This window comes from Cyclopterus lumpus, chromosome 14 (genome assembly GCF_009769545.1).
Source record: "Cyclopterus lumpus isolate fCycLum1 chromosome 14, fCycLum1.pri, whole genome shotgun sequence".
Classification (NCBI taxonomy): domain Eukaryota; kingdom Metazoa; phylum Chordata; class Actinopteri; order Perciformes; family Cyclopteridae; genus Cyclopterus; species Cyclopterus lumpus.
Genome location: NC_046979.1, coordinates 21,018,821 through 21,090,909, shown reverse-complemented (window position 1 = coordinate 21,090,909; position 72,089 = coordinate 21,018,821). Strand labels below are relative to the sequence as shown.

Below are 72,089 nucleotides of genomic sequence, written 5' to 3'. Positions count from 1 at the left end.
ATGAGTGATGATGCTGTCCGCTCTGCTGTGTCTCAGGTTGTATGAGCATTGTTTGTGTCTGAGCAGAGAGTGAGCTGGGTGAAGTGAGTCTCTGATGATTCCCTCTGCTCTTTTCCGACAGCGCTGGACATATATAGAGTCCATGGAAGGAAGTTGTGTCCCTATCCTCTCTGCAGTCTTTATAACTCTTTGCAGAGGCTTCCTCTCTGTCTGTGTGGTGGTGCCATACCAGACAGTGATGCCTGCGGTGAGGATGCTCTCTACCAGGCCTGGGTGAGAGGGCGACGGTTCAGACCAGCTTTCCTGAGCAGCATGAAATAAAGCCTTTGCTGTAATAATAATACCAGAATGTCTATGAAATCTATTATTCCCTGCACAGAGAAGAGGCACAACGTTATACAGAGAGTACTATGAGTCTGCCCAAGGATGCACTGAAGAGTGACAATTCACATATACACAGAGAGGAAAGGTGGGGGTTGCAAAGGGACATATGGTTTCAGACTGTAGCAAACAAAGGGACTGGGTCAGTGTGGGAATCAAAACAGTCAGGTCTATGTCCTGCCATTAACGTATAACCTGTCCACACAAGTGATTGATTACTTGACACCAGGTACGGGGGATGGTATGCCATTTTCTTCGTAAACCCCCCCCCCCCCCCCCCCAGTCCTCCTCTGCAGGAAAAAAATAGTATGCACATATAGATTTGTAAACCAGTTCACTTAAATATAAATATAAAATATAACTAAGAATATAACATTCCCATTACACAGTTTATGAGAACTCATATTGCTCATAACCTGTGAGGATATTTCTTACCTTTTTGCACAATATGGTCTGTTTTTTATTTTATTTGAAAAGGTCTGGTTTTGAAGATTCAATTCAGTTATTTTGTATAGCCCAATATCACAAATCACAAATTTGCCTCAGAGGGCTTTACAATCTGTACACATACGACATCCCTGTCCCAGGACCTCACATCGGATCAGGAAAAACTCAAAAATAACCCTTCACAGGGAAAAAAGGGAAGAAACCTTCAGGAGAGCAATAGAGGAGGATCCCTCTCCCCGGATGGACAGATGCAATAGATGCCATGTGTACAGAATGAACAGCATTACAAAGTTACATAAACACATTACATGAATATGACAATGTATGAATGGAACTCCAATCCATGAAACAGAAGGAGGTAGAGAGGAGGGGGGGTGGGGAGATCAGCAGGGGCGATCAGCAGAGCCAACGCGGGAGGCCGGCTCACCAGGCATCAGACATCGCCAGGTCCAATGGACCCTATGAAATGTGAAGTCACAACGACTCCGGGGAGGAAGGTGCAATGGAGAGATGTAAATTCATCCATAAGTAGAGAGAGAAGAGGAGATAGGTGCTCAGTGTATCCTAAAACATCCTCAGCAGCCTCTAAGCCTATAGCAGCACATCTAGGAGCTCGACCAGGGCAAACCTGATTCAGCCCTAACTATAAGCACTATTAAAGAGGAAAGTCTTAAGTCTATTCTTAAATGAGGTGACTGTGTCTGCCTCCCGGACTGAAAGTGGAAGCTGGTTCCATAAAAGAGGAGCTTGATAACTGAAGGCTCAGGCTCCCATCCTACTTTTTAGGACTCTAAAGCCCCGCATATATATATATATATATATATATATATATATATATATATAATGTGCCTCAATAACCTCAATAACACATCTTACTGCTTGTAATATTCGCTTATATTGCAACATCTTACAGCAGTAGCAGCCAGTACTTGTGATATTTTTTTCAGATGGGCATTTTGGCACAATAGCACATTTATTTTCTCTCATGTACCAAACTATATACTTCACTTGTTATATTACTAATGGTGTTCAATACATCCAAATACAGCAGTAATATACACAATGCCAAACCAAACTAGGTTGCTAAACTCATCTGTGTCCTTAAAACGTTGACGTACTACCTGTAATGCCTTTCTGCGCATTACAGATAGTACGTCAACCTTTTGCCATGCGGATATACAGCTGGATTTTTTTGTTTATGCATGGCTGTGTTTGTTGATACATTGCTGATGGGAATGGATGGATATCTTGTGAATCTGTGGATTTAGAGGATACTAGAGAGCGATGGTGTTGGCCTGCAGCATAATGCTAACGAGCACAAGAGCCACAAACTAGAGAGTGCTTGACATTTTTGCTAGTTATTGTTATTTGGTAATTCATAAAGTTGGTGTTTGAGTTGTGTTTAGAACATGGTAAGCAACTTTTTCTATTCTTGTAGCCAAGGTTCTACTGCTTAATTTTGTGTGCAACATCATCATATTTGCTCATGATTAGTGCATTGTTTATCATGGTTTTATGCCAAGCTTATTCCCAAGCCTTGAAATAATAATAATAATTAAAGCTGCGAGCAGCGATGAACGGGTCCTCGCTCATTCGCGCCAGTCAGGGGCGCTGGTGGGATGCCAGCCCGCTCGGCCGAGAACGCAGGGCTGCCGGTCGGACGTTTTACCGTTTGTCGCATAACGCTGATTTTCTTACGCCAGTAGGTGGTGCTTCGACTGAGTGAAAATAAGCTTGTTGATATCCTCAGGCCGTGACTTGTAACAAGCATGACAAGTTTGGGGCAGATTCGAGCAAGTCCAGTTGAACCAGTAGGTGGCGCAATGAGAGTGTTAACATATACATGCATCATGTGTCTCTACGTGAAGTGTAGACCATGTTGTGTAAATTACATGTGAATCTGATGCATTTTAGGCTTATTTATTTTGGCCAGTCGTTGGCGCTTTGAGAATGTGAACATATACATGCATCATGTGTCTCTACGTGAAGTCTAGACCACGTCATTTAAATTAAAGGTAAAAAAAAAGTGAAGCAAAATTTAACCCTGGCCTGGATTTGAAGACAGGTCCCCCGCTCTCAAGGCAATTGCATATACCACTACACCACCGATCTGCTGAAATAACTTGAGCCGCGTGTATATAGATACAGATATTTATATATATTGTGTCTATAAATATATAGTTTATATTTAGAACAAATATGTATTTAAAATATATATAAATATATATGTGTATATATATATGTGTGTATATATATATATGTATATTTTATATATATTCTGGTCTAAAACATGTCATTTTATTTTTTTTGTAGGTGTTCCTATGACAATTTGGAATGTTTCCTCTTGGAAATGTGTTCAGGCCTTGACTGGCATCATGCATGATTATTTTTGGAAGGATTGGTTTAGTTAAACCAACAGTCTATAACATAACAAAACACAGAAAGTGGGCTTGGATGGATGGATAGTCCCAATAGTGTTGAGCATTGAAAAACAAGACACACCCCTAAGATGTTCATTGGGCCATAGATCCTTACCACAATGAGATATAAAAAAACGGTTGACATATTATAGGTCATCTGGCTTCAATTATCTGATTGATTTAATTTTTTGTATGATTCGGAGCCAGTGTGTAGGACAAATGGCCAATTAAAATTCAAAATGGCGGAAAATCTAAGTAGGTGGACCTTAGGGGTCTGAGAGGCTGTTTTGTAGAGCAGGTGGATATGGACATGTGTGAAAAATTTTAAGTCAATCGGACATTCTGGGTGAGGGGCGTCGCCGGTCAAACTTTGAGGGGGCGCTAGAGAGCAACTTCTCAATAATCTTTTTTTACTCCTTTATCATACGTCAATTTTCACCAAGCCTGACAAGCTTGCCAAATTTGAGCACTTTTTGTCGCTCGTAGATACCCCCTAAATGCGCCCAATGTACAAAAATTGTTCGGACCCTAATTAAAGCTGCAAGCAGCGATGTGCGGGTCCTCGTTCCTCCTCGCATGTCGTTGGGGGTACTGGCTGGACGCCGGCTCAAGCGTCGAAGTAAGCGTCTATGAGTTAGCCGTTTTTTCCTGCATGGAGCAATGCTGGAAATTATACTTTGCAAACAATCCACCACTTGCTGTATCCACTGTATGGCACAAGACAACATGCATCAACATAATACATTTGAAGTGGATCCCATAAATTCCTTTGTGAAGGTAGCTCCAATGGGGACACAGGGGAGAACTGAGAAAGGGGCTGAGGGATGGAGAGATGAAAAGGGTGAGGGAGGTGTTCTGGTTTCTGTTAATGATGTCAAATGTATAGTTGAAAGGAAAAAATGCATTGCATTCATCCACTGTGAAGGATTTTTAGGCATTGTCCCTGGGTTTGAGAAGCTTGTTTATTGTGGAGAAGAGAGCTTTGGGTTAGAGGAGTCAGAGTGTATGAGGTGTGAGTAGTAGGTGGACTGGGCTGAGATGAGAGCGTCTTTGTAATGTTGAAGGTAGTCAGAGTGGGCTTAGAGATGGACTATTAAACCTGTTTACTTGCAGTTTTTCAAGTTGGGGCTTTCGGGATTTCATATGCAGTTCAGGAGGATACCAGGAGCTGAGTGTGTGAATAAGATAGTGGGGAAGGGGAGGCAGACATGGTACTGGCAAGAGAGTCTGAAAGAGTTTTAGGGGAGATAGATTTCTGAAGGATAGCCAGCCAGCCCCACCTCCAAAATATGCTGCACGTATGCTTCCAGTGATCTTTAAAAGTGTGTGGAGATTTGTCTGTACCGTTTAAATTTTCTCACTTACTTTAGCTGAAACCAAGCCCATTTCCGTACATAAATGTGACAGCTACAGTAGCTTGGATAAAAAATAGGGTACTACATTTGATAAATTGACTGTTTAAAAACCAAAAAACGAATTAAGAATTTAAGCTGCTTTTGCGCACTTGGATGCCGGCTCACGCCGCCGAGAATGTCTCCAACCGTCGGACAAAGCATCCACAATTTAGACGTTTTATTTCTGCATGGAGTGACGCTGGAAATTATGCTTTGCAAACAACCACTTCCTGTATCCATTGTCCGGCACTAGACAACATGCATCAACATGCTTTATACTGTTCTATGGCAAGTGTAGACAACATTATCTAGATCAGTGGTCCCCAACCCCCGGCCCGGTACCGGTCCGCGGGTCGGTTGGTACCGGGTCGCACAGAACGAGTGAATAAAAAAAAGAAAGAAGTTTTTATCAAAGTCGTAAAAAAAATTTATTTTGAAAAAGCATCTAAGCCTCTCACGAGGTCACGAAATATGTCACACATCTCAAGAGGTCACGTATTACGTAGAAGTAACCTCTTGAGAGAAGCTAGCGAGCTATAGCAAACCCACAAGCCAGAGAAAATTAGTCAAAAATAAATAAATAAACGTCTTTGGAGAGTTTGTGAAGCGGTTTTCTGCAATGACAGCGATGAAAACTAAGTTACGGAGCAGACTGGACATAACAAACACACTTGTGTCATCTCTTATCACTCCGAGATGGTACCGGCTCTGTAGATGGCATTGTCCTGGCATCCAACACCACTGTAAAGAATCTCGGCGTTATCTTTGACCGGGACTTGTCCTTTAACTCCCATGTGAAGCAAATCTCAAGGACTGCATTTTTTCATCTACGTAACATTTTAAAAATCAGGCACATCTTGTCTCAAAAAGATGCAGAAAAGCTGGTTCACACGTTTGTTACTTCTAGACTAGATTACAGCAACTCCTTATTATCAGGCTGCTCTAATAAATCTCTTAAGTCCCTACAGTTAATCCAGAATGCTGCAGCTCGTGTACTCACAAAAACTAAGAAAAGAGATCACATTACTCCTGTATTAGCTGCTCTGCACTGGCTCCCTGTAAAATCAAGAATCACATTTAAAATTCTTAAGGAACTTGTAGTACCATATTGCCTCACTAGAGAGCTGCGCTCACTAAATGCGGGGCTACTCGTGGTTCCTAACCTATTTACACATCAGTTAGACTGTGTAAAATCTTACAATAAACATGAGCAAATATATTGCTCACAAATGTTGCTTATTTTTGGCATTTTTTGTTGAAAAAATTCATTTTTTTCTTCTAATCAACAAATACTGCTATATTTGGATGTATTCAACACCATAAGTAATATAAAAGTGAAATATATGGTTTGGTACATAAAGAGATAATCATCCTGAAAGTGCTTTTTTTTCTAGGCAAACCTGGAAATTCAACTTTTGCTGTCTTTCATCTTAATTTTCTCTTAACCAGTAACATATATACTAATATGCACACATGAACAGAACAGAAGCCCACATGTGTTGCCTTTATTATAACACCAACATTATTCAAATAGCCTTTGTGGTTGCAGAGCTACACCCTTTTTAGTTTGGGTATGATATTTCGAGCAGAAACATAGAAAATGGCTTGGGGCTTAAAAGGCTAAAGTCCAAAAAATTAGGATAGGAGCCAGAGTCTTCAGTTATCAAGCTCCTCTTTTATGGAACCAGCTTCCACTTTCAGTCCGGGAGGCAGACAGTCACCGCATTTAAGAATAGACTTAAGACTTTCCTGTTTGATAGCGCTTATAGTTAGGGCTGAATCAGGTTTGCCCTGGTCCAGCCCCTAGATATGCTGCTATAGGCTTATAGGCTGCTGGGGGATGTTTTAGGATACACTGAGCACCTATCTCCTCTTCTCTCTCTACTTATGGATGAATTTACATCTCTCCATTGCACCTTACGAACTCTGCTTCCTCCCCTGAGTCTTTGTGACTTCACATCTCATAGGGTTTATTGGACCTGGCGGTGTCTGATGCCTGGTGAGCCGGCCTCCCACGTTGGCCCTGCTGATCGCCCCGCCCCCCCTCCTCTCTACCTCCTTGTGTTTCATGGATTGGAGGTCCATTGTCATATTCATGTAATGTGTTTATGTAACTCTGTAATGCTGTTCATTCTGTACACATGACATCGATTGCATCTGTCCATCCGGGGAGAGGGATCCTCCTTTGTTGCTCTCCTGAAGGTTTCTTCCATTTTTTCCCTGTGAAGGGTTATTTTGGGGGAGTTTTTCCTGATCCGATGTGAGGTCCTGGGACAGGAATGTCGTATGTGTACAGATTGTAAAGCCCTCTTAGGCAAATTTGTAATTTGTGATATTGGGCTATACAAAATAAACTGAATTGAAGTTAAAAAAACAATAGGAATATCAAAATGGCCGACTTCCGATACGATTTAGAGTTCATTTATAAAGCCTGAAAAAAAATTGCTAAAAAAAGAAGAAATTGGCCGATTCACTGCATCACTCCCTAGTGTTTGAATAAAATGAAAATTATAGGGTAAGTTAAAGGATCCGATTCGAACATATGCTACAAGATTGTTGATAGGCCAAGTGTTTTGGAAGTTATGTGGATTGATGTACTAAGCCATGACTCTTATGCTGCGTTCACAACAAACGCGCTGCAAACTTTTCGCGCGAGTAGATCCCATGCAAAGTCAATACACAGACGCGAATGGTTGCGAATGACGCGAATTTTCGCCGGGCGGCGCGAATGACATGAGTTGAAATATTTCAACTTTGGCAAAAAATTTGCAACGCGCGAAGCCAATCAGCGTTGAGACACTCCGCCTGCCTGACTGCTGTTGCTCAAGTAGCGCTGGAAGCGGAAGTTATCGAGACGTAGTCGGTGAAAGTCACCGAGCTGTGTGAGCCTACGGGTGAAACACCAGGGCGTTAGATGTTCCTAGTTTAAAGCAGAACTAGCGGGTATTTATTCTGTGGTGGATGGCGGAAATGATAACTGTTTCCACGGAGTCAAGCCGCGGAGATAAGCCACGCGAATTAAGCGAATTAACCAACTTGTCGGGCGAGTGTACTCACGCGAATATTTGCAACGCGTTTGGTGTAAACGCAGCATAAGGAGGTTCATTGGTCCATATCTTCTAAACACAATGAGATATCAAGAAGTTGTTTTATAACTTTTGATGACATTGATCCAATAATGACCCACAGACACAATGATGTTGATGAGTAGTTTGCAATAATGTGTTTCACAAAAATGGTGGAAAATCTAAGTAGGCGGAGCTTAATGCTCTGATTTACTTTTTTATAGAGCAGACAGAACTGGACATGTTTGTCAAATTTCAAGTAAATCGGCAATAGGGGGAGATGTGTGGACTTTCAAACGGAACAACAACTCTAGGGGGCACTATAGAGCCATTTCTTTATATCCAAATGCAAAACCCCTAAATATCAAATTTTTCACCAGTCTTGATATGCATGTCAAATTTAACAAGTTTCAGGATATGATAAAGCTGCCAAAAAGGCAATTGAATTGGCAGGAGGAGGAGGAGACAAGAAAAATAAACATTTAATAGGCCCGACGTTGTCGATGATCGGAATTAGCCAGCGAGTGCACCCCCCACCTCCTGCCGCTAGGTGCCTACTTTGCCGGGAGGAAAACGGTCTCAGGAGAGCAGTCTCCGGAGACAAACTTTCAATTAGTGTCCGTGCAGCGTTTCTGGCTGAACTTAAGTTGCTAACGACAATAGTTTTGTTCGTTTGAAAAAAAGATTTAAACCTGAAAATTCAAGTTTTGGTCTTGAACATTGAAAAATTCAACAATGTATTCGAAAAAAAAATAAGTGTATGAAAAGTTTTGTTGGTTTAAATATAATTTAGATTCAGTTCTGTTTTTTTTCGAATAAAATATATTTTTTCATTTTTCAGTAGCATATTTTATGTTTTCAACTTTCAATGTTTTTTTTTACAGTTTCGAATCTTTTTTCAGGTTCAGATCTTTTTTTCACTTTCAGATTGTTTTTTTTCAGGTTCAGACTTTTGGCCGGGATGTGGCATGGGGGCGTGGTTTCAACTACAGGGGCGTGGTATCATGAGTGACAGCTTAACAAAGAAGGCCGACGACCTGCCTCAACTACGTTGCCTTCAAGAAATGTGGGTACTGCGAAAATGATGACTCCTTTATATACAGCATATTCACGTGATTGGCAGTAGACACAATTGACGCCAGTGACACAGTTATGTTTAGCTAGCTGTTCTAGACCATACTTTGCTTTAATCGCAGTAAAAGAGCAATACACTTTGCCAGGTTGTGGCGTTAAAAAATCCCGCTATAGTATCTGACGTTTCGCACTTCCACACACCACCTTGAACACAGCGTGATTCTGCGATGGCGGTCCGCCTGCTGGCTCCATCGGGCAGGTAAGACATTTAACTTTTTTTGTATAGATACTAAAAACATTAAAATGACGACTGTAAAATAGGGACACGTTACAAAGCATTAACTAGATTTATTGAAATTTTTTTGCCAAAGCGGAAATTAAGTATAGTGCTAGCTAGCATTCAATAAATCTAGTTAATGCTTTGTAACGTGTCGCTATTTAAAAAAATATATTTTATTTGAGAAAAAACAAACAGAACTGAATCTAAATTGTATTTAAACCAACAAAACTTTTCATACACTTTTTATTTCGAATACATTGTTGAATTTTTCAATGTTCAAGACCAAAACTTGAATTTTCAGGTTCAAATCTTTTTTTCAAACAAACAAAACTATTGGCATGGATTTAGCTCCATACTAACGGAAGGTCCATCTACTGAGCTGCCAGCCATTCTCCTCCCAGCAAAGTAATGTCCTAGCAGCGGGGAATGAGGCCCAGGGACCAGGGGGTGCAGTGGCTAAATTCAGTGCCCCATACTAGTGTTTTATTATATTTAGCTGTTAGCATGAGAAAGAAGGTGTGTTAGGTTGGAACAACTGAGTAGGAGAGAGAAATAGCCACACACATTTGAAGATCTCTGTTATGGCAGAAGAGTAAATGTAAACAGACGTAATGGTGTCAACAGGATAATTGGGAGGCATGTCTGTGTTGGACTATTCAGCCTTAATATTTACACATTTATTGATTTATGTATGCATTTACAAGTGTTTAAACATTTACAGATTTGTCAAATCTCCATACACATGATAATCTAATCTGAATACACATTTGCAGATTCCTGTACACATTCATAAATCTCATTATGCATTTAAAGATTATTTTACACATTTTTAAATCTTATTATAGACACAAATTGAGATACAGATATTGAATTCTCTAAACACGTCTGCAAATAGTTCTGCTACAATAATGGCCCCAAAGATATGTATTTACTTTAAAATCTTGCAGATTCCCTATTGTGTAGCCTTATCTTTGAGTTTTTTAATATACCACAGCATCAGAGTTATTTGGAGGAAAGCCTCTGGCATTAATCCTTATGTAAAATAAATAATGATTGTGTGTAGCCAGGACAGCTCACCTGCTAATCTGAATGTAGGAGGCCTGGTGTTGCTGCATGCTCACATGTTACATCAAGGCTTTGTTTGTAAATCAAGGTGACACTAAGCTTGTCAGCTTGAAAAAACGGTTTGCCTGTCAGTCTGAAAATGCAATGTTGTGTGCGTCACTGAATGGGACACTGTGGGAAAATGAAGAGAGGGGAGGAGAAAAATAAGGAGGAGGAGGGGTAGGGGGGTGATTAAATAAAGGAAGATGCACCTGTGACTGGAAGGAAAAAAGAAAGTGACTGACAACATAGACTGATCAACCTGCAAATGAAATAGTATTTTTTGTAAAATAAGACAATTGGAATATCTTCTTGTTTTTATATAAAGTAAAGATGAGCTGTATTCCTGCCTCACACAGGTAAGCTACACAACTAAAATACTGCAAATGCCCTCAAGAGACATTTTACACAATTACCTGCTCAAACTCTCACATCTGTGATAAATGAAGTGTGTTGTATCATATTCTTAGAGTATGATGGTAAAAATGAGGCCGCTCTGTTGATTTAACAGTGTGTTGCTAAGAGCTTTATTCCAGAGGTTTCTCATGCCTTGAATAAAATTCACTGAAATGAGATTACACACCAACACACTGAGATAATGTACATTATTGCTATACTGTAGGTTCAATTCATATTGATCATATAGAGCTGAAAAAGTATTGTGATTGTAGACTGGCCAACATAAACATTGATGTGTCCATTTCTTTTATTCTAATGCTCCATACTTAGATCAACATATTATGTACATTCTTTCATCTGGTTTTATGAATACCTGTAAGTCATAAAACATGTAATGACCCATTACTGCCTTTTTTTCACATTACAGGTAAGTCATCATATCAAATGCTCTGTTAATTTCTTGTTCATAACTATCATCCTACAGGGCATTCTTTCTTTATCCAGTTACCTCACTCCTCCCCCATCCTTGGGAGTTGAGAGGGCACTTGTTGTTTAGGCCTGTTATGTCATTAAGAGCTTAAATGCAGATTAGCACAGCAGGAGAAATTATTTCCCTGCCCCCATTCCCCTCATCCCTAGACTTGTTGTCAAAACCACTCACACGTCTTTCATTCACTGGTACTTGTGGAGTCAAGCTGAATTGGAAATCCCAGAGATATGCCTGTTTGATTTTAGGTAATATCCAACTTTCACATCTGTACAGCTAACAGTACAGTGTGGGTAATGCCTTAACTTGGTAACAGGTGGAAGCTATACATTTAGACCTTGTTGGGACAGTTAAGACTCATCTGAGCTATGCGGTGATTAATGATACATATAATGCAGATTTTACTGTCTTCCTTTGTATATAGAATTGTCAATTCAGTTCAGTACAGCAGATAGTTTTGATGGCACAAGCTTCCAGAGCGTTGTCAGAGCAACACTAGATCAGGTTACGTGTTACCCAAACTCAGGTTGCTCTGACTGTCTGACCATAGTATTTTGTGGTTATTGTTAACGGTTTCGAATTCAATTAATTTGCTGAAAATAATTTGAGCAAAGGAGGCCTCTTTGAATTCTGTACTGCTGAAACACAGTGAGCCAGTCAGGGTATTGATATGGTTGGATAATAGACATACCACAGACAAAATGTACCCAAATGTATCCAAAATGTGTCCTTTGTATGTTTTTGCAGTGTAAGCACCAGTCTCAGTCTAGCGGAATCTCAGATGGAGGAGAGTCCAGTTCAGAGAAGAGGGAGCAAAGCCTACCAGGTACAACAGACATCTTTATTCAAGTGTCTTTTACTAAACTTGAATACAGTTATCTGCCTTCTTTTTCCTTGTTTAAATAGCATTACTTCTCTTAAAAACATTTGTTTGTGTGCAGGTTGCTACTTTAACAAGGATGTGTTGTGACCCAATATGATAGCACTGTCTCAAATTTTAACTTGTGTACATTTTTTTTGTGTGTTTTTTTTGGTGTGTTTTGTATCTAATGATATTTATACTGTGCATAACGATCAATATCAAGTTTATTTTTGAATGCTGATTGACATCATGAAAAATATCCCTGAACCAGATTTTTCCTGAAGCCAACTTGAATGAAGAGGCAGATTCTTACCCTGAAGACTTTCTTTACAAGAGGGAGCGTCTTCCCTCAATAGTTGTGGAGCCAACTGAGTCGGAGAGCAGGGAGCGCTGTCGATGCCTAATGAGCAATAATGTAGAGGAGGAGGACAGCAGTGCTGATCACACAGACGGATCTGTGGATGGAGAGCAGCAGGAAGACATGGGGATGGAAGAAGGGTAGGAACCAGTGTCATAATCAATCCTAAAAATTAATCACAATCTGTCCCGGTTAATATGATAACTGTTTGAGGACTGTTTTTGAGAACTCTTGGTAGATGCTGGCAATATTTTGTGTGAAAATGACAATGTGCTGGTATTGCATTTGATTCTGCCTTTTGATATTTTAACCAATTATCACGATATCTAACCGTCTTTCCACTATCAGGAGACTTTAGGGCTATACATTTGCATTCAGTTAAAATGAAATTAGAATTTTAAAAAGGTTTACAGATTTACTGAAATCATTCTGTATCCAATGTACTCCCTGACTGCATATTTCCATTTCCATTGTTGAAGCTTGGTTGCGAGGAAGTCTTCTATTGAACCGTCTCAGAGTCAACGCCCCCTCTCCCGGCTAACCCCTCCTGCCTCCCCAACTCCCCCTGAGGCTGCACCACCCTGCCCGAGGAGCTGAACCAGTAAAACCAGTACGGACTGATAGCACTGCAGTTCACCTGAACTGTGTGTAACTTTTAAAATATGTAACCTCTGCATGTCTGACTTTCACAATGAACGAGAAACCCTTTGAAAAGGTTGAGATGACTACACATGTAAAAATATTTGGACTTACGGTCCATTTCAAATAATGAATACTAAGCTGATTCCAGTACTGATGTCTTTTGATTGATACTTCTAGTTTAAAATAATCCATGGTTAACTTCTGCAGTTCGCTGGTACTGTGGTACTGTGGACTGAAAGTAACCAGAGAATGTAACTACAACCTCCAGGACTTTCCCTTTCTCGTGCAAATCTCACCCCACAGCAAATAGGCATCTGATTAATGATAACCAGGGCCGGTTTACTAAATATGAGCACGAAAGTCTGGCCCAGACCCAGCAGTTGAAGTGGCCTAAGTGGGTGTTTTAAGGAAAAAGACTTTAGGAAGATTGTCCCAGTGGTAAGAATTAATCATCCATGTATGTTCAATATTGTGAATTTACGTTGCAAATTATGCAAGGTGTACTATCCTTTTTAATGGAATTTAAACTATGTTGGGACACTACAGTTTTAGATTTAAGCAACACACATCATTGAAAAGATGTACTGCAACAGTTATAATGACCTGATTATCAGATAAACAAGAGCAGTCCCTTCAAAACATTATTCATTATTCAAACAGGGTAGTCACATTATTCTCAATATACTGTACAGAAACAGTTACAATGATTAAGTGGTATCCATTATATGTCCAGCCCTATTTCAAAAAGTTGAAAAGAGTATTGTAGCTGCATTACCATTTGTTGATGTTTGTGTTAATTGTTTTAACAACCAAAGTTGTTAGGTGTGATGCTTTTTCCTCCAAAGCATATTTAGAAATACTTATTACATTCATATTTAAAAGTTTCAGAATTACAATTTGTTGACTTAACTTTGGCAAGGATGAGTATGATGAAACATAAAATAGTACACTCCTACAGTCCCAGAAGAACAAAGCTGAGTGAGAGTTGAATTTATTAATTATTTGCTACAGATATGAAAAATAGTCATAACGTATGTGCCCTCTTCCTTTATGTACTGCCAGGTCAGTCTGGATAGATACAATAAAGTTGCATTTATCCCCATATGGTTCCCATTCATAGGTTTGAGTGTTTCCCAGAGGATTTTGTGAGATGCAGGGTGGGCTGGGGGGGGGGGGGGGGGGGGGGGGGGGGGGGGGGGGGGGGGGGGGGGGGGGGGGGGGGGGGGGGGGGGGGGGGGGGGGGGGGGGGGGGGGGGGGGGGGGGGGGGGGGGGGGGGGGGGGGGGGGGGGGGGGGGGGGGGGGGGGGGGGGGGGGGAAGGGGGGGCCTACAAAAGAAAATGTTGTCCATTACAAAGTGTAATTTGCATCAATGTGGTTTACTTCAAGAGCTAAATAAAGAGCATTGATCTATGAAGAACTTTGTTCTCTTGTAAAACTAAATGTGTGTAAGTTTGCGTAGGCTCCTCAAATACTGTACTGTACTATTACTACTGTAATAAGTACAATTGTGTTGTACACATTTTTTCTTATTTTCCTCTTTCCACAGATTTGAAATGACTCAGTCAATATGTGGTTAGTGTAGACTTTCACCTTTAAACTCAATGGATAAAACAAAACTATGGCATTAACCATTTAGGAATTACAACCATTTTTACACAGTCCCCCACATCTTCTGAGGCTCAAAAGTAACTTGGCAACTGTTCTACAACTGATTTGATGGCCAGGTGTGGCCTGTTCTCTCGTTATTTCATGAAAAAATAAGAAGATAAAAAGGTCTGGAGATGATTCAAGGTGTTTGCATTTGTTGGCTGGTCCTTGGAGTTCTCAGCATCTGGACTAAAGAGGTGTCAATGCAAGTGAAGGAGGCCATTAAAAGGCTGACAAACTACACAAACATATAAGGCAGATAGCAGAAACATTAGGATTGACTAAATCAACAGTTAGGTACATTTCTAAAAATAAGGAATGTACTGGCACCAACACCAAAAGGCCCAGACGAAAGTAGATGTAGCAGAATTATTTCCTTGGTGAAGAAAAACCCTTCATAATATGAATACTGAGACCAAGAATACTCTGGAGGAGGTAGGTGTGTCTTTGTCAAAGTCTACAATCGAGAGATTCTTCATGAATCTGAATACAGAAGGTTTACAACAAGGTGCAAACATCTGAGAACACTGAAGGGGGACCAGATTAGACTTTGCCAAAACATCTGAATAAGCCTGATCAGTTTTAGATGAAGGTTCTTTGGACTGATGAAACCAATATTAACATGAACCAGAATGATGGGAAGAGAAAAGTGTAGAGAAGGAAAGGAACGGTTCCAGGTCCAAAGCAAACCACATCCGGTTAACATGGTGGAGGCAGTGCCATGGCATGGGCTTGTATGGCTGCCAATCAAACTAGGTCACTGGTGTTCATTGATGATGTCACAGCTAATATAAGTAGCAGGATGAGTTTTGAGGTGTTTAGGGCTATACTATCTGCTCACATTCAGCTAAATGCTGCAACACTGATGGACAGATGGATAATGACCCAAAACACTGTGAAAACAGTCCAAGAGCTTCTCAAAGCAAAGAAATGCAATATTCTTCAATGGCCAAGTCAGTCACCTGATCTCTCACCCAAAGCATGATTTTCATTTACTTAAGATAAAAGGGAAGGCAGCAACTAAAGGAGGCTGCAATAAAGGCCTGGCAAAGCATCTCAAGGGAGTAAAGTCAGTGTTTTGTTATTATGGGTGTAAGACTTCAGGCAATCATTAACTGCAAAAGGACTTTCCTCCAAGTATTATAAATTGTCATTTATATTAGGTTAGTTGGTCCAATTACTTCTGAACCTCTGAAATTGACCGTGTAAAAATGGCTGTAATCCCTAAACAGTTAATGCCATATTTTTGTTATATCCATTGAAATAAAGCTGAAAGTCCACATTTCAACCACATATTGACTGCTTGATTTTAAATCCATTGCAGTCGTGTAAATAGGCCACATTTAAAAAATTGTGAGTCCAAATACTTATGGCCCTGACTGTAGGTCACGTTCAAGGTTAGGTTACACTGTGTGAACTCCAGGTGGGTTGTGCTCAATTGGCTGGCCACCTGTCTTCTTTCTTTCAAGAGATGGATCTATGGATCTGAGTTTCTGTATGCATGGATTCGGGCCCAGCTGAGAGTGCATCACATAACATTTGGCCTTTGTTGCCAATAACCCATTAGATGGTGTAGTTTAAAAAAAAGGATATTAACAGTGAAAACATCTGTCTTTAATTAATATCCAGGCCACCTACCTGTTTTAGCAGCTTGTGTGCATCAGGGAACCTCCTGCTTTATATTTTGGTATCCATATCAACAGACTAGAGCAGCCACTGCATGTTTGCTCTTTGAAAATTTGACAGTATATTGAGATTATACCAGCTATATTACTCCAGTTTCGATGTCTTTATCTAAAAAACATGTGCCAGACATAAAACAAAACATAACTCGTATGAGAGATGCAGCAGTTCAGCGAGGCAATCGCTACACACTGCTCATGCAGACAGTGTAGCCCGGGTGTCAGCGTGCAGACACAGAGCTGCAATAGAGCAAACGACAAAGCCTGTTAAATGGCTACTCACATGCCGTGTTAATGTTAACCTCACTTAACTTTACATAGAGTTGACCAACCCATAGATACACTGACTATTGTAAAACAATTTCAAAACTTCTGCGGAGAAAGATTAAAGACAATTACAGTACACACTGCTTGTTTTAACTATTTGGAAGTGTTTTGTTTGCAAAAATCATTCCAGAGATCAAGTCTCAAAGTGTAACATTTCAAGAGCATTGGTCACCAATGATTCTTTTGTTAAAACAATTGTAAAGGTTACTCTGTTGTGTTTAAAAAAAGATGGTTTATTGTTTACATTACCTGTAAAGCCAAGCGGAACTTAAAATTCATCTTGACAAGGTGCACACTTGTGAAGGTAAGCTGCAGCATAACTCAAAGCAGCCAGTAACATGGGTAGCATGACTCTTAAGTCATGCTACTGACCAACCTCTAAATAAATTAACAATTGTGCAGCAGGTACACAGACAGATTACTTAGTAGTTAGACCCCTCTCGCAGAAACTATAGCCACATTCTAATCAATGGTCAGTTACGTCAACTCTAAAAGACTTCAGGCCTTTATTACCAATTTACTGTGTAAAGTAAACTGTTAGTGAAGATTAGCGAGATTATAAAACTGAAACGTCTATGCCACAATATGAACTAATAAAACGTCTTTGAGAATCTGCTCTCACCATCTATAGATCACGTAATGGTTGAATACTAAATTTACCATGCGTATGGAAATACTTGCTAGATACTTGGGGCGACTATGGGTCAGTGGTTAACATGCCCGTCTTTCAATTAAGAGGTTGGCAGTTCAATCCCCGCCCAAGTCGATGTGTCCTTGAGCAAGACACTTAACCCTGCATTGCTCCCCGTAGCTGTGTCTACGGTGTATAATGTAAAGTGTCTTTGAGTATCTAGAAAAGCACTATATAAATTAAATGGATTATTATTATTATTATTATTATTAGATAAAACAAAATGTTCAAAACATCAACTCTAGTGCAGGTATCTCCAGCCCCCCGGACTGAAAGTGAAAGCTGGTTCCATAGAAGAGGAGCTTGATAAGTAGGGATGGGTATCGTTTTGGTATTTTTCCGATACCTGTGCTAAACTGATACTTTTAAAACAATACCGGCTTTTTTTTTATTGCCAAAGCACATTCTTTTCTTCAACCTCAACAATATATTAACTGTTTAAAAGTATACTATAAATATAAATAATACAAAATACGTGCTTCAAACTACAGCTTCAAGATTTTTAACTTCAAACTATGAATAATAACAACAGTTTACAGTATACTTAAAATATAAAGAAATACAAATCACACACAAACACTCTGTATACAGCTTCAAACTTCATTCAAATTCAATTATTTTGCAGAAATATGAGCATATTTGGCTTCTCTGGCAAAATATGACACCTCTCCTGATTAATTACATGTTCTGCACAGGAGAAAACCCTCTCAGATGGTGTCGTTGAGGCCTGAACACACAGGTATGTGTCTGAAAGTGCAGACAGTATGGGGAGGCTGTCCCGCTTCATCCACCACCGGGCTGCAGAGTCTTGTCCTGATGGGATTGAACGTAGACCTTTGTAGATTTCAATCTCTTTCTGGACCTGTTCAGCGATGGAGAGGGCACTGCCTTTATTGGTCGTTGCCTGAAGAAGCTCTTGGTCCTCATCCTCGAACAGCTTCTCTAGGGCTGACTTCTTGGCACGCTTGGCACAAAAAATACATTAAAGTAGTGTTTAGACAAACATGCTTCAAAAGAAATGCATTAATTTGAATAAATAAAATACATTGGAGGATATTTATTAGTCTTTTTTGACAAATTGTATTAATGGAATAGATCTTATACAAATATTGTTTTCACATCACTTTTTTTTACCTGAACCATAGATTCCACAGTGGAAAAAGAATGCAGTCCTGTAACCACAAATTTGGTCACAGACCTGTGGAGTTCCTCCAGCTGGTCTTTTGTTAAATGAGCCTTCTTTGCCACCGTATATGGGATTACTGTTGAAGCTGGAGAGCCAACAATATAAACATAAATAATGTTAAATATGTACACGCAACGGAAGCATAACTGCACATGCCATCGCTAGTTTCATTAACAGGTTCATTGCAGGTAGCCGTTTGCTAGTAGCTAGCTAGCTTAAACATGGTTATAATGCCTAATTTATCATTTGTTGTTATTAGGACTAATTTTATAAATGCGAGACTTGCTATCAACGTTACGGTACTAACCTGAGTTAAGGCTGTTGTTGTCATCATCGGTCTCCAGGTTTTCAGGGGGACCAGTCTCCCCATTGCCGGTGCAAGAGAGCTCCCAGACTGCCCGCTGATGTGCTTGGCTCGGGCTCACGCAGGCAGTCGAACATGGTGCCTCTGCTTTCAAGTGGATGTCATGCGTTGCCAGATGTTTCATTACATTTGACGTGTGTTCCCCCCTTTACACGCAATTATTTTGTTGTATTTTGCGAAATACAGCCACACTTTTGACAGTTTTCCTTTCGGCATTTTCTCCGTTAAAAGTTTGATGGCTAGCTAGCTACTGTAGCTATATAACGTTAAACGATAACTGCTGCCATGGCAGAGTCATCAGAGTCTTATAAAAGAAAAGCATTTAAATCGGTTCAGGCACCGAAAGGAAGGACCGAAATCTGCGTTGCGTTTCGGTCCATATTGGCACAGGTTTTCGGTACCCAACCCTATTGATAAGTGAAGGCTCTGGCTCCCATCCTACTTTTAAAGATTCTAGGAGCTTCAAGGAGCCCCACATTCAGCGACCGCAGCTCTCTAGTGGGGTAATAAGGTACTATAATCTCTCTAGTGGTACTAAAAGCTCCTTATTATATGATGGTGCTTCACCAATTAAGGAGGAGACTGATTTTACATTAGATTCTGGATTTTACAGGGAGCCAGTGGAGAGAAGCTAATACAGGAGTAACGTGATCTATTTTCTTAGTTTTCGTTAGTGTAACAAGTTTGTGTTCCCCTTCCCCCCCTACCACAGAGACACAGGAGACCGAACTCGGCTTTATGAATCTTTATTTGTCCGGGACACAGTCGCGCTCTCGGCCTTGCCCCTGAGCGCCCTCCTGTCCGTCCTCGGTCTCCGTCACGGCAACGTCCAACCCCTCCTCCTTCCGTCCTACTGCCATTTAACAGGGAAAGCACATCATTAGACCCAGCTGAGGCCAATTAAGTCTCCACCTGGTACCGTTCCCTGAGCGCACTCCTCCAATCCCCCTCTGCAGCTGAGCTTAACCACGCCCCACCACCACATACCTCCCCCGCCCGACTTAGGCCAGGGTGCCATCCGGCCTAACCTACTCCCCCCCCCCCCCTCCCCGTGAGAGCGGGAGAGGAAGTCGGCCACAACCATCTACGTCCCCGGCCTATGGATCACTTTGAAATTAAAAGGCTGCAAAGCCAGATACCACCGAGTGATCCGGGCGTTAGTATCCTTCATGCGATGGAGCCACTGGAGCGGAGCGTGGTCCGAACAGAGGGTTAATGAGCGTCCCAGGAGGGCGTAGCGTAGAGTTGACCGCCCACCGGATGGCCAGGCACTCCTTCTCCACCGTGCTGTACCTGGCCTCCCTCTCCGACAGTTTGCGGCTGATGTACAGGACCGGGCGGTCAACCCCCTCCACCTGCTGGGACAAAACGGCCCCCAGCCCTCTGTTCGATGCATCAGTCTGCAGGGTAAAGGGAAGAGAGAAGTCAGGGGTGTTGAGGAGCGGTTCCCCACAGAGAGCTTGATTTACCTTCTCAAACACCAACTGGCACCGCTCCGTCCACTGGACCGGATCTGAGGCACCTTTCCGGGTCAGGTCGGTCAAGGGGCTGGTCAAATCTGCAAAATTTGGGATGAACCGCCTATAGTAACCCGCCAGCCCCAAAAACCGTCTCACCTCTTTTTTAGTCTTGGGCCGCGGGCAGGCTGCGATAGCGGCAGTCTTGTCCACCTGTGGGCGCACCTGCCCGCCGCCCAAGTGGTACCCCAGATACCGTACCTCCCTCCGTCAGTCAGAATCTCTTTCGGGATTCCGACTCGGGAGATGACCTGAAACAGCGCTTGCGCAACACTCTTTGCCGAAATATTGCGCAACGGCACTGCCTCCGGATATCGCGTTGCGTAATCCACAAGGATGCAAAGGCGCCCTCGGAATGGCCGGGGGATTTACCAATTGACACTCCGGGCAGGACGCCCACCAACGGCGCACATCCGCCCGGATGCCCGGCCAATAAAATCGGGTCATTTTCCGGTCCAGTGTTTTCTCGTATCCCATGTGACCAGCCATCGGGTTATAATGAGCCGCCTGGAAAATCATTTCCCGGCGGCTTTTCGGCACCAGCAACTGGGTGCTTTCCTTCCCTGTCTGAGCGTCACGGCTCACCCGGTACAGTCTGTCCCTAATCAATGAAAAGTGTGGATATGACTGCGCTGCGTCAGGGCGCACCAGGTGACCATCAATTGTAATCACTTGATCAAAGGCTGAGCGTAGAGTGTCGTCACGAGACTGCTCGAGTGAAAAATCCTCCATGGACCCTCCCCGTCTGCAGTGTCGGATGACCTCGCGTCGCCGCTGAGCACAGCGCAGATATCGCATGTCCCTACCGGCCGTGAACGCACCCCCGCCGCCTGTCCCATTAACTTGTTAAACCCCGGCCAATCTGTTCCCAAGATTAGGGGGTGCGTAAGGCGGGAGCTAACCGCAACCTTTACATTATGTTTTTTTCCCCGTATCTAATTTCCACTGACACCATAGGATACTCGTGAACGTCCCCATGAACACACCTTATCTTCACCCACAATGCCTCAATCAATGCCCCGGGTCAAACCAGGCTCTGGTGGATCATAGACTGCGTACAGCCAGAATCCACCATCGCCTGATGTGTACCCCCCTGGATTCTTACCGGAACGCGGTACGTCGTTCCCGGACCGGGGGAGGGCGTTGGAGAGCCGGCAACCCGGATCACCTGGCCCACCTCCATCAGCGGACACTCCCTCCGGAAGTGTCCGGGCTGTCCGCACCTCCAACACTCCTGCCCTGGTGCTTGAGAGGCTCCCCGTGGGCTGGGAAGGGTACCGGTGTCAGCTGGGGTCGACAGATCGGGGAGCTGGGTTGAGGGTCCCGACCGCGGAGCAGGAGAGGTTTAATTACAGCTACTTTGAAAGACTGTGGTACATGGCCTGTTAGTAAAGAGACATTGCTAATATCTAGTAGAGAGGTGCTTATTAAAAGTACCTTTCTTGCCAATAATATATATATAGAGCTAGGAGTCTTTTTTTGAAATCAAGACTCGGAGGATAAAGACCTAGGAGTCTTTTGTTGGAGTCTTCGGGGGTGGCTGAGTATAAAACTGCTTGTGAATATATGTTTACTTGCCATACATGTGCGTATATCAACTTGTAGATACTATAGGCCTCGAACTCGTTCACACATATATAGAAATCCTTCCTCTGTTATCTTTCCCACCCGCTCTACACACACCCAGCACCTCGTCACAGGGGGCCTCTGGAACTGTCAATGAGCTAACCGAAAAGGCAGACTTCATTTCTGGTTTTGCTATAGAGCAATCACTTGACTTCCTGGCTCTCACTGAGACTTGGATCACACCAGACAATACAGCTACCCCTGCTGCTCTCTCCTCTGCCTTCTCCTTCAGCCACACATCAACAAGGTGGTCGGGGTGGTGGTACAGGTTTACTCGTTTCACCCAAATGGTGTTTTTCTCTCTACCCGCTTCCTACCCCACTGACTGTTGAGTTTCATGCTGTGACAGTTACTCATCCGGTTTAACTAAACATTGTTGTTCTCTACCGTCCTCCTAGTTCTTTGGGACCATTTCTTCATCTCTTACTCTCTCTCACTCACTCTCTGGAACTGAGAACCCGCCCACATCAACAGAATTTGCACCTGTCCGTTGCAACATTCGCACCTTCTCTCCCTCCTCTCTGGCCTCCTCTGTTCTATCTGCCCTCCCTTCCACTGACTCCTTCTCACCCATGCATTCTAACTCTGCCACAGACATTCTCCTCTCTACTCTGTCTTCATCTCTTGATTCTCTCTGTCCTTTTAAGACATGACCAGTTCGCAAGTCCTCTCCGGCTCTGTGGTTGTCTGACTCGGTGCGCGCCGAGAGAGCCACCTTGCGAGCGTCGGAAAGGAAATGGCAAAAATCTAAATATGCAAGACAACCTGCTAGCCTATCAATCTCTTCTCTCTTCCTTCTCTGCCTCTATCTCGGCAGCCAGAAGCTCTTTCTACCAAACCAAAATTCAATCTTCTTTCTCTAACCCCAAAAAACTCTTCTCTATCTTTTCTAACCTCCTTGACCCTCTTGTCCTCCTCCTCCTTCTACCAAGACACTTCGTCAACTACTTTACAAACAAGACGCTCCTCCTTTACTAATCCATCTTCACTACACTTCCATCAACTTCTTCTTCATCCCCTTCGCTTTCCTCCTTCACCCCCCTGTCTCCTAATCACGTTCTTACCTTGGTAAACTCCGCCTGCCCAATCACCTGCCCCCTTGACCCCATCTCACATTCTTCTTACCTTTCTCACCCATCTTATTAACAGCTCCGTCTCAACTGGCTGTTTCCCTAACTCTCTGAAGGAGGCGAGAGTTAACCCTCTCCTGAAGAAACCCACCCTCAACCCGTCTGAAGTCAACAATTATAGACCTGTCTCTCTTCTTCCTGAGGCCATCCAACCTCTGCAGCTTATCCAGAATGCAGCAGCTCAACTGGTCTTCAACCTCCCTAAATTCACCCTCACTACTGCGCTCCTCCGCTTCCTTCACTGGTTACCAGTGGCTGTCCGCATCCGCTTCAAAATATTGGTTATTGCGTACCGTGCTGCGAACAGATTGGGTCCTGTCTACATCCAAGACATGGTCAAACCGTACACCCCAGCCCGTTCACTCCGCTTGGCATCTACCAATCGACTTGTGACTCCGTCACTGCGAGCAAATCACTCGACAAAATCAAGACTGTTTGCTATCCTAGCTCCTCAGTGGTGGAACGAGCTCCCCACTGACATCAGGACAACAGAAAGTCTTCCGCCGGAAACTAAAAAAAACATCTTTTCCGACTATACCTTGAGTAAAAAACGATTAGCACTTCAGTGGCACTTACTTATGGTATTTTTGTAGTTTTGGCTTTCTTGAAGAAATGTTACTTTCTTGATTCTTATTGTTCTGAGTTTGTACTCATGGTTGAATGCACTTATTGTAAGTCGCTTTGGATAAAAGTGTCAGCTAAATGACATGTAATGTTTATTCTGTTAACTGTATCGTGTTCCATGCCTACTACTCATTATATAAATAATTTCTGTCATATTCTTTTAATGTGCTGTAACTCTGTTAAGTTGTTCATTCTGTAAAGAAGACATCTATTGCACTTCTGTCCATCCAGGGAGAGGGATCCTCCTCTCCCAAAGGTTACTTCCCTTTTTTGCCCAGTGAAAGAGTTTTTCCTGATCCAATGTGAGGTCCCGGGAAAGAGGATGTCGTAAGTGCATGGATTGTAAAGCCCTCTGAGGCTATTTGTGATTTTGTGATTTACAAAATGAATTGAATTGAATGTCTCCCAAACCCTAACCCTTTTCCTGGTGTCAAAATTATCCACACATACACCTCACCAGCATACTGCGCAAGTCCCCTCTGGGATGCTGGTCACAAGTTTGAAGGTCTCCTGCGGCCGGCCCTGCAACTTCATGCCTCCCAGGTTGAAGGCGAGACTCACACCCACCGCGGCGCCAGGTGCGAGATGGAGACAAAGCCGGGCGACTGCCAACGTACTGCCTCTGGAAGAACACCCCTCGCTCAAGCTTGTAGAGCTCGTTGATCTTTGTCCCTGTGTACGTGTTAAAATAACAATAAAGTAAATTATAGTGACTGAATGTCGCTATAAAGCATAGGTCTATTGCGGGTCTAGGTGAGCTTCTCGCACCTTTATCATAATCGCAACAACACATGAAAACACACATCTCCGACACAGGGTTGGGTGCAAACATCAGGTTGACAAGCAAGTTTATCAGCTCTTTCATTTTCCAGTAACAATGCAAGCCATGCACCTTGCTCAGCTGGGATGAGATACGCACTTCCCATATCCTTCCATTGCTATTGATGTCAGTTTGTGGGGCTCTTACCGTGATGGTGTTGGGTTGCTGAGGTGCAAACGCCGCAGGAGGATATCTCGATATCTAATTGTTGAGTGCAGTTTTGCTCCTCTGTGTTTCATTGGCTGCTGCAGAGGAAACCACAGGACATGTTAATCTTCTTTTCTTCAGTCGTTGCCTGCTTTATGACAACGAAAGATTTTAAGCATAACTATGGCCACACAGCTGTTATGTTACTATTGTGGATGAAGAAGGGGCCGTGCAGAACACAATGGCACCAAAATATCTTCATGAATGCGCATTCCAGCAGGAATAAACCCAATAGCCAGAGCTCTTAGAAAGCAAAGCATATACACATAGAAACTCTTATTTTTCTTTCACTCTGCTAACTACAGATTCTTTATGCTGGTGCTTGGCACCCTCTTTTGGGCTTTTAGCCAAACTGCAACATAAACTCAAAATTTCATGTCACTGATTATGTTACATTTATGGGGGTGACACAAGGACAAAAAAAATACAATTGCCACCAGCACTAAATCATAAAACTGGACATGAAATCACATTTGCATTACATGGTAAGCACAATAGTCCATAAATAATAAGAACATGTATTTCAAACTATTTCAAGGCATTTTTATCAAGAGATTTTATTAAGAACTGAGTGTAGGGTTTAAACAGTCAGAAGTTAAAATGTTTTTTGACTTTTCATTTGTTACTTTTCCCTGCAGAACTACATTAGGATATATTCTCACTCAGCAGAACAGAAGATTACCGACACACAAATCAAGAAGTCCTGAAAGAATTAGTCAGGATACTAAAGTGAGAAATGTGTTGCCACATCAAAGTCAGGTCACTGTCTGACATGGCTATATCAAGCAATAATACTGTCGATACTGGGGTCAACTTCCATTTTGAAATGTGCCTTTGTTTTATAAATGCTGAGCAGGTTTTATGTAAGATATACTTGTACTTCTCTTGTTTGTCTACCGTGAAGCCCTCTGAGGCAAATTTGTAATTGGATTTTGGGCTATACAAAATAAACTGAACTGAAGCTTTAACTAAATTAATGTTTGGGGGATGGGGGCCACTGGAAGCTATCCAAGGATGCTTCTGTAACAGATGTGTAAAGAGCAGGGAAGAAGTCCACTCAGATGGTCTCTTTGGTGGTGTTTATTTGCTGCAGAAGACAATGAAACATCAGTGTCCTCTCTTTTCTCTGAGCAACATCAAACCGTTATATCCGAAGACAGGACTTCATTAAATGTAAATATCAATTATCAAAAGCATTACTCATGACATACAAAAGGAAAACAGTGACCCCTAGTGGACAAAATAAATAACTGCATTAGTTAGAGTGACTCAGCAGACTCAGCGAAAATTATAACATTAAACAAAGGAAAAACACATACCTGCAGAAGACAATGAAACATCAGATTGTCCTCTTTTCCTAAACAAGCAAAACAGAAATTATACGAGGAAAAAATACAACAGGGCGGCCGGAAGTAGCAAACGCAAAGGGCGCCAAAGAGGCACAATGGAACAGCCTCAAAACATACACTTCAAACATCTGAATGACACACAACAGGTGGACACCGTGATCGTATCATCGACCATTACCGTATGCAACATAAACGGTAATTTTCCTAAAGAATGTAACGGCAACATCACTTTCCCCCACAACATACTCTGAGCAACATCAAACGTTATGAAAGACCGGGCTACGGAAACTCATGAGGCACAAAAGGGGCGAAACTCCACAGGAAACAGATTTTAGAAATAACGCTAAATAAAAAGAACTCATTAAAACAAAATACACACACACTCAACAGGATTGTTGAATAATAAACAAAAATAAAATATAATACATTGAAAATAAGAAATAAAGTGTATTTCGATCTCCGTTACACTTGACATTTCCTAGTGATTGGAAAAACTATGTTGACACTAAAAGTGTCTCTTTTCTTTTTTTAACTCTGCCTAATCTGCTTAAGTCCTATCCTGGGTCTTTAAATTAATCCTGGACTAAATATCAGACTCAACTGCTGTTGTCAGTGCAAGGCAACTAGGATGCAACCCATGTGGGAAAATCTATATCTCAGCTAAATATGATAAAATAGGTAATTGGAATATACATTCAGTTTAGTATTTGTGGTTTCACTTCATTCTCTCTAACATATATTTGCAGACATGCTGAAGGATGTACTCATCAAGTGAAAAAAGTTTCATGGTCATCGTGTCATATGTTCTGAAAGCTATTCGATATTGGCAGCAATAGAATTTCTAAAATTAAATGTATCCATTCTGTAGCTAGATAACACAGCTGGCTAGCTTGTTGCCATAGTTGTTATATCACAAGTTCTTGGAAAACACAATGTTAGAGAAAATGTAATTTCATACTGTCTTATAAATAAACTCATATTCTCAGGGATTATAAAGTAGCTAAAAATAGATATGGTTAATGATGAAGTACAGATTTCTGTCCGGTAATGTTTGATATTTAATACTAAGTAAAGACATGGCATCAGTAAAGTTATGCTTGGCACCGACAGACTATTTGTGTGTATAAGACAAAGGGAGAAAGAAATAAAAACAAATGGGTATCGCCTTGAATCGCCTTTGTGCTTCTACTTCTACGGAGACAGGATACTAAAAAAAGTTAATCCAGGAATTTGAAATGTGGATGAACTGTATAGGAGTAAAAAAAAGAACAAAGACAATAGAGGAGAAAAATAGGTAAATCACTCTATCCCCAAAAGTGCAAAAATAAAAGCCATCCTCTCTCTCACAACCACCCCCTCTGTCTGGCTAATCAAAGCCAGATGTATCAGCACGAGGCCTTCATTCAACCTCCTCTTTCTTTCCCCTTCCCTCCCTCTCTCAACGTCTCTGTTTCTTTTTCTCTGTGTGGGTTTCCTCATGCTCAGTGCCTCTCTGTTGTCTCCTCCTCCTCCACCTCTTCCACTCTTGCCTCTCTCCCCCTTGCTCTCTGGCAAAGCAGGAAATACTACGGGTTTCTGGCCCTGAAGGGAGCATGTTTCTTCTAACCACTAACAGATGGAGGGATGAAGAGGGAAGGGGTGGCTATGAGAGTGAGAGGATGGCGGCTGGGAAAATGTAAGATGATTATTTCCAATTGGAGCAGAGCTGATATTAGCCATTCCGCCTCTTCTTTTCAGTCCTCTTTTTCTCTACTTTCTCTCTATCCCTCTTTTGCACTTGAATGAATGTAGGCAGCTGGAACTGAATCCTAATGTCATAAAACAGCCAAGCTCATTGAAATCCTCTCTGGTGCACAATCACAACACACCATTACATTACATTACATGTCATTTAGCTGATGTTTTTATCCAAAGCGACTTACAATAAGTGCATTCAACCATGAGTACAAACTCAGAGCAACAAGAATTGAGAAAGTACAATTTCTTCAATAAAGTTAAACTACAAAGTGCTATCAATAAGAGCCATTTAAGTGCTACTAGAGTGCTACTAAAGTGTTACTACGGCGCTACCTTCCCTATTCAAGTTATAGTCGAAAAATATGTTTTTAGTTTGCGACGGAAGATGTAGAGACTTTCTGCTGTCCTGATGTCAATGGGGAGCTCATTCCACCATTGAGGAGCCAGGACAGCAAACAGTTGTGACTTTGTTGAGTGTTTAGCTTGAGTGATGGAGCTACAAGCCGATTGGCAGAAGCCGAGCAAAGTGAACGAGCTGGGGTGTACGGTTTTACCATGTCCTGAACCGCCTTCTGAGTGAGAAGGGGTCGTATTCTCCTGATGTTGTACAGCATGTATCTACAGGAGCGTGTTGTTGTGGTGATGGAGAGTCAGGGAGAGTTGACTGTCAAGTGTCACACAGAGGTTCCTGGCAGTCGGAGTTGGGGCCAACACAGAGTTGTTGAAGGTAATAGTCAGGTCGTGGGTGGGAGAGCCTTTTCCTGGAAGGAAAAGCAGTTCAGTTTTGTCAGGGTTAATTTTCAGGTGGTGTGCGGACATCCACTGAGAGATGTCAGTCAGACAGGCAGAGATTTGTGCTACTACCTGTGTTTCAGATTGGGGAAACAAGAGAATCAGTTGGGTGTCATCAGCGTAGCTATGGTAGGAGAAGCCGTGCGAGCGAATGACAGAGCCAAGAGAGTTGGTGTACAGAGAGAAGAGGAGAGGACCCAGGACTGAGCCCTGAGGGACCCCAGTAGTGAGAGGACAAGGCTCAGAGACAGATCCTCTCCAGGTTACCTGGTAAGTGCGGTTGTTGAGGTAGGATCAGAAGAAGGAGAGCGCAGTGCCTGAGATACCCAGGTCCTGGAGGGAGGAAATAAGGATCTGGTGGTTCACTGTGTCGAAGGCAGCAGAAAGGTCTAGAAGGATAGACCTTTAGACTGCTAGAGCAGAGAGGCTGCTCTAGCAGTGTGGAGCTGCTCAGACACAGCAAGGAGGGCAGTCTCTGTTGAGTGGCCTGCCTTGAATCAAGACTGGTGAGGGTCAAGAAGGTTGTTATGGTGGAGAAAGGAGGAGACTTGGTTAAAGATAGCTCGCTCTAGAGTTTTGGAAAGGAAGGGAAGGAGAGAGACAGGTCACACTGACAGACAAACACTATAGGATCTTAATTACTTTACCAGACAGAAAAAGGTGCGTGTGTGTGTATATATAATATATAGTGCAAAAAAGTATATATATATATACATATATATATATATATATACTTTATTGGTACAAGTAGTACACTGTAGTTCTACTTCTAAACGTTCTACCTGTTTCTTAGACCCCTTCCAAACAAGGGTGCTTAACGAAGTTTGACATTTTTTAATTATCACCTCTCTACTAGATATTATCAATGTGTCTGTAACACGTTCTAGGCTGTCACATGCAGGTTTCTCCCCCCACCCCCCAACACCAAAGGATGAGCATACCAACGGATATGTTTAGTAATATTCTTTATTTTCCAGACTGTGTCTCTCCTCCCCTCTCTCGCGCCTCCAACTGTATGCTTCATATATAGGGCAGAGTAACTCAGGCCTTGATTCCCTGTAGCTGAGGCCAATTAGGCCTATTCCCGGCACCTGTTCCCTGAACCACTCCCCCACAACCCTCCGCAGCTGAGCCTAACCATGCCCCAGCCACCACAGTGTCTTTACTAAGAGGCCATGTAACACAGTCTTTCAAAGTAGCTGTAGTTAAACATCTTCTTACGAAGCCTGATCTTGATCTAGAGGTGTTGGCTAACTTTAGACAATCTCTAACCTTCCCTTCCTCTCTAAGATCCTTGAGAAAGTAGTCGAAAATGAGTTGTGTGACTTTCTAAATAATATTAGTTTACTTGAGGACTTTCAGTCAGGATTTAGAAAACACCACAGAACAGACAGCACTGGTGAAAATGACTACCGGTAATTACCTTCTAATTGCATCAGATAGTGGACTCATCTTTGTACTTGTCTTGTTAGACCTTAGTGCTGCGTTCGACACCATTGACCATCACATCCTATTAGAGAGACTAGATCAGTCGATTGGCATTAACGGTACCGCACTAAGCTGGTTTAAATCCTATTCATCAGATCGATCTAAATGTATATATGTAAACAATGAAACCTCGAACACAAACGCTAATAACGGAGTTCCACAAGGTTCTGTGCTGGGACACATTTTATTCACCTTTTTATATATGCTTCCTTCAGGCAATATTATCAGAACACACTTAATACACTTTCATTGTTATGCAGATGATACTCAATTATTTCTATCGTTCAAACCAGACGAAACCATCCAGTTTGCTCAACTTCAAGCATGTCTTAAAGACATAACAACCTTCCTAATGTTAAATTCAGACCAAACAGAAGTTATTTTACGAGGCCCAGAACACCTCAGAAATAAATTATCTAATGATATAGTTTCTCTTGATGGCATTGCCCTGACATCCAGCACCACCGTAAAGAATCTCAGTTATCTTTGTTCATGACTTGTCCTTCAACTCCCAAATAAAACAAATCTCAAGGACTGCCTTTTTTCACCTACGTAAAAGTTAAAACAATCAGGCACATCTTGTCTCAAAGCAATGCAGAAAGATGTGTTCATACATCTCTTATTTCTAGACTAGATTACTGTAATTCCTTATTATCAAGATGCTCTATAAAGTATCTCAAATCTCTCCAGTTAATCCAGAATGTTGCAGCTAACAAAAACTTCAGAAAAGAAAAGAGATCATATTACTCCCGTATTAGCTTCTCTGCGCTGGCTTCCTTTAAAATCCAGAATAAAATTTAAAATCCTTCTCTTAACCTACAAACACCTGATTGGTTTGGCACCATCATATCTTAAGGAGCTTATAGTACCATATTAACCAACTAGTGAGCTGCGCTTATTGAATGCAGGGCTACTTGTGGTTCCAAGAGTCTTAAAAAGTAGGGTGGGAGCCAGAGCCTTCAGTTATCAAGCTCCTCTTCTATGGAACCTGCTTCCACTTTCAATCCGGTGGGCAGACACAGTCAGCACATTTAAGAGTAGAGAGTAGAGACTTTTTTCTTTGATAGTGCTTATAGATCGGGCTGGCTCAGGTTTACCCTGGTCCAGCCGCTCAATATGTTGCTATAGGCCTAGACTGCTGGGGGGCATCTTAGGATACACTGAGCTCCTCTGTCCTCTTTTCTATCTCCTTTTGTATTAATTAATGTCCCATCAATGCATTGATGGGATAAATGCATCTCAAGTAGATGCATTTATTGCCATTGATGCATCTACTTCTTCCCCTGAATCTTTGTGCTTTCTCGCCATAGAGGTTTCCATGGATCATGGTTGTGTCTGGAGCCGGTCCTGCCTCCTGGGGTCTCTGCCATGGCCCTGCTGACGCCCACTTTTCTCTATTTCCTTCTGTATGAATTAAATTACTAACTTTGCTCCTTTTTCGGAGTCGTTGTGCTTTCTCGCCTCACTATACATGGACTGTGGTTTTATCTGGACAGTGGTCCTGTCCGACTTCTACTGCTATTATCATTATTAGTTGCATTGCAATTAGTATTACCAATATCATTACTGCCTTTATTATCATTATTATTTTTACTATATCCACTGTTGCTGGTATTTTTGGTAGTTGTAACTTTTTCATCGTGCCTACCACTCTCATTATATAAATCATTTCTGCCATATGCATTGAATGTGTTGTAACTCAGTTATGTTCATTCTGTACACATTGCACTTCAGTCCATCTGGATTCTCCTGAAGGTTTCTTTTCTTCTCCTTCTGTTGGCGACACTCAAGAGGAATATTGCCATTACTCTTCACCGTCAACACGCTCTGTCATCTCCCTCCGATACTTTTCAATTACTCAACACTTCCATTACCAACACTAGGGCTGCCAACTGTTGTGTAGGTGAGAGAGTGTTTTCTCCCCTCATGGTGTTTTTTGCCAAGGTTTTTTTTTTGTTGACACCGTTTGGTCAGTTTAATGCAATGAAGAAAAACACACACGATTGTTTAGGTATTTTCTAAAACAAACACTTTTATTGTATTTAATACATTTTGTCAAACACATTTCATACAAAAAGAAGCTAATAGTTAGTTGGCTAGTGTACTTTAATTGATACTTGATAAGTATTTACTTTAATAGATATTCAAGTGATATTGTATGTTTGTGATAATGTTGCTTTGGGCAGGCATGTTTTTATTAGCCTGCAAGTAGCCTACTATTAACATTAAAGTATTTCAAGAATACTTAACTCTGTGAGTGAGATATTTGATCTCTCAAAAACTTAAAAAAAGATTAAAAATAAGAATATTCTTGATGCTGGTTTGTGCCTACTGCTAGAAGCGGGTTGAAAGTCAGTTCTTTCAACAATAATACTATCTCATCCACAAATTCCAGACTAAATGTCTTGCAAGTACTGTTAACAATCCACTCCTTCACATCAAAATAATCAAACTGTAGTACGTCAGCATTTTATATTTCAAACAATACTTTTATAGTGTACACATTTGTATCTGTTAAGAGAATTACCTTAAAACAAGATAGAAACCAGAATGTTAAATGGAGACTGACAACCTAGCAACAAAAACAGAATAATGCATTTAAAGAATCTGTACATAGAAATGTATTTGTTATACAAATAATAAAATCTCACAAATGCACAGCTACCCATGAACAGCTAGCATAAATCAGGTGGAAACTAATTAATTGGTGCGGCAAAGCAGTTTGATGAATCTGACACTCATATGAACAAGCCACACAAGTTTAGGATAAGAGTACCTCATACACAATGTAAAACTTCATACACATTTTTACATCCCATTTTCGAAAAAACTGCTGATATGATGCCCATTTCCTTTAATATTTATAAAGACTTATTTAAAGCCGTCCAATAAATTCTTTCAACCAAGAAATTAGAACTTTCATATACACATTGTTTTTTATATTCACTGTTGTTTGTGGTCTATTGTTCTAAGTAGTCCAAAGATCTGCTGTCTATTTTAGTTTTGCCAGTATTCCACTTTATACAGTAGTCATTACTTTAAGTGAACCAGTGCGGAAGCGCAGGATCTTCTTCTTAAGAGCATGGGAAGCCTTAATCTTGACAAAAGCCTTGGGCTGCAGAGGTGGGGCAGAAGGTGAAGGGAGGGATAGTTGAGGGGGTAGTTGTTGGGGCCAAACAAGACCACCACTCTCATCTGAATCACTGGACAAAGAGCTGGACTCTGGAGAGTCAGCTTCGCTCATGCTTGACTCAGACTCACCCTGACGTAGGTTAGGGTATTCCTCACTAGGCTGACACAGTGGCACTTGTACCCTCTCTAACTGGTACTCCATGTGCTGATGATGGTGGGAGTGGTGATGGTGTGGGTAGGCATGTATAGGGCGAGATTTGCTTGTGCGCCTTGTACATTGGCCCCTTTGGTTTGAAGCTGAAGAGCCTCGCATGGGTGCCTGCATGGATGGCTGGTCAGTCTCATCTTGGCTGAGCTCCAGGGTGGACTGACAGCGTCGACAGCTCCCACCTCCTTGCTGTTGTTTCTTGCTTCTGCATTGACTACTACGGCTTCTACTTCCTCCACCACCCCTCTCTACTGTATTGCACTTGCGATCTGGAACCCTTTGCAGGCTATTCTCTGACTGAGACATACATGCCTTCTTTCCCGGCTTACTGCTGGCACCATTTCTGTCTTCATTCAAGTGACACTTATTTGGCCCCCCTCGGGATCTGGAAGGTTGGATCTGAGATGCTGCGGGCGGATGATGCTCTTGTTGATTTCTTTCTGGAGAATATGTGGTTTGGTTGGACACCCCAGTACCCTTGTAGGGGTTAGAGTTGTGATGGGTATAAGCTCTGGTGAAGGCTCGGCAAGGATGGGCTGGAATATACTCTGCTTTGACCAGCTGCTCTTCAGGTAAAAGTGGTTGGTGAGGGGAAGGGTAGTTGTGGAAATGTTGAGGTGAAATAAGTTCGCCATTACCTGAGTCTGGGTGAGCTTGCAAAACTCTGCAAGATGGATATTCTAGCAATGTTGAGCAGAAGGTGTTAATCATGGAACCTTGAACAGACAACTGCTTTGGTGAATGTTGCTTCTCCATGCGACATATACTACTCTGCCTCACCACATTGACAACTCGGACATCATGTGCCAGGCTGGTACGGAGCTTTGAGGAGTGTGGGGGTAGAGCTTGGCATTGGATCAATCTATATAAATAAGTCTTAACATTGTGAGCTTGTTGAAAATCCTCCTGATTGGGGTCAACATCCCTCATCTCGCCCAAAGCACCAGTAATCGTGGCCCATCTTGTTAGGTCCGTTTCTCCTGTCTCTGTCTCTCCTGTCTCATCAGATACTGACAAGGAACAAGGGACCAAAAGGTTGGTAATTTGATTCAGGAGATTCATTTTTCTTGGCTACAAAGAACTCTCCTGATAAATACAGTAATGACAAGGAAGGTGATCAGAATCATTCATGTATCCACTTCAGATGGACAAAACACATTCTGAGTCTACAAATCTTGAACATTCCCAAAGAAAAAGACACTAAAGACACAGATTTTACTTTGGCAAGCTGCCCAGGTATAATAATGGGTGCACAAGTATATTTGGCAACCCATTTTTGCTGTTTCAGAGGTCAAGTGACTTTTGGCAGAGGGAGATCTCTGACGGCTGAGACTGGGATCTCGTTGCCTGAGTCGTCCGGGCTAGACATGCAACGGCCTCCACTCATGAAGAGCAAAGGAGCACAGTCAGAATTCTTTGAAAAACACTGAGCACTGCACATTATATAGCTAAAAGACAAAACAAACACTTTGCTTACACTAACATTGGCTACAACCAACAATAAAAACACACCTTTTGAAAGAAATTGATTATTGAAGTGCATTAATTACTTGTAGTATTCTTAGAATGAAAATATACAATAATATCAGCAACATGAAATGGCAACTAGAGCACATAATAGCTAATTCTCCCTTCATGCAGCATGGACCTCATCCAGACTTTTAAATTAAGTCAGTTTTAGAAAAAATAATTAGTAATGAATCCATAAAGTCGCTAGAGGAGATTTGTTCAGTATTTGTATTCTAAACAAAATTGAGATATATAACTGTTACAATGTACTGAAACCTTAAAATCAATTGACATTGTGTCCAGCATGTGTTTTGCAGTGGAATTTTCTTTTTGGAAGGAAGCAGGAAGTTTATTATTTTACCTGAAATTAGTTGGCAGTCAGTTGGGGAATCTGTTGATTGAACCTTAGTGTTCACCTTAAGCTCTGCCACTTGCTGTTCCAAAGATGCCTTCATACCACAGGGCATACAGTGGAGACGGCTCTGAAATACACCCAATAAGACACGTACTTAATGATACTCTCAAAAGCACAATCGAAACACAGCACGCAAAAGAGAAAAATGGTTATATTCTGATGACCAAATGAAACAATGGTTTTACTAGCAAAGCATCTCGGTGTGATTAGGGCATACAGCTGTTGATATCTGCAGAGCTAACTAAGCTATATAAAGCCACCTAAAAGCGTTACATGAAGAAAATGATGTAGTGAGTGCAGAAGGCCTGAAGCCAGACCAGGTAAAGGTCAGAGCAATAATGAACATGCCAAAACTACATGACATAGCTGGGCTGATAAAGTTCTTAGGCATGGCAGTATCTCTCAAAAGTACACAAAGCTCCTCTCAGACCCCAGAGGATGCTGATGAGATTCAATTAAATTCAGTTTATTTTGTATAGCCCATTATCATAAATTACAAATTTGCCTCAGAGGGCTTTACAATCTGTACACATACGACATCCCTGTTGCAGGACCTCACAACGGATCAGGAAAAACTCACCAAAAATAACATTTCACAGGGAAAAAGGGGGAGAAACCTTCAGGATAGCAACAGAGGAGGATCCCTCTCCCCGGATGGACAGATGCAAAATATGTCATGTGTACAGAATGAACAGCATTACAGAGTTATATAAACACATTACATGAATATGACAATGTATGAATGGACCTCCAATCCATGAAACAGGAGGTAGAGAGGAGGGGGGACGAACGGACGTGAAGTCACAAAGACTCCGGGGAGGAAGCAGAGTTAGTAAGGTGCAATGGAGAGATGTAAATTCATCCATAAGTAGAGAGAGAAGAGGAGATAGGTGCTCAGTGTATCCTTAAACATCCCCCAGCAGCCTATAAGCCTATAGCAGCATATCTGTGGGCTGGACCAGGGCAAACCTGTATCAGCCCTAACTATAAGCAATATTAAAGAGGAAAGTCTTAAATCTCCTCTTAAATGAGGTGACTGTGTCTGCCTCCCGGACTGTAAGTGGAAGCTGGTTCCATAAAAGAGGAGCTTGATAACTCCCATCCTGATTTTGAAGACTCTAGGAACCACGAGTAGCCCCACATTTAGTGAGCGCAGCTCTCTAGTGGGGCAATGTGGTACTCCAAGCTCCTTAAGTTATGATGGTGCATCACCAATCAAGGCTTTGTAGGTGATACTAATACAGAAGTAATGTGATCTCTTTTCTTCGTTTTTGTGAGTACGCGAGCTGCAGCCTTCTGGATTAACTCGAGGGACTTAAGAGACTCATTAGAGCAGCCTGATAAAAAGGAGTTGCAGTAATCTAGTCTAGAAGTAACAAACGCACGAACCAGCTTTTCTGCATCTTTTTGAGACAAGATGTGCGTGATTTTTTAAATGTTTACGTAGATGAAAAAATGCAGTCCTTGAGATTTGCTTCACATGGGAGTTAAAGGACAAGTCCCGGTCAAAGATACCGCCGAGATTCTTTAGTGGTGTTGGATGCCAGGGCAATGCCATCTACAGAAACCACATCACCAGATAATTGATCTCTGAGGTGTGTTCAGGGATAAAATAACTTCAGTTTTGTCTGAGTCATCAGGAAGTTGCAGGTCATCCTTGAATTTTAGCGAGCTGGTTGGTCTCCTCTGGTTTGATCGATAGATATACTTGAGTATCATCTGCATAACAATGAAAGTTTATATAGTGTTTCCTGTTAATGTTGACCAAAGGAAGCATATATAAAAAGGTAAATAAAATTGGTCCAAGCACAGAAGATGAAGTCATTATTACTGAGGTCTATAGGAATACACAGCTCCACAGAGCTGTGACTCTGTCAGCCTGGCTACAGTGCTAAAGAGAAACCTGGGGTTGTTCTTATTTTTCTCTAGCTCTGGCATTACGGAGAGCCTTTTTATATGTTTTAAGACTCTCGCTAAACTAGGCGTGATTCTTCCAGATTGGTGGAACACCATATGCTTTTGAGCTTTCGTGAAGCGGGTCTGAGATGTTATACTATGGAGCAAACCTCCATTGCCTCACACATTTCTAAGCATCAGAATCAGGACCTTTTATTGCCATGTATGTGTTCACATACAAGGAATTTGTCTTGGTTGGTGGTGCAACATTGGACAGTAACAATAAACAATCAACAACAATCAACTGAGTGCAAGAATTAATATAAAATAAAGTGCACAAACTAACAGGTAACAGTGAATTTATCAGATACATTTCAAATTTAGTCAGTACAATATAAAGACCTTGATGATTAAAAGTTATCAAAAGCTTTAAGTTTGAAGGAACAGAGCCGTGACGTGGCTTTTTTACGTGCATTCCCATTAAACAAGCTCATGTAACTCCACTGGACTTGCCTGAATCTGCCCCAAATTTGCCATGCTTAATAAATTTCAAATTCAAGTTGTAGGTCAACAATCCAATTGTTACTCATCATAGTCATACCCACTGGCAACTGGAAGTCAGTTCTACATGACAAACAGCATCCGATTTACATGACATCTAGATCAGCAGTCCCCAACCTTTTTTGAGCCACAGACAATGCTTTCACGGACCGGCCTTCACAGTGTGGGCGATAAATATGACATAATAAATGACGTAATAAATATGACGTAATAAAATGATACAACCGGCATAAAGTGCATGACAATACAACTCACCATGACGCCGAATTAGTGGGAGCCCTGAGCTTGTTTATCTGCAACGAGCCGGTGCCATCTCGGAGTGATGGGAGACAACGACACAAGTGTGTTTATTATGTCCAGTTTGTTCCGTAGCTTAGTTTTCGTCGCAGTCATTGCAGAAAACCGCTTCACAAAGAAACTCTCCAAAGATGTTTTTTTTTTGACTCATTTTCTCTGGCTTGTGGGTTTGCTATAGCTCACTAGCTTCTCTCAAGAGGTTACTTCTACGTAATACGTGACCTCTTGAGATGTGACGTAATACGTGACCTCTTGAGATGTGACGTATTTTGTGACCTCGTGAGAGGCTCAGATGCTTTTTCAAAATAAAACGTTTTTTTGCGACTTTGATAAAAACTTTTTTTTTCATTCACTTGTTCTGTGGGACCCGGTACCAACCGACCCGCGGACCGGTACCGCTGATCTAGATGATGTTGTCTACACTTGCCATAGAGCAGTATAAAGCATGCTGAGGCATGTTGTCTAGTGCCAGACAATGGATACAGGAAGTGGTGGACTGTTTGCAAAGCATAATTTCCAGCGTCACTCCATGCAGGAATAAAACGTCTAAATTGTGGATGCTTTGTCCGACGGTTGGAGACATTCTCGGCGGCGTGAGCCGGCATCCAAGTGTGCAAAAGCTTAAATTCTTATTTCGTTTTTGGTCTAATAAACAGTAAATTTATCAAATGTAGTACCCTATTTTTTTATCCAAGCTACTGTAGCTGTCACATTTATGTACGGAAATGGGCTTGGTTTCAGCTAAAGTAAGTGAGAAAATTTAAACCGTACAGACAAATCTCCACACACTTTTAAAGATCACTGGAAGCATACGTGCAGCATATTGTGGAGGTGGGGCTGGCTGGCTATCCTTCAGAAATCTATCTCCCCTAAAACTCTTTCAGACTCTCTTGCCAGTACCATGTCTGCCTCCCCTTCCCCACTGTCCTGATCTTGTAAATTACTACAATAACACACTGTCTTGATCAGCTGGCTCCCATTAAAACCAAAACTGTCTCATTCACACACTCAGCTCCTGGTATCCTCCTGAACTCCATATGAAATCCCGAAAGCGCCAACTTGAAAAACTCTTCAAGTAAACGGGTTTAATAGTCCATCTCTAAACCCACTCTGACTACCTTCAACATTACAAAGACGCTCTCATGTCAGCCCAGTCCACCTACTACTCACACCTCATACACTCTGACTCCTCTAACCCAAAGCTCTCTTCTCCACAATAAACAAGCTTCTCAAACCCAGGGACAATGCCTAAAAATCCTTCACAGTGGATGAATGCAACTCTTTCCTTTCATTTTTCAAAACAACATTTGACATCATTAACAGCAACCAGAACACCTCCCTCACCCTTTCCATCTCTCCATCCCTCAACCCCTTTCTCAGTTCTCCCCCGTGTCCCCATTGGAGCTGTCTACCTTCACAAAGGAATTTATGGGATCCACTTCAAATGTATTATGTTGATGCATGTTGTCCTGTGCCATACAGTGGATACAGCAAGTGGTGGATTGTTTGCAAAGTATAATTTCCAGCATCGCTCCATGCAGGAAAAAACATCTAACTCATAGATGCTTACTCCGACGGTCGCAGATATTCCCGGGCCGCTTGAGCCGGCATCCAGCCAGTACCCCCGACGACGTGGGAGGAGGAACGAGGACCCGCACATCGCTGCTTGCAGCTTTAACAAAGTCAGTCCGAGAGGACCCTATTGAATTCGAGAGGACCCTATTGAATTTGCTAGGATTCTTATTTTTTTACCTTTAATTTACATGACGTGGTCTAGACTTCACGTAGAGACACATGATGCATGTATATGTTCACACTCTCATTGCGCCACCTACTGGCTCAACTGGACTTGCTCGAATCTGCCCCAAACTTGTCATGCTTGTTACAAGTCACGGCCTGAGGATATCGACAAGCTTATTTTCACTCATATTTGAAGCGCCACCTACTGGTTCAACTGGACTTGGATCTGCCCCAAACTTGTCAAGGTGGTTACAAGTCACGGCCTGAGAATATCGACAAGCCTAATTTCAGTCAGTCAGAGCGCCACCTACTGGCTCAACTGAACTTACTCGCATCTGCCCCAAATTTATCTTTTTGGTTTATCTGCTTGTTACAAGTCACAGCCTGACTATCAACAAGCTTATTTTCACTCAGTCGAAGCGCCACCTACTGGCGTAAGAAAATCAGCGTTATGCGACAAACGATAAAACGTCCGACCGGCAGCCCTGTGTTCTTGGCCGAGCGGGCTGGCGTCCCGCCAGCGCCCCTGACTGGCGCGAATGAGCAAGGACCCGTTCATCGCTACTCACAGCTTTAATTATTATTATTATTTTAAGGCTTGGGAATAAGCTTGGCATAAAACCGTGATAAACAATGCACTAATCACGAGCAAATATGATGATGTTGCACACAAAATTAAGCAGTAGAACCTTGGCTACAAGAATAGAAAAACTTGCTTACCATGTTCCAAACACAACTCAAACACCAACTTTATGAATTACCAAATAACAATAACTAGCAAAAATGTCAAGCACTCGCCAGTTTGTGGCTCTTGTGCTCGTTAGCATTATGCTGCAGGCCAACACCATCGCTCTCTAGTATCCTCTAAATCCACAGATTCACAAGATATCCATCCATTCCCATCAGCAATGTATCAACAAACACAGCCATGCATAAACAAAAAAATCCAGCTGTATATCCGCATGGCAAAAGGTTGACGTACTATCTGTAATGCGCAGAAAGGCATTACAGGTAGTACGTCAACGTTTTGAGTTTGGTTTGGCATTGTGTATATTACTGCTGTATTTGGATGTATTGAACACCATTAGTAATATAACAAGTGAAATATATAGTTTGGTACATGAGAGAAAAACATTGTGCCAAAATGGACATTGGAGACCTCGCCTAAATTTCTTTACTAAACTCTAATTTTTCAACTTTTGCAGACAATGTTCACATATTGTGCTATGATTTGGTAGAGGTTTATAACTGCATCATTCCAAAGTGATAAGCATCCTGAAAATGTTTTCTTTTTCTTTCTTTTTTTAACGAAGCTGAAACTTTTTGAATTGTGCTATCTCCATTTACTCTTAACCAATAACTTATGTACTGACATTTACCCATCTGAAAAAAAAATCACAAGTACTAACCCTAAAAGTGTGGCTGCTACTGCTGTAAGTGCTTATAGTTAGGGCTGAATCAGGTTTTCTCTGGTCGAGCTCCTAGATATGCTGCTATAGGCTGCTGGGGGATGTTTTAGGATACACTGAGCACCTATCTCCTCTTCTCTCTCTACTTATGGATGAATTTACATCTCTCCATTGCACCTTCCTCCCTGGAGTCGTTGTGACTTCACATCTCATAGGGTCCATTGGACCTGGCAGGTGTCTGATGCCTGGTGAGTCGGCCTCCCGCATTGGCCCTGCTGATGCGCCCCGCCCCCCCTCCTCTCTACCTCCTTCTGTTTCATGGATTGGAGTTCCATTCATACATTGTCATATTCATGTAATGTGTTTATGTAACTTTGTAATGCTGTTCATTCTGTCCACATGACATCTATTGCATCTGTCCATCCGGGGAGAGGGATCCTCCTCTGTTGCTCTCCTGAAGGTTTCTTCCCTTTTTTTTCCCTGTGAAAGTTTTTTTTTTTTTTTTTTACTGATCCGATGTGAGGTCCTGGGACAGGGATGTTGTATGTGTACAGATTGTAAAGCCGACGCTTCCACCTTTTGTACAGATGGCTAAGATGACGGTGATGATGGAACTTCCAAACATTCCACAGACATTTCACATCGACTCATCAAAACAATCAAGACATGGCTGAATAAAAGGATCAGGTTTTGTTCAAAATGTTCAATGAATATTGTAACGGATCCCCGTATATGAAGTGGCATGACACTTACTGCTGGTCAAATTACTCCTTCATTGTCTTCCTTTGGGTCACAATACATTCTTTAAAACTTGTAAACTATCACCACCGTAAGAGCTTTAGCCTCATACGGGTCCATTAAACTATTAAACTTTCTTAAAAGTATAAATGCGCATCCGTCTGCAACAAGATCCGTAGCCGCACAGTCAAGTTTGCATTCGAACGTAAAACAAAACGAAAGTTACGTATGTAACTACGGTTCTATGAATCCTGGATGACCGCCAGAGGCGGTGCTTTAGCACTGGATATCTTCCGTCTCCCGCACACGCAGGTCGAGTCTTAATAACAACAAAGTCACGTGTGACCTCGGGTGACCCCCGGCCAGGTATAAGTTCCGGTGTCATCCCGAGATCAGTCCTACGGAATCTTCTCGCGAAATCACGAAAATTCCGAGTGACCATGAACTCCCGCGATCATCCAGGATTCATAGAACCGTAGTTACATACGTAACTTTCGTTCTATTTCATCCTTCCTGACTGCCAGAGGCGGTGCTTTAGCACTGGATGACTTATATCAACAGAGTCACGAGGAAACCCAAGGAGCCTACCTCATATGGATCAAGTAGAGGAATCTGGACGAAGAACACCCCTCCCCTCCCCCCATCCCCCCAGTGGGTGAGGGGTAGCAACGTTCACCCTGTAGTATCTGGTTAATGTGCTCTGTGATGCCAATGAGGCTGCAGCACATATATCCTCCACTGGCACACCCCTCAGGGTTGCCCATGAAGTGGAAACACCCTGATAGAATGGCCCCTCACTCCGGATGGCAGAGCACGGCCATTCGCTTTGTATGCACAGGCAATGGCCTCCACTATCCAGTGGGGCAACATACATCCTCAGGGTAGAGGGAGACCGGCCCTTATCTAGAAGGGACTGCAGAAACTCAAGTATAACAGGCTGTCAGTGCACTGCACCGGGTCCTCGTTGTGACCCCTGCACCGGTCTGAAAACAGCCTCCATCTACATTCGTACTGTAGACTGGTAGATGGCGCTCTGGCATTTAGAATAGTCTTCCAGTTCTGTGCAGCCGCTCAGCAACTGATCGGGCCCTGCAACGGCCAGACCCACAGACGAAGGCGGCTGGGGTCGGGATGCCAGATCCGACCCTCTAGCTGCGATAGGAGGTCCCTCCTGTCGGGGAGGCGCCATGGCGTCCAGCGGCAGTATCTGCACAACAAGGGAAACAAAGTCCAGGCTGGCCACAACGGGGCCACCATCAAAAGACTGTGGCCCTGTTGAAGGACCCTGAGAAGCGTTGGCAAGATCAGGGGAAATGGAGGGAAAACATAAAGAAGGCCCTCTGGCCATGTGTGGGCCAGGGCATATTGACCTAGATGACTGGTCCTCTCCATCAGGGAGAACCAGTGGGGGCAGTGGGTTGACATCTGAGGCAAAGAGATCTACCTTGGCCATGCCAAAGAAACCCCAGATGCTGTGCACCACCTCTGGGTGAGGCTGCCACTCCCCCGATGGGGGCTTGTGATAGGAGAGGGAATCTGCGACCTGGTTCCGTCCCCCTGGTAGATACATTGCCCGAAGGCTGGTCAGGCGAGGGGCCGCCCAAGTCAGAAGGGCACGAGCTGCCCATAGCAGCTTTGCGGCCTGGTGCCCCCCTGATGGTTTATGTGAAATACGGACAGGGGGTTGTCCGAATGAACAAGTACATGTTTTCCTGCTAGGTACGGCAGGAAATGTTTGAGCGCTAGGTGCACGGCCCGTAGCTCCAGGACATTGATATGCTCGGTGCGGTCCCGAGAGCGGACCTCTGCAAGGGGCGTAGTGACAGCAAGCCCAAGGGAATGACTGAGGCAGCTGTCAATTTGCCCAATAGGCAAAGAAAGAGGATGTAGGGCAACCTCCTGCCCCCTCGGAAGAGGGGAATGATTAAGGAGGATGTCGTCCGCACACTGGCGCGACAGACAGGCCATCATAGTGGCTGAATCCAGAGCTACACCGATGAAGGTTATGCTCTGAGAACGGCTCAGAGAGCACGTATGAGTAAGGTAGTATCTTTACGCCCTGTAATTGCAGGGGGAAAGGGCGGCAGCAACCCACTTTGTGAATACTCGTGGGGAGAGGGAGAGTCCGAATGGAAGCAACCTGAACGGACAGTAACGGCTTTGGAAGGCGAAAACAAGGAACTGTCTGTGATGAGGCACAATAGGCACATGTAAATAGGCATCCTTCTAGTCGACAGACGTGAACCAGTCTCCTCTGGAGATGGCACGAAGGAGCTCTGCTGTGCTGAGCATATGAAACGGTAAGACCCTCAGGAACTTGTTGAGTCCCCTGAGATCTAGTACTGGGCGCAGTCCACCATCTTTCTTCCTTACGAGGAAGTAGGTTGAGTAGGACCCCCTGGGCTGTGTCAGGGGGTCCACCACCTTGATTGCGCCTTTGGCTAGGAGCACGGGTAGTTCCTGGTTCAAGGCTAGGGCTTTTGCCGGGTCGACGATGGTGGTCACCTTGACCCGGCTGAAGGCTGGGGGCCGGCGTCGGAATTGGAGCTTGTAGCCCTGGGTTAGGGTGGAAACCACCCAAGGGTCTGGAGCATGAGCTGCCCAGTAGCTGATATGCTGCTGGGAGAAATAACCGACGGCCGGCCCAGAGACTGGTGCCCACTAGGGTCGAGGGCACCCTGGCCTCTGAGTCTCCGCAGGGGAAACTATGAGGGACGCAATAGTCGGTCAATGGCTGGCATGCGCTCAAGGCCATATTTGGCAACGTCCTGCATGGACGCCAGGGTTCGGCCATCCAACGTGAGGCGGGAGAGAGCACTGGTGTCTCTCCAACATACATGCAACTCCCTCAGATACTCCTCTGAGAGAGGGACAGAAAAGGTGGCAGGGGCGGGAACGCGCTAGAATGTGGGGGTTCCGGCTGCTGTATATCCAGCTGCAGGCGTGCCAGTGCTGCGCGAATGACAGGCCCCATGGAGCTGTCGACTGCCCCCTCTGAAGGGCTAGGGTCTGAGGAATGGGAACCAGGCCCAGAAGCATGGGTGGGCTGCTCGTCGTCAGTAAAGAGATTGGCGGACGCAGCCACTGAGATGTCCTCCTGTGCAAACAGCTCAGCCACGGGTGGATCTGATGCCTCAGTACTGCCTGCACTAGAGTGGAGGGTTAGGAGAAGGGACTTCATCTGAGCTAGTTCTGCGGTCAGCAGATCTACTCTAGAAGCCAACCCGCCAGATTTAACTCAAAGAGCCGGTGTTTGTAACGGGTCGGTGGGGTTGATCTGCCTGCCCTGACGGGGGGAGGTCTACCTCACCGCTCAGGTGTTCCACCTGCGCTAATCCAGCGGCCCTAACCGCGTACGGCATAGTGCCGCAGTTCATGCACGGATTTTCCGAGAGGCCCTCCCTCAGGTGCTCGAGGGGCAAAGGTCATGGCCATCCTCAGGCTGGAGAGGGGCCATACAGGTCCCACAGCCGGCAGAGCTAAACATAGCCCTGACTCTGGAGGGACCCTGCTCCCGTAATCTGTGTTGACTCAGTCTGAGCGGGGTCTCTCTGCTGACTGCTATAGAGGAGGCGGGGAACTATCAGTGAGAGGAAGCGAGAACACTCCTCACTAGTCTGGCAGCCGTGATTACTCGTATCCTAACAGTCGGCCTAAGCGAGAGCACTCGGCTACTGTGGACCGGGTCCTGTGGAATAGGTCGGAGACAGTCTGTCTAGTGACAGGGGAGCGAGGACACTCTTCACTAGTACGGTAGCTGTGAACACTCGTGCACTAGCAGTAAGCTTAAGCGAGAGCACTCGTATACTGTGAAACCGGGTACTCTGGAGCAGGTCGGAAACAATCCGTCTAGTGAGGGGGGAGGAAAGACTCTCTCCTTTCTAGTACGGTAGCTCTGACTACCCGTGTAAGCCTAAGCGAGAGCTCTCGGCTACTGTACAAACCAGGTCCTGTGAAAACAGGTCGGGAACAGCTGTGTCTAGTGAGGACGCCCCCTTTGCTAGCCTGGTAGCTGTCGGAATTAGCGTGGTATCAGTTAGCGTGAGTGGAGAAACTATGCTAGCTATCCACGGCGGACACACGCTTGTCGCAGCCTTTGGAGGGCAAGAGACCCGCAACTCCGACTAGTGGTCACAAGGCTACACGCGACGAGTTTCAGAATTTATTATTTGTACAATTTCAGCTTAGCTGATGCTAACATAGTTAGACTGCGTAGCGAGAAGATGAAAAAGGGCTGATCTCGGGATGACACCGAACTTATACCTGGCCGGTGGTCACCCGAGGTCACACGTGATTTTGTTGTTATTAAAACTCGACCTGTGTATGCGCGAGACGGAAGATATCCAGTGCTAAAGCACCAGGAAGGATGAAATAGAACTGAGATTCCTTTTCAAAATAAAAGTATTATTTATATATTAGAAAGGAAGTAGCATGAAGCCTCTATAAATTCTTCAAACAATAAAATATCTAGGCGTACGTCAAAACCAATAAGGCAAATACAAAGCAGGCTATCAGCCCAAAACAATAAACCTTCCAAGGGGTTATTTACAAATATTTTTTTTAACTTGATACGTACTTGACACTAATATACTTGTATTTATTTATTGTTTCAAAGGATGAGCTCTGTTCCTTCTGTGGAAATGAGACCTGCCTAAAACTGCTGTTGATGCTGTTTCGGTGAGAACTAATGTTTTGAGACAATCTGAGTTGTGGATAATCTGTAGATAACTTGGGCCCTGTTCCTTGGATAATTGTCAGGATAAGATTGACATAAATCAGGCTTTTCGGTTGGTTCCACAAAGCAAGTTTCTTCCAGATCGCCAAGATCGATTCAGCCCACAAGGAATCATTTATTTACAAAACCTTCTCGAGCCATCAAATCGCCCTCTTTCCCAAACGAGGCAGATTTTGTCAAAGGCTTTCACAGGATTAACGTGCAGGTACTTGTGACACAATTTTCCATGGACCTTGCATTTGCCTGCTGTAGGCTAATCATGTACTGTACAATACCCGTAACATCTTAGATGATCTGTGACTCCACCCGAAAATCATGGTTTCGGTGATTGACGCTTCCCCCTTTTGAAGTAGGACGGGCACGCAACTATCCTGATTACTGAAGTCTGGTTCAAATTAACAAGATTGTTTGAGTGCGGATCAGCCTTTGAGAAACCGAGAGCCTGACTTCAATCATCGGGTTAATTTAAGCTGGCTAATAGGACATTTGATCGACTTAGTTGAACCACAAACAAGGAACGGGGCCCAGTTGTCAAGCTCAAGTAAAGAAAAAAAAAAAAACATTAAAAAAGCTGTTCTGCAAAACATGAGCAATTGAAATAACATCTATCCATAGTTTCAAATGTTTTGATGTCAAATATATTTTTCATTACAGATGAAAGTATTCTTTTTTTTTATGTCAAAGGTAGGACTGTTGATTTATTTATTAATAATGTACCGGAAGATATGGTATAGTTATGCAAGTATATGTTATGCCACATTTATTTTTCAATTTTCTTTTAATTGTACTGTATCAAACTCCCTGGACGCCCCCATTACAGGTTTTCCAGGGACATCCAACTGGTATGAGACCCCAGGGAAGACCTAGGACACGCTGGAGGGATTATATCTCCCAGCTGGACTGGGAAACGCCACGGGATCCACCAGAATGAGCTAGCGAATGTTGCGGGTGAGAGGGAAGCCTGGGTCAGCCTGCTGGGTCCGTTGCCACCGCAACCCGACCCCAGACTGAGAAGCTAAAAATAGATGGATGATGTATCAAACTCATCAAAATGTTATTCAAGCGTAACAATATATGTGTATATTGGTATGTAGTTTTTCATGAAGATTAAATGTGTAAAGTACAAAACATAGGTTTACAATTGCACTAGTTTGACCAAATTACTGATACTACCAGACTTTAAGTCTGCGTCACATGTTTTCTCAGAAGAAGCAATAAGTTAATATAAGATGTATTGTGAGTATGTATAATAAATCATTAATGTGCTCCTTTACCAATATTCTGGTTTCTGGAAAGCAAATAGGACACCGTTTTACATTGTATCGATGCTAAACAAATTTTGGTTCAAATTAATCCAAAATGAGCCAACAGTCTTAAAAACCTGGTGGTTTTGCAAGATCATGAGATATCCCGCTAACTGACGAGGAATTGGTGCCACTACACTTTAGCCTAAAAACAAAACTGAGATCATTAAAAAGAGATCTTCTGAATAAAGTATTGTAGCTTTACCAACACAGAATTACTGGTGGTAGAACATCATTTGATGGCGCTGCACTGCATTAGCTTTAAGTTATTTAAAATAATGCAAAAGCATGTCAATGTATGAAATTATTTTTATCATTATTTTGATCTTTCTACACTTTTTACAGTGAAGCCTGTTTCCATAAAATATTCCAAATAATTCATCATAATTATTCAAAATCACATTTCTTCAATAAAATAGCTGTACTACAACAAAAAATAATGTATGAAATTATTTGTTTAGCCTACACTATTGCCGTGACGCTATTGAATATTGTTTTTATTTTGGTCATGCTACACTTTATAACAGTGAAAATATTGACTAAGATTTCTCAATAATTACTGCTTTAGTACAACCCAAAGGTGGCCCCTTGTGGGTAAACAGAGTATGATTGCGCTCCACTGAATTGGAATGAATTATAACATTTTTTTTTTTAACACACTACAATAGGGAAGTTATTGAACATTTCTTCCAATGAAAGTTCCCTATAATTAAAACATATTTCTTCATAATAACAGCTGTAGTGCAGCAAAGGGGAGCCCATTGATGTATGGAATCATTTTGGTTATCCTACACTTTATTACAGCGAAGCTATTGAATATTCGTGTAGTATGTGTTTTCCAGATTGCACTTTGCAGACGGTCCCTGCGCTCTCACAGCCGGCCGCACATTGACACCAATGTTATTCGTCCAGCTCGGAGACCGCCCCGTTTTGGTCAAATTAAGGTTGTTTAAGGTTGTAGCTTGTTGTCTACATCACTATGGTTACAGAGAAGTGTCGTTTGTGTTTTAACACCGTTTCGCGATAGAGTTATTGAGCCGGGAAATCCGAATCTGTGAATATCTTTCCAAGTTTACCGAACTGACTGAATCACTGAAATTGTGGGTCTGTAATCCAAAACGTTCCCATAGCGGGCCCTTCATATGACCATGTACGTTTACGAAACGCGACACGACTGTTAAGTCTACTTTACTTTCATGACGCTGCACTATAAACTGTCTTTTACAACAGGATTTAAATTATAGCCATCTCAATGTAAAAGAACCTTCAGACAAACATAACTTACATTTTGTAGCCTGCGGCGAGAGCCATCCGACGCGTTAGCGTTTGGTGCGTCCACGGCGCAACGTGCCGACGGTAGAGCTCCCAAAGGCGGACGGCCGGGAACCGGAGAATCCTCGAGGCACAGAGCGCTCAGCACCCGGCATTGTTGCCTCTGTTTGAGCAGCTCCAGCTCACACAAGCCGACCAAGCTGTCCTCTAGACGCTCCTTATTCCGTCTGCGCTCTGCTTTCATGGCCAGAGAGTACGCTGGGAACATGACTAAAACTAAAACTGCGGTCAACTCAGCACACTCGGTGGTCAAATCAGCCGGCACTGAAATTGTTGTGCACCTATATACTGACATTCATGGTAAACACGTTCAAACACTGCGGTCAACTCAGCAGACACTCGGATCTCTGTCGTCAAATCAGCCGGCACTGAATTTGTTGTGCACCTATATGCGGATATTTATTGTAAACACGTTAAAACGACCCAGATCAGGAGAGAGTAAGGGTTTTTGCAAAGTTAGCGGAAAGATCTACATGACACAACATCCGGTTTTCAAAATAAGAAGTCGACAAATCGTATATTTGAATGGAAATTGTATTAAATAAATAATATTCACATTAAGTAGAAACCATGTGACCTGCTTCTAGTGAATTAAAGGTGAAAATACAACTCAATTGTGTGTAAAGTGTCTTTATTCTTTGATTTAAGGGTTAATGGAAAGATAATAAATTGAATAATATCTAAATGACTGACTGATATTTATGTGTTTATAATATTTCTGACCACATCCAAATATCTTAACTGTACCAATCATTTCTAACACATTCCTGGTATAAAGTTAATTGTCTCAATATGTCGAGCAATGTCTAATTCACATGTGTTAAAAAAGTTTATTTTGGCATATTTGTGGTGCTATAGAAATACTTTTCTCAATAATTCCAAATATGAGTGATGTTGAAGACATCTGTTTACACATACACAGAAAATGAAACATGTACTTTACCAATTAGGAGATATGCCAAATTAAAGGTCCTACCTTTGTACTTTAAAAAGCAAATTTATGAATATAAAAAGGTCAATAGAAATACTTTTTGCAATAAATCCAGGGAATGAGTGATGCACCATGTGTTTAGGACATGTTGGACTTAATTAACACATACTGACAGTCAAAGAATTTTACTATCTAGATTAGGAGATATTTCAAATTAAAAGTCCTATATCTTTGCACTTCAGAAAGTAAATTTATGGATATTAGAAGTTCCAAAAAATACTTTTTGCAATAAATCCAGGCAATGACTAATGCACGTGTTTAGGACATGGTGGACTTCACATATACTGAGTTAAACAATTCTACGGTCCAGATTAGGAGATATTTCAAATTAAATGTTGTATCTTTGTACTTCAAAAAGCAAATATATGAATATTAAAAAGTTAATTAAAAATACATTTTGCAATAAATCCAGGCAAAGACTAATGCACAGGTTTTAGTATATGCACAACTAAAACATTGATGTTAACTATGTTTTTACACTTCTTGCTCTAAATATGTATAACTAAAATGAGCATCATCTAAAAAAAATCTGCATATGCAATGTCAATTGTCTGAAAGACATCTGTAAATGTCTAATTGATGCCTACTATCAATAAAAAAAAAGAATAAAAACTAATTTGACAAAAATAAATTGAGTACATTTCTTAAAGGTAAGGAAAATGAATCTCCACATGCCATGTTTTTTTATACCCACAGTTTTTGCATTACTTGCCCTACAGAAGATAACTTTCGTTGGAGATGCTAGCAATGGAATAATCATTGAATGTCTTGAAGAGGTATGTAAAACAGATGTTTTGTGAAGGCTTTTTAAGCAAAATGTATCAATGCATATACACACACGATAAAGGATGGGTGAGGGGAATGAGATGAATGTCCTGATGTGTATTCACTTTTTTTCTCACTTTAGTTTTTTTAGAAAGCAGCTCAAGAATGGAACAGCTTACAAGATCAACGTGACAAACATTCAAAGGTTTAACGTTAGGCAAAGCTTCATGTAGATGTTGAAAGACAGCAATTTAAGGTTATGCTTGTAGAATTATTTCAATTTAAAGTCAAGTGGCTGTTCACATCAATTATTTATTCATATTGTAGCGTCACGGGTTGTCCCTAGGGCAAAAAAAAAAAAAGGGTGGGTTTATTCTTCGAGCACCAGCACCTCAGAGGGCTCCATTAAATCCAAACAATCAAAAAAAAAGGTCAGTCCGTCAACTCAAAGCGTCCCAGGAGAAAAGGGTTCCATTAACCAAAACTAAACAATACACTGTCTCTCAAGTTCCCATTACCAGGTCCTCTTCGTGGTAACTGTGGTGTTTTCCTGCTGCACAGAGTCATCCACTCGTCGTCCACTCTTCCAGCTCCTCTCTCCTGTTGTGCTCTCCCATCTGCCTTTTTATCCAGCCTCCCAGCCCTGCCTCAATTAGGTGGTTTAAGCACCGACAGCTGTGTGAGTGGTGAGGCAGTCTGGGAGATGTAGTGCCATGGCGGCCATTTTGTGGTGTGGGCACTGATCCTGCGTGGGGATGTAGCGCCCCTCCACTACCTGTCCCCTGGTGATGCCACAATATCTGTAAAAAGTCTTTCGACAGTTTGAGCATACTACATCAAATGTTGTTGTACTCTACTGTGTTGCGGTGATCTACAACCAATAGCTCAAAATTACCAGAAGTATCTTGATTGCCCTCCAGATGTTTAATCAAAAAGTTGTAATTATTTTTTAAACACAGAGGCTTAGATTTTAGATTCAATTCCATCTTCTACATTTTTATTGTCAAACTCCAGAGTCAACATGAGGATTTTTACTCCATAAACCCTGAAAGGTATTCCCAAGAATTGGATGTGCATTGAATGTGCAAAGTTGAATGGAAAGCTCAAACCAAGTAATCTGATCTGTCAAACAGGTTTTAACGGTGTCAATATTTCCCATGCTCTGTAATTGGAGGAGCAGCTACCAGGAAACACTCCACCCTTTCACCATGAATAAGGAAACGTCTCACATACAAAGTGTATGACAACGATTGAACCGTGAAAAGGGGAAATTAATAGTCCATCAGATGTTGCTGATCAAATGCACATGTTCGTTGAATATTAATATGTTTGCCTTGTGCCATCAATAATAATAACTTATTGAATGTATCTTCCTCTCCAGAATATAAAAGCACTGCTTGTTTGTTGTGTACTATAAAACAATGCCTTGAAATATTTCAGTCCAGTGAAGGATGTATATCAGACATTGTGTGTGCAGGTTAAGTTGAAAAAAAAGGTTTTGATAAAATGGGCTTGAGGCACTAATTAACGATTAACCCTAAACTTAGGCCTGTATGTATCCGTCATTTCTTATTCCCACGCAGCAAGGGTTTGCAGATAATTTTTTTCTATACATTTTGTTGGGTTTTTCTTTCAGACTACATGGGCATTAACCCTTGTATGGTGTTCATTGTTTTGTTACTCAGCAGGTGGTGTGGGTCTGTTGGACCCGCCGTATTTTTGGGTGTATTTAATTCAACACAATCAAACTATTTTATGTTAAAATACTCAACAGATGTTTTCTTCAACCCAATTAGAAGCAATATAAACAGCAAATATGGTTAATATTTGCCCTTTAACTTTGTTATCACACATTTACAAATTAAAGTGCTACTCGTTCTTTGGGGTTTTGTTGATAAAATCAAGAAAATCAATTATAATCAAGATGTGAGTGGACAAAATTCAACACATTTACAAATGTAGCAAGGTTGTTCATAACTATTGATTTTTATTTATTTGAATTTCACTGAATTTCATTAGTAATCAGGTCATTTTACATAACACAACACACAGTTTACATTGAACACATTACATTGTTGAAAACATTACCTTTTCATACCAGCCTATACAACACCAGCCTATTCAACACATGAGTGGCAGAGTTTTACTGTGTGTGTGTTGCATATGTACTTCTTGCACTTGATGCATGTATATTGCGTCTTTCTGTCCGTCTTGGGTCCACACACTTCGCAGCGTTTCTTTTTGTTGCTGCCGGCCGCAACCTAGAAAGATGAAAAGATCATGAATTTTACTAAAACCTCTGTCTCGCAAGGTATGAGTGTCAAACATATACTGCAACAGCATCACACACTTACCTCAGGCTCTGCAGATGGTGGTTCTGTAGGTTGGGTGGATGGGGCACTGGCATTGTCCTCCTGAATCCTCCTCACGGTGGCTGCAGAGGCTGAGGTTCTCGGAACATGCTGTCTTCTCAGGATTTGTGGTTTCACCAGTGCCTTTCCAAGTTCCTCGAGAAAGAGGCGTCTCCTCTGGAGCTTCTCCCTGTTCCACTCTGGGTTCAATGCCATCCAGATGACAAAGGCGTTGTACGCCGGGATGTCCAGAATGTCAAAGAAAATCACCAGTGGCCAGCGTAGGGTCCTCCTCTTGCAGCTGTAGGCAGACACCAGCTTGTCCATGTTGTCCACCCCTCCTTTTGTGGCATTGTAGTCCATGATTATCTCTGGTTTCTGATGCTCCAGGCCACAGATTCTTCCATCCCTGTGCAGTGTACTCATGAGTACCACATTCTTGCTTTTCTTTGGCACATAGGATACCAGGGACGTGTCAGCCGTGTAGACAAACTTGGACGAGTTGACAGGCCTGTTCTTTTTAGGCAGCAATTGAGGAGGGAGCTCAGACCGTTTTTTTCTCATCGTTCCTACCATGGTCAGCTTCCTCTTTAGAAGCTCCTGTCCCAGCTTGTACGATGTAAAAAAATTGTCACATGTGATATTATGTCCACTGAGTCCCTGAGCCATGTCCAGGACAACTCTCATCCCTTGATTTTTCTCAGGGTGTCCTCCATCAGCTTTACCAGTGTATACTTGTAAATTCCAAGCATAAGAGGAAGTCGCATCACAGGCAGCCCAGATCTTTATACCATACTTGGCAGGTTTCGATGGTATGTACTGTGTGAAGGGGCAGCGGCCCCTAAATGGCATCAGCTGCTCATCAATGGTGACATTAGGCCCAGGGTTGTAAAACAGGGGGAGGCGTCGCACCCACTTGTCCCACACTGTCCTGATAGCAGCTAGCTTGTCTCCCTGCCGTCGAGCTGGTCTGTCTTCTCGGTTATCAAACCAGATGGCCCGGGAAATTATTTGGAAGTTTTGCAGAGACATTGTTGCACGGAAAAGTTCTCTGCCAGTTTCCGCATTCCACAGGGATTCTGTGGATTCCCCTTTGGACCTGAAAACTCCAGCAAGAATAAGAAGCCCAAAGTAGGCATATAAATGGGTTTGGTCCATCTCCTTCCACCTCTCGCCAAAAACACGTCTTCCTTCTAAATTAGTGCAATCCAGAATAATTTTCTGGATGACATCTGGAATGAAAAGCTCAAAAGAAGACATGATGTCATGCACATGAGAAACTGCCATTCGTGTTGGCCCTGGTTGCATCCTAATCACATTGGCAGCCATGCGTGGTGGCTCACTTCTTGGGCAAAAAGACCATTCAATTTCTCCATTCTTTGACATCCATATTTCTTCACTGGCTGGTTGCTGATGGGCTGGGGCTGGCTGCTGATGGGCTGGCTGCTGACGGGCTGGGGCTGGCTGCTGATGGGCTGGTCCTGTGGCTCGTCTTCTTTTGGGCTGATGCTCAATCTCATCCTCTTCTTCTAAGTCAGACTCTGAATTTTCAGAAATATGATCTTCATATTCTGACACTTCTTCATCTACTTCATAACCATCTTCTCTCTCTTCAAAAATCAATTCCAAGGCCCTCTCAACAGAGAATCTTTTGGCCATCTTGATCAGTGTGATAAGGAACCACACTGGCAAAGCTATATTTATAGTGTCCCGCCCCAAACTTTCAGCTGGGTTAATAATAATAATAATAATAATAATAATACATTGGTTTTATAAGGCGCCTTTCAAGGCACTCAAGGTCGCCGTACAACATATTTAAAAATCGGACACAATTTAAAAAGCAGCACAGTTAAAAGCAGAACTGTCTGCAGCAGAGCAACCCAGAGGGGAACACGTCAGGCATAGGCCTGCCTGAAAAGGTGGGTTTTGAATAAAATGATAGAGTCAATGTTTCTGATGTCAGGGGGGAGGGAGTTCCAGAGGCGAGGGGCAGAGCGGCTGAAGGCTCTTGACCCCATGGTGGACAGACGAGCTGGGGGGACAGTCAGGTTGATGGAGGAGGCAGACCTGAGAGACCGGGTGGGGATGTTGATTTGGAGGATGTGAGACAGATATGGAGGGGCGAGGTTGTGGATGGCCTTGAATGCATGGAGGAGGATCTTAAAGTCAATGCGGTGTTTGATGGGGAGCCAGTGGAGTTGTCGTAGAACAGGGGTGATGTGAGAGATGGAAGGGGTCTTGGTGATGATGCGGGCAGCAGCGTTCTGGACCAGTTGGAGTTTATGAAGGAGTTTGTGGGGGAGACCAAAGGTTTTGAGGTGGGTTTTCAATAAAATGAAAGAGTCAATGTTTCTGATGTCAGGGGGGAGGGAGTTCCAGAGGCGAGGGGCAGAGCGGCTAAAGGCTCTTGACCCCATGGTGGACAGACGAGCTGGGGGGACAGTCAGGTTGATGGAGGAGGCAGACCTGAGAGACCGGGTGGGGATGTTGATTTGGAGGAGGTGAGACAGATATGGAGGGGCGAGGTTGTGGATGGCCTTGAATGCATGGAGGAGGATCTTAAAGTCAATGCGGTGTTTGATGGGGAGCCAGTGGAGTTGTCGTAGAACAGGGGTGATGTGAGAGATGGAAGGGGTCTTGGTGATGATGCGGGCAGCAGCGTTCTGGACCAGCCATTTTCTTCTAAACACATTCATAGCCACACAATAAGTTAGTCCTTTGCTGCCAACGCCAATGATATTTTCTCCCAGAATAAAGCATTTGTTGTCAAATGTTAAAACTGATACCAGCATCAAATCAATTCTGCTGTCAGTTTAGTCTGTCTAAACTGGTGCTAATTTGTATTTGGAATTATGTTTTTGCCCCATGGTCCTTCTTGTCTAGGGCCCCCAGGTGGTCTAGAGACTCCCCTGTCTGCGTGAAGGGGAAGAATTAACCACGCCCGGAAACAAAATAACTAGAGCCGTTCCTAAGACATCAGACTACCTGCAAGGTTTAATACATAGAGGTATAAGAATCCGGATCCAAATGAACCAAGTCTGTTTTATAAAGTGTGTATAAGAAGACAACCTTTTGTTTCCTTGACAAAGCAAACCAGCTTAGAAGAAGAGACTAATAACGTTCAACTTTTGAATACTGGACAGAAATAGATGCTATTAGGCATATGATTTGTATTTATGGGACAGATCCAATCGCAGACCTAAATGACACACCAGTAAATGAAGGGTTAGCTCAGAATAAGTGTTTTGTGTTTGACGACGACGCCACAGTACTTACTTTTTTGTATTCTTTAATAAATCCTTCTTCAAGAAACCTTTTAAACATTTGATTTTAAAGCAAATATAATTATATATACACCCACATCAATTGCCCAGATCTGCTTGAAAATGTGAAAATACATTTGAACATTTTTCATGAATTGCCATTCATTTTGTAAAACATTTCCTTAATATATCAATGTATTTATATTAGCATACAAGGCAGGATATCATTTTGTAAGATGTCAAAAAGACAGTCTGGTGAAATCTTTATCACAGTTTAGTATATTGGATTCATTATTAAAAGATTAAAACAAAATGTGGATGACAATCTTAACTTGAAGAAATCATCTAGTTTATTTTACCTGTACAACAACTGAATACAGTATGTTGACACAATTCATCATATCTGATCTACAACAGCCACAACTCCTAAACTATTCCTTCATATTCTTCTGAAAGACAATTGTTGCCGTGAAGCAAAACAAATTAAAGTACGTGCACAACTGCTATTATACACCTGACTCTGAATGAATAAAGCCCTAAACAATACATACATTGATCGAGGCTTACTAATCAGGTCTGATGAGTTATAGTGACGAACTGCCCACAGACCAGCACCTATACCTGGCTTCCTGACCATACGTGGGAGACTAGGTACATAAGTCAGTGGTGCATGACCCAGCAGCAGCAACAACTTGCAGATACTTTGTATTATTCCTTCCGTTAGCTGTTAAACTGTAAGCCCACCTCTCTGGACAGGGTCCTGTTAATATTGGACCAGTGATAACAACAGGGAGGACAGTACTGAATGTCATTCATCAGGTTGTAGCACACTGAAAAAATGTTGTGTTGAATTTACTCAATTTTATTTAGGTAAGTAAATGCACACAACAATGTTATCTAAATCCAGACATATTTTTTAAGTAAATTGTACTAATTATTTTCAACTAATTTCAGCCTAATTTTATTTATAATTTCTGCTCAACTATTTTTGAGTAGAGTTAACTTAAATGTATTAAGTAATTCCAACTAAACCCATGTTCAGTTTACTCAAATGGATTAGGTATCTGGAACATTTTTTTTTTGTTTACATGCAAATCAATTTATTGTATAAATTTGTACATAATACAATTGAGCTTCATTAAATTAAATACTATGAGCCATTCTTAGTAATAATAATACATTTGTTTTATAAGGCGCCTTTCAAGGCACTCAAGGTCGCCGTACAACATATTTAAAAATCTGACACAATTTAAAAAGCAGCACAGTTAAAAGCAGAACAGTTTGCAGCAGAGCAACCCAGAGGGGAACATGTCAGGCATAGGCCTGCCTGAAAAGGTGGGTTTTGAGGTGGGTTTTGAATAAAATGATAGTCAATGTTTCTGATGTCAGGGGGGAGGGAGTTCCAGAGGCGAGGGGCAGAGCGGCTGAAGGCTCTTGACCCCATGGTGGACAGACGAGCTGGGGGGACAGTCAGGTTGATGGAGGAGGCAGACCTGAGAGACCGGGTGGGGATGTTGATTTGGAGGAGGTGAGACAGATATGGAGGGGCGAGGTTGTGAATGGCCTTGAATGCATGGAGGAGGATCTTAAAGTCAATGCGGTGTTTGATGGGGAGCCAGTGGAGTTGTCGTAGAACAGGGGTGATGTGAGAGATGGAAGGGGTCTTGGTGATGATGCGGGCAGCAGCGTTCTGGACCAGTTGGAGTTTATGGAGGAGTTTGTGGGGGAGACCAAAGAGGAGGGAATTACAATAATCCAAGCGGGAGGTGACAAGAGAGTGGACCAGGATTGCGGCGCTGTTGGGTGTGAGTGAAGGGCGGAGGCGGTTGATATTTCGGAGGTGGAAGTAGGCAGACCGGATGGTGGTGTTGATGTGAGTGTGGAATGACAGTGTGCTGTAGAGGACGACACCCAGACTCTTAGCCTGAGGGGAGGGGGAGACCGAGGAGTTGTCTATTGTGAGGGCGAAACTGGGATGCTTGGTGAGAGTGGACTTGGAGCCGATGAGGACAACCTCGGTTTTATTGCTGTTCAATTTGAGGAAGTTTGAGGTGAACCAGTTTTTTTATTTCCTGTAAACAGGCACAGAGGGAGGGGGGCGGGGAAGTGGAAGAGGGTTTGGAGGAAACATAGAGCTGGGTGTCGTCCGCGTAACAGTGGAATTGAATATTATGTTTGCGGAAAATGAGTCCAAGTGGGAGGAGGTAGATAATAAACAGGATAGGACCAAGGACAGATCCCTGGGGAACACCAGAGGAGAGGAGGGAGGGATGTGATGTGAATGATTTTAACTGAATGAACTGAGTACGGCCAGAGAGATATTAGTGAAACCATGAAAGGGGTGTATCTGAAATTCCAATGGAGGCTAGACGGTCGAGGAGGATGGTGTGGGAGATGGTGTCGAAGGCGACGCTCAGATCGAGGAGGATGAGGATTGATAGTAGTCCAGAGTCAGCTGCCATGAGGAGGTCATTTGAGATCTTGATGAGGGCGGTTTCTGTGCTGTGACGGGGGCGAAAACCGGACTGAAATAGATTGTTGTTTGAGAGGTGAGCCTGAATCTGAGATGCCACTGTTTTTTCTAAGATTTTAGAGAGAAATGGTAGTTTGGAAATGGGACGGAGGTTATTGAAAATGTTGGGGTCTAAACCAGGTTTCTTGAGAATTGGAGTAACAGCAGCGGATTTGAGAGGTGATGGGACAGAACCAGAGGTGAGAGAGGAATGGATGATGGCCGTTATCAGGGGTAGCAGAGAGGTGAGGGAGGCTATAATCAGGGAGGATGGGAGGTGGTCGAGTTGGCAGGTGGATGGCTTGGAAGTCTGGATGAGTTTTGATAAAACGATGGCAGAGGGGAGTTGGAAGCAGGAGAGAGGTACAGAGACGGGGGGGGGGAACAAAAGTAGAAGGACAGCTGGACGTATGAGGGGTCAGTTGCTGATAGTTATTTTAGTGTTAAAAAATTACATTAGGGAGTTACAGTTTTCCGTAGAGTAGAAGTGAGGGGGAAGGGAATCTGGGGGGCGGAATGAATTGTTGACCACAGAGAAAAGGGTCCTGGTGTTCCCAGCACCAGCAGTGATTTTGTCAGTAAAGAATTGTGATTTGGCTGAGGAGAGGGCATCTTTGTAGAGGAGGATGTGGGCATGGTGCATCTGTTTATGGATCGTGAGTCCGGTTTTGGTGAAAAGCCTCTCCAACTGACGACCCTTGGCTTTCAACTGGCGGAGCTGAGCGGAGAACCAGGGGGCAGAGTGGGGGAATGAGACAGTCCGGGTTTTGAGGGGAGCAAGTGAGTTCAGCAGAGTATGGAGACTATCATTGTAAAGATTAACCAGATGATCCAGGGTGTGTGGGGGGGTGATGATGGGGAAACTGTCAATGCCTGTTGTGAGGTCAGCCAGATTAATGTTTGTGATGTTGCGGAAGGATATGACACGTAACTGTTTGTATTTGGATAATGTTAAACTTAAATTAAATAAAATGAGCATGTGGTCTGAGATAGGGAGATCGACAGCAGAGCAGTTGAGGGGAGTGACACCAGAGCAAATGACCAAGTCCAAAATGTGACCTTTAGAGTGGGTGGGGAAGTGAATATGTTGAAGGAGACCAAAACTGTCCAAGCAAAAAGTGAAGTCCTTAGTGAGGGGATGATTAGTGTTGTCCATGTGAATATTCAGATCGCCCAACAGAATGATGTTGGGAGACAGTGAGCAGATGTGTGTGAGAAGTGTGGTGAATTCATTGATGAAGTCCTTGTTTGGTTTGGGTGGGCGGTAAATGTTGAGTAAAACGGTTGGAGTAGGACCATTCAGCTGTAGAGCCACAGATTCGAATGTCTGGGATACTGGCAAAGATAATGACGAGACCTTCCAAGTCTCGCGGTGAAGTATCGCGAGACCTCCTCCTCTTCCGGTGAGACGGGGGTGTGCGGTGTAAACAAACCCAGGTGGAACAGACTCGTTCAGATGAGAGAAGTCGTCAGGGGTTTGCCACGTCTCAGTCAGGCAGAGAAAGTCCAACTTGTGGTCGAGGAGGAGGTCTTGTAGTAGCTGTCCCTTGCCTGAGAGGGAACGGATGTTAAATAATCCAAACTTGACGTCGGAGTGTTGGTTGGTGAAGCTAACGTTAGCCGACCTGGCTAGGCTGGCTAACTTGGTGTGGTCCACCTTCCTGTGGGTTGGTTTTTTCTGACGGCGGGTGGAGGACCAGATGGAGTTGATGGCAGTGGAGTCATCGATGCGGTGGTGTCGCCCCGATCCGCGGTGAATGTACCTCCGGCGGTGGCGAGCGATGTCCGGGAAGTTGTATAATACAGGCGGAGGAGCAGAACGGAGGAATCTAAATTGGAGGAGCTCCGCGCTCAGGTAGTGGATCAGGGGTGATACTGTGAGTATTAGAAGGGACAGGACAGTCCACAGGAGCACAACGCTCACAGCAAGCTTGTAGCTCCACATGATCCACGGCCACGGGCAGATGTTCGCCGAGCAGCGTAGCTGTCAGCGTTCGGGTAGGCAGGACAACAAACTCGCTTTAAGCACAGTTCCTATTAAACTAAACGGGATGACAGTAAGTAGGTGGTCTGCTGCAAACTGTGCAGAAAATCGTCGAAAAATCATCGAAAAAACAATAAAACAACCGGAGAGCAGCGGCAGCTAGATGCGCCAGCGTTCACTCACACCAGGAGACAATCAGCGAAAATAACGTTGCCATATCGTAGTATATTCTTTTATTCAAATAAAGCATGTTAATACAACTCTTACTTAATCTTATTGAAACACAATGTAATAGCACCATCCACTTAAACACAGTGTAGCATGACAACTTCTTACAGTGCCATTCATAGCAAATAAAAAAAACATAAGTATATAAAAAGTATTCCTACATGAAGCATGTAATTCACATACCAATTCAGCCTCTACTCCTCCACTATAAATAGTGACAATGAAGACATCAGAACAGATATGTGGAGCAATGGGGAAACTAACCTTCCACACATTGTTACATGAAACAAACATAGCAAGAAATGACATATTTCCACATTCTTTTCCACAACTGGATGTATATAACCGAGACTGTTACATCAATAAATGTTGTATGTGTACTGATTGTAAAGCCCTCTGAGGCAAATTCGTAATTTGTGATATTGGGCTATATAAAATAAATTGAATTGAATAAATGAAACAAACATTATAACAAACATCATATCCTCAGTGTGCCACATCGTTTCTCCGGTTTGATGTTTGACTTGTGCTTTTTTAATTAAGTCGACTCATACTCTTCTTTTGCCAAGCTTTAAGGGCACCAATTTACAAAAGCAGCTGAAGATTTCCTACAGTCCAGCATATATGTTGTTCTTTGATCTTTAGTCCAAGGATTTTGGGGGAAAGGTGTTCACCATGCATTCTAAAGAGCACTTTCTGAATTAATTCATAGTAGTATTTTTGCTCTTTGGGGTAAGCCATGTTCAGAACATAGACGACTCCTAGAATCTTTGCACAAGCTCGGGCCACAGATCCAGTTGTCGAGGATGATTAGTCCTTCAACGAAAATTCCAACGTCATCACAATGTCCCATTTCTCCTCCTTGTTGATGACATATGCGCATGCTCAGCTTTTGCAGGTCTCTCAGGATGTCATCTCCTTCGATATCCTGTATGTTTAAAGAAAATAGGAGAGAGAAAAAAAACACGTATTCATGAAATGTGTAATACTTTACTGTATCAACATTGCATAATAATCCCTAAAAAATCTGTGAGGTTAAAGATTTACATAGGAATGACAACTTCGTTCTGAGTGCCATAGGTCAGATAAGATTAAGAGACAGACTAATATTGGTTAGTTAGGGTATTTTCTTCTTTTAAACAGTTTGGTTCATTTGAGTAAAACAGATAAAACAAATTAAAGAGATTTAGCCTTTTCATGGATTATCGTCATTCCATAACAACAAGCATGTTGTTTTACAGTTCTGGATTTCATTTCCAGACCACAAAGCTTGTCAAAGCCATACTGTTTTTGGATGTCAGGGAATGTTTAGAAAAGGGTACCTGTTCACAATACTGTGCAGCCAGTTGTTCATTTTCATATGAATATTCTCAACATACTGTTAAGTATAACATGAACTTCTGAAAATCGATGTGGGTGACATTATGATCTTAACACATAACATGTGACTGGCAAATCAATTCAAATGAAATATTTCAACTCTGGCGAATTTTTCGCGCCACACAGTGAAAAATCACGTCTATGCATTGACCGCTTTTGGTGTTTTGGTGCTTTTGGTGTCTTTTACACAGGAGACAAGTGATGTCAACCTTTAATCCTTATTGAAGGTTGACATCACTTGTCTCCTGTGTAAAAGACACATACAACACAATTCAATTATTAAATAATTAGAAATACATAAATAAGTACAACAATTTCAATAAATTGGACATTATTAATATGATGTAATAACCTAAACCTACAATATAACTTAATTTTTTTAATCATCACAAATATACATGAAATTTGACCTCTGCATTTAAGATGAAAAGCACGGAACAACTTGGGGGTCAGTGTCTGGTCAAGGAAATGCACACAGGAGAAACTTAGCCACAACTGTGTGTAAATGAACTGCCATCTTTAACTAAATACAGTAAGAGAATTATACAACCACAGTCTGATCTGCTGGCCTTGCTCAAGGCAGGTGCTGCTCTTTCCCTTTCCTGATTGTCTAACCTGTATGCCATGGCATCAGATTTCCTTGAGTAAATGTGCACCTTGAAAATAATCCAGGCTGTAGTGAGGCAAATGGAGCTCTAATGGTAGTAGACTGGCACATTTCAGTGCTCAACAGTATGACAATTGGTATACATATTTTCTATACATATATCTTTAGATATTTAGCTAGTTTCTGGCCAGCAACTCCACCCTTCGTCTGGAAGATGTCTAGACGTCAGTTGGGCAAAATGGCTCGCCAACTGTGCCATGAAGGTAGATTCCAGTGGGGTGGTTGTAATGCGTTGGAAGTCAGCATGTATCTTCTATCAAAAAACAAAACTACAGAATACAAAGAGCTAGGCCATTGATACCACACAATACCACACCGTTACAGAATCCTGAGAAGTACTGCTGGGATCAGCATACCTGTGAAAAGTGTGTTTGTTGGTCCCCAAGGAGTTAGGCCCTGTTCCACGTCACACCAACATCAGATAAAACTGCAAAAAAAAAATCACGAATTGTAAATTTGTTTTTAGAAAAAGAGGTAATTGTTCAATAAACCTTAGTAGTTTGGGTTAAGCTAACGACTCAAATCAGATCCCCAAAAAACTCATTTTATATTTAAATAAAGCCTCATTATTACTATAGAAATGACCAACAAAAGGCAGAAAGGTTTCTTAAATCATCCATCCATCCATCCATTATCAGCCGCTTATCCGGGGTCGGGTCGCGGTGGCAGCAGGTTCAGCAGGCCGACCCAGGCCTCCCTCTCACCCGCAACACTTTCCAGCTCATTCTGGGGGATCCCGAGGCGTTCCAGGCCAGCCGGGAGATATAATCCCTCCAGCGTGTCCTCGGTCTTCCCCGGGGCCTCCTACCAGTTGGACGTGCCTGGAAAACCTCTAATGGGAGGCGTCCAGGAGGCATCCTGACTAGATGCCCGAACCACCTCAGCTGACTCCTTTCGACACGAAGGAGCAGCGACTCGACTCCAAGCTCCCCCCTGATGTCCGAGCTCCTTACCCTATCTCTAAGGCTGAGCCCGGCCACCCTACGGAGGAAGCTCATTTCGGCCGCTTGTATCCGATATCTCGTTCTTTCGGTCACAACCCAGAGTTCGTGGCCATAGGTGAGGGTCAGCTCCCTCTTCACCAAGACGGACCGGTACAGCGCCTGTTTTACTGCTGCAGCCGCACCGATCCGCCTGTCGATCTCCCGCTCCACCTTACCCTCACTCGTGAACAAGACCCCGAGATACTTGAACTCCCTCGCTTGGGGTAGGCAGTTTGTCCCCACCTGGAGGGAACAATCTGCCGGTTTCCGGCAGAGCACCATGGCCTCAGATTTGGAGGTGCTAACTCTCATCCTTGCCGCTTCGCACTCGGCTGCAAAACGCCCCAGTGAATGCTGGAGGTCACGGTTCGAGGAGGCGAACAGGACCACATCATCCGCGAACAGCAGAGAGGCGATCCCGAGACTCCCGAACCGGATCCTCTCCGCCCCCTGGCTGCGCCTAGATATCCTGTTCGTGAACTTCACGGACAGGAGATAAAGGGCAGCCCTGGCGGAGGCCAACACCCACCGGGAACGTGTCTGACTTACTACTAAGGATACGAACACAGCTCCTACTGCAGGCGTACAGAGACCGGATGGCCCGTGCCAACGGGTCCGGCACCCCATACAAAAACCCCCGAGGGACCCGGTCGAAAGCCTTCTCCAGGTCTACAAAGCACATGTAAACTGGTTGAGCAAACTTCCAGGACCCCTCCAGTAATCTTGCGAGGGTAAAGAGCTGGTCCACTGTTCCACGACCGGGACGGAATCCGCACTGTTCGTCTTGAATCCGAGGTTCGACAAGCGGTGTGATACCACGATAGTTCGAGCACACTCTCCGGTCCCCTTTCTTGAAGATGGGAACCACCACCCCGGTCTGCCAGTCCATGGGCACTGTTCCCGACCCCCATGCGACACTGAAAAGGCGTGTCAACCAAGACAGCCCAACAATGTCCAGCGCTTTCAGCATCTCAGGGCGGATCTCATCCACCCCTGAGGCCTTGCCACCAAGGAGCTTTTTGACTACCTTAGCGACCTCTGCCAGGGATATGGGTAAAACCACCCCAAAGTTGTACGCCTACAACGCCTTTGTGATACGGCGAGAAGTCAACCCCGACTGGATGCCCGGCAAGCGGAACAAGAGGAGGGTGTTTCTCGAGCGGCTGGGAAAGCCGCGCGGAGGGCCAGAGCCCAGCGCGACGGGCCCGAGGATCCGGCCGGGGTCGCCGCCGCCGAGACGGAGGTCGTGCCACACGGGTCGGCGAGTAAGCGAAAGAGGTGTCAGATCTGCCCCTCGAAGAAGGACTCTAAAACGTACACCGTGTGCAACGGGTGTAACAAGTACATCTGCGAGGGCTGCTCGCTGGCCTACTGCCCGACGTGCGCGCGATAATCCGGCGAGGTTTAGGGCCCCACCAATCTGCCGTGAGTGGCGTGAGTGGCGTGTGTGGCGGCGTGCGCCTGGGAGAGAGGATCCTCCTCTGTCGCTCTCTCGGAAGGTTTCTTCCTCCTTTTTATTTTCCTCCCCCCCTGTGAAAGTATTTTTTTTTCCTTCCCAATCAGATGCGAGGTCCTGGGACAGACGGGGATGTCGCTCGCGTGTGTGTGTGTGTGTGTGTGTGTGTGTGTGTGTGTGTGTGTGTGTGTGTGTGTGTGTGTGTGTGTGTGTGTGTGTGTGTGTGTGTGTGTGTGTGTGTGTGTGTGTGTGTGTGTGTGTGTGTGTGTGTGTGTGTGCGCGCGCGCCCTCCTGCGCAGGCTGATGGAGGGAGTCGTCGCGCCCGGATCCCACAGCAACAAAGCAGGTCGGTGGGGTTCACCGGTCTGAATAGTGGCCGGTTCACAGCGCTTTTACCCGGCGCAGAGACGGTGGATCGGTCCGTTAGTGAAAAGGATGCTAGCCTCGGCTCATGCAGCGGTGCAGAATTTATCCACACCGGAAGTTGGCTCACTTAGACCTCCATAATAAAAGCGCAATGCATGGCGCTCAAACGAATGAAACGGCGTGTGAGAATGGCTGTGAAACTTAGATTGAGGAACATAATTTGCATCGTCTTTATACTCCATTAATTGTTTCAGTGTTGTGTTTTTAATGAAAAAAGATATACCCCAGCTTCTAATGTTAATACGTTTTGTTTGTGTTTAAGTTTTCTATGATGGTGAATCTTTTCATTTTAGACAAAAGAAGACATTTGACATTCACCATCTGCTAAAAATTATGTTGGGATGTATTTCCTATTTGCTGACATTCTGTAGATGAGCGAGAATCAAGAAAATAAAGTCGATAATGAAAATAATCCTTAGGTTATCATATAGAGATCTATCCCTATATATGTCAGCTGACGAGTAACACAAAGTTGCAGTACAGAAGATTACATATTTTGTCCACCAGTTAGCACTAACAAGTTGATGTTTACACTGTAAAATATTTATCATAATTCTCTAAACGAACAAATCTTTAGTGATGCACATCAAGGCTATTTGCTGATACAATGTGTTTATTGAAAAAATTTTAAAAACGTGAATGTAAAGTGGGGCCAACATGTCGTGATAACATTACCCGATACCAGTATCCACCTCAAAAACATCTGTCTCTCTCTATTTTACTCTCTTCATAATCATAATGCCATAAGAAAATATACAAATTAATAAATTGTGTTCACCTATCGACACCCAAGGTGGTGGATACAGTAAATAGAAGAATTAGAAGTGAACGAGTGTTCTTCCTCTCGGTAGTCTCTGTGATTCACCGTAAAGACCCACTGACCAGCAGCTCATTTCTATGCATCAACATTCATAAGGTGCTTTACATTGACTGTTAATGGTTGAATGTGGACGTGTAGATGTGGCGCACACATTTACTGGTTGAGTTGGGATTTATAAATAGCTCACTGGCAGGGTATGCATACATGCATTTCCTCCTTTGTATGTACGCAAACGTTTAGTGTGGATCCTACGCTCAGTTTTATAAATGAGTGTCCTGCTCTTTATGAAAAGTGCCCTGAGATAACTTCAGTTATCATTTGGCGCTATATACAATACATCAAATGAAACAGTTGTGATCCATGGTTCCGGTGTGGTGTACGTTAGCATCTCAGGTTATGTTACAACATCAGTTTGTTCACTTTGAGGTGTCTCGGAGGAGAAGCTGTCTTTATGAACTTTGCCAGTAGCACATGCAACGGAACCGCACCCTGTGATATAAGAATGAAAAGCATGTTAGCAAAGTGCCATTACGGTTTATAGCAATAAGGGATTGTCTGTATTTTCTTTTTATCTCCAGATGCCAGAAATCTGAGTATCAGGAAAGAAGGCAAGGAATCGAGGACCCTGGACCAGGAGGACCCAGTTCCTCCACACATTAAAGAGGAACAGGAGGAGCTCTGGAACAGCCGGGAGGGAGAGCAGCTTCAAGCACCGGAGGAAGATCATCTCACCAAGTTCCCATTCACTGCTGTCTCTATGAAGAGTGAGGATGAGGAAGATAAAGACCAGCCCTCCCAGCTTCATCAAAGACAGACTGAGGAGAGCGAAGAAGCGGAGCCTCCAGCCTCCAGCTCAGCTCAACAGATGGAAACAGAAATTGACAGCGGTCATCAGTTGCTGTCTTCATACTGCTGTGACTCAGAGACTGAGGACAGTAATGATGATTGGAAGGAGACAAGAGAACAAGAGTCAGGTTCAGACACATTGAAAAACGAGGGCACTCTGAATCACATTAAGTCCCACACCCACGACAGGCCGTTTAGTTGCAAGCTTTGTGATAAAAGATTTGGCTGCAAAGGAAATCTGCACGCCCACATGAGGAGACATACAGGGGAAAATCCTTTCACCTGCACGGTCTGTGACAAAGGTTTTAGTGCAAAGGTCAATCTGAAGACTCATATGAGAAGTCACACCGGGGAGAAACCATTCAGCTGCTCGATGTGTAACAAGAGTTTTAGTCAGAAGAAGACATTAGTTATACACTTGAGAAGTCATACGGGGGAGAAACCGTTTAGCTGCTCATTCTGTGGGAAACGGTTCAGTGAGAATGGGACGTTGAAGAGGCACATTAGAGTTCATACGGGAGAGAAACCATACAGTTGCAGTACTTGCGGCCGGAATTTTAGTTTGCTGTCGCATGTTAAAAGCCACAAGTGTGCCGGTGCGAGAGGTGACAAGTGAATCTGCCTGGATTGGACTGGCTTTTCAAACTGATTTTCGGGATAAAATGTTCAAGTAAATCTCTAAACAGATTCAGCATCAATATGCAAGTTTTGATAATGTGATGAGATTTTGGTATCGGAAGCGTTCTTGTTTCAGTTTGTAGTCTGAGTTGTATTGTCCAATCACGTTGGAGCAGGCTTTGGTTGAACACAGGTAAACAGTCCGTGTGGAGAGCAAAAGAGACTTTGACCATAATGCAGTCTGAGAACCCAACGACTATCGTCTTGACAAGGCTTTTTATTGGTTTACATAGTCCACCAGGGAGTACTGACAAGTTTATTTTCACTGTAATATACGGTTCTCAGTAAATATATTAGTCACAATACAAGGGATCCTTCCGTGAAGTGTTTATTTAATTCAGTTGTCCTCAGCAAAGGACAGCAACAGATAGTAAAGGGGACGCCCTCCTAATCAGTATGATGCTCATAAATATGAAGCAATACTTATGCCTGTGCCGAATATAGTTCAAAGCTTCATTGATTTTTATTCCGATCTTTCATAGCTTGGTGGATACACATTACTCACCTAGAGTGCACGTCAAGGAAAATGTAAGCATCCAATAATTTATATACAACTTGAAACATAATTGTTGGCACACATTCATAATATCGACCTTTCAATTCCAAATCAACATGCTGCTTTTTTTTTCTGCTTTTTTTTCATTTAAAAGGTTAAAATCTATTGAAAAAAAATAGATCTTTCATTTATTTAATTGAATATTGAGCTACATATTTGTTGGTGTCTAGCTTTTCAAAAACAACATTTTCACAGTTGGGGACTTAAGACTCAGTAAGCATGCATAAGGTACCATGGCCCAGAGAAATATGCAATAATAGTTGTCATAAAGCGGCAACGGTTGCCTCAATCAGCAGCATCATCGTAAGAACAGTGAGGCAGTAAAACATGCAACAGCAAGAACAACAAATAAATGTACAGGACTACGGGCCACTGGACTTTGATATTGTTGATAGATTAAAGATTTTTAAACTCTCAAATATCAGCATCGGCCACACAATCCAGTATCAGTTGGGCTCTAAAGCAGTGATTCTTAACCATGGGGCCGCGAGCTCTACCTAGAGGGCAACTTTCAGTTTTGCCCCTGTGGGCTGCGGGACCGCATAGGTTATCAATTGAAGACGCCACCACAAAAAATATCCCATGACAGCGACATGTCAGCCCGCCCACGATAGTTGAAGAGTGAACAGCTGAGTGTGACTTTTAAGTACTCGCTGAAGCTAACCGTCAACGTCAGCTTCCAAAACAGTCGAATGACAGGTCGAATGACAGAACTCATTTGAGATAAAGTGTCTGGGATAACTATAAATCAGATGACTTATTATTATGACTTATGGTCACAGAGATAGTCAACACAAAGAGCACAGATTCATTTCAGTTCACTACCTTTTGACATACGGTCAGGGCAAACCTGATTCAGCCCTAACTATAAGGACTATTAAAGAGGAAAGTCTTAAGTCTATTCTTGAATGAGGTGACTGTGTCTGCCCCCCGGACTGAAAGTGGAAGCTGGTTCCATAAAAGAGGAGGTTGATAACTGAAGGCTCTGGCTCCCATCCTACTTTTTAGGACTCTAGGAACCACAAGTAGCCCCGCATTTAGTGAGCGCAGCTCTCTAGTGGGGCAATATGGTACTACAAGTTCCTTAAGATATGATGGTGCATCACCAATCAAGGCTTTGTAGGTGAGGTGAGGAGTCAGAAGACGCCTATTACTTTTGTTTCGTTGTTTCTATATATGTTTCTTATTCATATTCTCGCTATAAAGTCCACTGCAACAGTCTCACAAAAAAAGAAGTTACACAAGAATATTCTGTTAACAAGATACGGTTTACAGAATGTTTACCTAAATTAACCAAAAACGTAGATTATTAATAACCAGTATGATAATAGTACAATATATATTTTGTTTGAACTCACCAAAAACAGGTATAATCAAACAGTCGGTTTGAACGTGTTGCCTCTTTCGCAGAAGACCAAACATGAATAGACAGAGAATGCGCTGTTGCCCACACAAGATGACCGTACTATGTTGTCCTTTGTCATGAATGCAGATTTGGAATAAACTGCTGTTACCACAAGCCTGCCCAGCTCCATGAGATTCATTTGGCCAGGAGACATCTCACAGAGGTTACACATGCCTGGAGGTTAAGAGAGGTATTGCTCTGTGTGATTTTTTAAATATATAGATATAACTATATATATATAAAAAAATCTTGTTGCATGTGTGTATATATATGTATATTTAAGTATATATATATGTGTGTGTGTGTGTGTGTGTATATGTGTGTGTATATATGTATATATATATATATGTGTATATAACTATATATATATATAATATATACAAGTGTATATATATATATATATATATATATATATATATATATATATATAGTGTGTGTATATATATACCGTGGCGAGCACAGAAGTCCAATAGCGAGACACCATGTATGAATGTATATAGTATATAGCTCGAAGAACTATTGATGAGCGGAGGCTGCACACAGCTGTGATTGAGACCGGAAGTCTCTGCGGACAGCCTTTCACCGTGACACACCGGGAGCGTGAGCGATACACGTCTTCGGTGACGTCACGTGTTTTAAAGCCATACACACAGCGCACTGCCACGCTCGCGCCTCCCGACGTGATGCTCCGACCACGGCGTCATTGTGTGTTGTGCCCCGGAGCCATTCAAACGTTTCCCTCCGCCGAAACATTTCACCGGACAGATCCGCTACAGATACCCGCCGGCGACAAACATGGCCACCACCGAGGTAATGTTAACGTTTAGCTCGAGGGACCCTGACATGCGCGTGTTGTTGATTTACCGCCCAGCTGAACGCTAAAGCAGCAGGCTAAAGCAAGCTGTCAAACTGGGTAACTCTCTCCATTAAAGCCGGTAAACACGGAATTGTGACAGAACGTGACAGAATGTGACAGATCATGACAGGTCGTGACAGAACGTGACAGATCGTGACAGATCGTGACAGATCGTGACAGATCGTGACGGATTGTGACAGAACGTGACAGATCGTGACAGAATGTGACAGATCGTGACAGAACGTGTTTGATTGTGACAGATCGTGACAAAACATGTTTGATTGTGACAGATCGTGACAGATCGTGACAGAACGTGACGGATTGTGACAGAACGTGACAGATTGTGACAGATCGTGACAGATCATGACAGAACGTGACAGATGGTGACAGATCGTGACAGATCGTGACGGATTGTGACAGAACGTGACAGATTGTGACAGATCGTGACAGATCGTGACAGATCGTGACAGAATGTGTGTGACAGATCGTGACAGATCGTGACAGATCGTGACAGAACATGTTTGATTGTGACAGATCGTGACAGA

At 43.0% G+C, this 72,089-nt stretch overlaps 3 protein-coding genes across 7 annotated transcripts in view; 2 read left to right on the top strand and 1 right to left on the bottom strand.

The window, feature by feature from the left end:
* Positions 1 to 24,712: 24,712 nt before the first annotated feature.
* On the bottom strand, positions 24,713 to 49,850 carry LOC117743243 (dapper 1-like). Of its 2 annotated transcripts, none has more exons than XR_004611088.1 (3): positions 26,263 to 26,359; positions 26,055 to 26,092; positions 24,713 to 24,773 (listed from the first exon to the last, which is right to left on the bottom strand). XR_004611088.1 is itself a non-coding variant. In XM_034551076.1 (3 exons), exons 1-3 carry the CDS (start codon positions 49,670 to 49,672, stop codon positions 33,121 to 33,123), a joined length of 1,794 nt encoding a protein of 597 aa, XP_034406967.1. In that variant the 5' UTR covers positions 49,673 to 49,850; the 3' UTR covers positions 32,112 to 33,120. The 2 variants fall into 2 exon arrangements, 1 of the variants encoding a protein (XP_034406967.1); XM_034551076.1 differs by lacking the exons at positions 24,713 to 24,773; positions 26,055 to 26,092; positions 26,263 to 26,359 and adding exons at positions 32,112 to 34,451; positions 35,312 to 35,432; positions 49,331 to 49,850.
* Positions 49,851 to 60,958: 11,108 nt separating this feature from the next.
* Positions 60,959 to 70,205, top strand: LOC117743042 (zinc finger protein 2 homolog). 3 transcript variants are annotated; one of them, XR_004611064.1, is made up of 2 exons: positions 60,959 to 61,136; positions 67,782 to 67,895. XR_004611064.1 is itself a non-coding variant. In XM_034550770.1 (2 exons), the coding sequence occupies exons 1-2, from the start codon at positions 66,261 to 66,263 to the stop codon at positions 68,663 to 68,665; spliced, it is 927 nt and encodes a 308-aa protein (XP_034406661.1). In that variant the 5' UTR covers positions 66,214 to 66,260; the 3' UTR covers positions 68,666 to 70,205. The 3 variants fall into 3 exon arrangements, 1 of the variants encoding a protein (XP_034406661.1); XR_004611065.1 differs by lacking the exon at positions 67,782 to 67,895 and adding an exon at positions 66,065 to 66,111; XM_034550770.1 differs by lacking the exon at positions 60,959 to 61,136 and adding an exon at positions 66,214 to 66,303 and having other exon boundaries at positions 67,782 to 70,205.
* Positions 70,206 to 71,316: 1,111 nt separating this feature from the next.
* LOC117742958 overlaps positions 71,317 to 72,089 on the top strand; it is a 3,999-nt gene continuing 3,226 nt past the window's right edge. For both annotated transcript variants that reach the window (XM_034550651.1, XM_034550650.1), the window contains exon 1: positions 71,317 to 71,498. In XM_034550651.1, the coding sequence (XP_034406542.1) occupies positions 71,484 to 71,498 (15 nt within the window). In that variant the 5' untranslated portion in view covers positions 71,317 to 71,483. The remainder of the gene's footprint in view (positions 71,499 to 72,089) is intronic.

Bases quoted from the DNA above. Each gene is read 5' to 3' on its own strand.
- LOC117743042 (XM_034550770.1), top strand. From the start codon at position 66,261: ATGGAGGGAGTCGTCGCGCCCGGATCCCACAGCAACAAAGCAG. The intron at 66,304-67,781 runs GTCGGTGGGGTT...TTTTATCTCCAG, and splicing joins ATCCCACAGCAACAAAGCAG to ATGCCAGAAATCTGAGTATC.
- LOC117743243 (XM_034551076.1), bottom strand. From the start codon at position 49,672: ATGTCAGTATATAGGTGCACAACAATTTCAGTGCCGGCTGATTTGACC. The intron at 35,433-49,330 runs GTAAGTTATGTT...GGTGTATTTCAG, and splicing joins CTCGCCGCAGGCTACAAAAT to AGCCGTCTCCACTGTATGCC. The intron at 34,452-35,311 runs GTAAAATAATAA...GTTCCTTGTCAG, and splicing joins TGACTGCCAACTAATTTCAG to TATCTGATGAGACAGGAGAG.